General features: G+C 42.6%; 1 protein-coding gene and 1 long non-coding RNA gene across 3 annotated transcripts; one reads left to right on the top strand and one right to left on the bottom strand.

The window, feature by feature from the left end:
- Positions 1 to 16,428: 16,428 nt before the first annotated feature.
- LOC130164396 (protein jagged-1a-like) lies at positions 16,429 to 46,783 on the top strand. Of its 2 annotated transcripts, none has more exons than XM_056369119.1 (26): positions 16,429 to 16,752; positions 18,464 to 18,766; positions 26,777 to 26,834; positions 29,676 to 29,933; positions 30,242 to 30,302; positions 30,764 to 30,894; positions 31,115 to 31,234; positions 31,672 to 31,785; positions 31,859 to 31,972; positions 33,301 to 33,414; positions 34,344 to 34,390; positions 36,143 to 36,316; positions 37,022 to 37,172; positions 37,551 to 37,715; positions 37,805 to 37,918; positions 38,031 to 38,144; positions 39,137 to 39,250; positions 39,332 to 39,448; positions 40,205 to 40,232; positions 40,936 to 41,021; positions 42,137 to 42,250; positions 42,466 to 42,575; positions 43,355 to 43,585; positions 43,690 to 43,821; positions 44,232 to 44,382; positions 44,998 to 46,783. In XM_056369119.1, exons 1-26 carry the CDS (start codon positions 16,687 to 16,689, stop codon positions 45,528 to 45,530), a joined length of 3,720 nt encoding a protein of 1,239 aa, XP_056225094.1. In that variant the 5' UTR covers positions 16,429 to 16,686; the 3' UTR covers positions 45,531 to 46,783. The 2 variants fall into 2 exon arrangements, with proteins under 2 accessions (XP_056225094.1, XP_056225085.1); XM_056369110.1 differs by having other exon boundaries at positions 44,995 to 46,783.
- Positions 46,784 to 62,041: 15,258 nt separating this feature from the next.
- On the bottom strand, positions 62,042 to 64,927 carry LOC130164681 (uncharacterized). Its single transcript, XR_008826644.1, has 5 exons — positions 64,540 to 64,927; positions 63,839 to 64,199; positions 63,396 to 63,477; positions 62,933 to 63,029; positions 62,042 to 62,110 (listed from the first exon to the last, which is right to left on the bottom strand). It is a non-coding gene; the product is annotated as an uncharacterized LOC130164681 (long non-coding RNA).
- Between the last annotated feature and the right edge of the window lie 7,162 nt (positions 64,928 to 72,089).

The following is a 72,089-nucleotide window of genomic DNA, read 5'->3' as shown; positions in this document are numbered from 1 at the left end:
TGAATCGTGAATCAGAACCTCGGACCCACAAGAAAACACAAGGGCTCACTACTCCGAAGCAAGAGGCTGATTTCATCAAGTGATTTCAAGAGTTCTTCACAGAGAGCCCTTGAGGAGAGGTCAGATAAAAAACCTTGCCAACACCCAGGGCCGATCAGAGCAAAGTTTTAGTCTGAATATAATTTGATGGGTATCAAATATCTGTCCAGAAATAATATCATGTCCAGTCAATAATAATCATGAGAGTTCTTAATAAATACAGACAGTCCAGACAGTTTATTGTGTTTCCGTACGATAAGAACCTTCTAATCACTTCTATTGGATCGACTTACTGTTATCCCAGAAGCCCCCGGGGGAAACTTCGGCCTGAGCGAGTCAAAGCGAGTCATCTTCCTGTCTGCTGACGTGATGGTCTCCTGAGGATCTGTGACCTTTTCAGAATGCAGAATGTGGAGACTCTAAATGTGAATGCTTGAATAAAACCGCTTGATGTTCATGAAGCAAAGATCAAGGGGGGTAAATCTTCCGAAACTCCAATAGCCTGAATATGGATATGATCGAGGAATGTGACTGTATATTGAGTCAAATGTTTGTCACCACAACATTAATGGGACAACAGTGTAGTGACATATAATGTAATTTCTAGGAGACAGAACTGTGTAGCCAGAGGACCAGACTCAGCAGCGCCCACACAACTGGTCTGGTCTTCCCTTCGATGAGAGCAGTTCTGTTTTATTTGTCGGGTAAAATGTGGATGGAAAAGGTCCAAATAGTTTCACGATCCAAACCAGACAATCGAACCTGTTCACCTTTTTAATTTTGTCTCATCATGATACAGTTCAACATCTCCGCTGCTGTTCTCCTGGTTCTCCCTGGACTGTCTAAGCTATCAAACAAAGACAGACAGTTACTATAAAACAGTGGTTCTCAAACCTTTTCACGTCAAGGACCCCCATCTGGTAAGGTCTTGTCCTAGTTTCCCCAGACAAGACAAAGAGTGTGAATTGTCTAGCAATAAAAGTACAAGCTGTCTTGCAGCTGCTTTGCATTCTGGTTTATCCCCTAGAATTTACTAGGATTTACTGAGGGTTCACCCTTTGGGGAGCATGAATGTGCTCAGCAAATCTGGATTTAGAGCCTTATCAGTAGTGAAGCTACAAGTTTGTCTAGAGGAAAGATCATGGAGTCGTAAAAATTAAAAGAATTCATCCTACAAATCTTAAGGATTAATCCTCCTCTGGGGACCATGAATATCCACAGCAGAATTCATGGAGATCCCACTACAAGTTGTTAAAATGTAGAGTGTCTTGCAGCTGTGTTGCATTCTGGTCTATTCCTAAGATTTGCTAAAAGAAATCTGATGGATTTACTGAAATATGAGGGGTTCATCCTTTAGGGAACATGAACATGCTCAGCAAATCTGGATTTAGAGCCTTACCAGTAGTAAAGCTACAAGTTTGTGTAGAAGAAAGATCATGCAGTTGAAAAAATTAAAAGAATTCATCCTCAGTTGGTTAGTAAAATCTTAAGGATTGATCCTCCTCTGGGGACCATGAATATCCACGCCAGAATTCATGGAGATGCCATTAGCAGTTGTTAAAATGTAGCGTGTCCATCCTGTGTTTCCGTCACCAGCGCGGAGAACATGTTGCCAAAATATGACGGAAAAACCAAAAATTAAGGAGAAAACAAATTGACTTGTGAGATGTTGAGGAATGGGGCGGGGGTCTCTGCCGCCTCATAGATCAGTCTTATGAATAATTTAAAGCCTCTTCAGACAATAACGTCTCTATTCTCCTCCCTGGGGACCGGTGTTATGATGCCAGGCTCCAGCCCGGCCCTCCGTCATTACACTGTTTGCTGTTGTCGTGGAAAAACCACCTAACTGCAATATTGCGGTTTCACTTTTTCCTTCCTCAAAATAAAAGCTGACATGATCGTCGACGTGTTGACTGAGTTGCATGACACTTAATGGGCCCTCGGAACGTTTTAAAAATCCCATCGCATGACGATTTCAAGTAATACATTCAGAGTCAGTGAGAAAATAAGTATTATATCTTTCGTTCTTTGCAAACGGTGCTGTTACCATGCTGTGTGTCTGACAGCAGAGCTCTGTCACCGGCCTGTGATGCAGCTGTATGAAGTTATGTGAGGGAATCGCTCTGGGCTCTGTTTGAGGAGCTTGAACATTTTCAAATGAATGAGAGTGGTTTTGTTAGGATCGCCGCCAGATACCTCCCCTAACCCCCCTCTCCTCTCCTCACCACCACTGCCACCCCACCCAAAATCTTTGGCTCCCTTCCCAGGCCTCGTCTCAGCCCTGTAATATAGTTCTATCATGCAAGAACGCTGCAGCTACAAAGCCCCCCCCCGACATCCTCCTCCGGTCGGAGTTGGAGATTGGCAGCGGTACAAGCCGGGGATGCCCCCGTATCCATATCCCCTCCTCTGTTTAGTCGGGCAGCAAAAAGAAAAATGCGATCAAGATGTGCAGCTGTAAAACAAAAAAATTCACGAGCGGGGGGACATCAGCGGAGGGTGAAAATAACTTGTGTCATGTGAGATGGAGTCGTCCTTAAACAGTTTTGTTTGGCTGTATAACGCGAACATGCAGAGGATGATTTATGCCGTGCGTTTGAAACCAATGAAACACAGTCCGCTACAAGAGTACGGTTTATGAGCTCGGGGATGTTTGAAGATTGTGGTCATGCTATCGATTCACAGATTGTTGTTTTTCTTTCCTCGCATGTTGCAGAAAGCAGTTTGTGTGCGTGCCTCGCTGTTCCACAGACGACTCTGTGCTGATTGAGAGACATGAAGGAGCTTGTAAAACAGCTGCCAAAAAAGATCATTTTCATATAGAGAGTGAATCATTGCACATAAATTCTTTGTCTAGAGTATTTGTCCAAAACGGAAAAATGATACCCGCAAAATATTTTGGTTCCTAACGTGGCCTCCTGACTGAGGATTTTTCAGGACAAGAGGCAAGCGGCCTTTTTCTTCTCCTCTCCTCACTCGAAGCCGAAGTGTCTGAACTCTCTGAGCGAGAGTGAGTGCCTTTAATGTAAATGTATACACGGTGTCATGTCCAATGTTTCAGCAGCCTGACTCAGCGCCTCGGTCCACCGGGCCAGCCAGGAAACAGCTGTGTGTGTTCCTCCGTGTGTTTGCAGGGTGTTGGCTAAACAGCTGAAATGTCATTTTAACTCCGAAACCTGAACAGAATCCAGCCTCGGTACTTAAACACATCGTGGATCCAGTTTAGTCTCCGTGTTCTTCGTGTTCTAACATGAGTCATGTTTGACAGTGAAGAACCCTCCAGTTCTGTCTATTCATCATTACAGCAAATGGGCTCATAAAGCTGAACTCCAGCTGTCCCAGGAAGACGTTCATGATTCTACCTGTTCTTCTCTTGGACCCGTCCTCTCGGGACGTGAAGAAAGAGACGGTGCTCTGTCGAGATCACAGAGTTACTGCTGAAGCAAACACTGTTGTCTCCAGGGGACATAAAAAAAAAGGGATGAACCTTTTTCCAAGGTAGCGACGTCTTCCTTCAGTGATTGCTGTTCTTTCTTAAGTTCTTCTATCCGAGCGTTGGACTTACAGACGAGAAGTCAGAGTTCCAGTTGTTTGGAGTTGGTTGGAAATACCATGCGACATCTCCCGGACTTCCCGCTGTCCACTTTTGGGAATTGCCTCGACACGTCTACGGGGCAAAGCTCACCTTTTTGTCCGGCGTTCAAACCAGTTCGTCTTTTCCTTCTTATTACATTACTCGTCACTTTTAATCGTGTTGAGTGACGACGCCTTCATGTAAGTCTTACGGAGCGTCATTTTCCCACGCAGCATGTTAAGTTGGGAGGAGCTGGTTGATCCGTCACGGCGGCCATCTTTCAACTCGTTTAACCTCAAGTCACAAGGAATTGACAAGAAGTTCATCCCAGCTCGTGAGTATTAGCAGCTCGTGTGTGTTGAGCTCTTAGGGCCACCGTAGTATTTAGATTGTGTGTGTGTGTGTGTGTGTGTGTGTGTGTGTGTAAGATAACTTCACACTTACAGACTGAGACTGAGTTTCACGACTCTCCATAATAAATTATGTTGCTACAATAATCACCACAGACAAAATGATGGTTTGGATTTTTCCAAAGTACCGAACTGTGGAAATACAAACCGGATATACAGATCCTCCATCTTGAATCTGATTGGCTCGTTATATTTAAGAAGCTGAAATTGTATTTATAAATGAATGTAGCGCTCATGCAGCTGGAAAAAGGGTCATGGCTAAGTTTCAGCAGATTTTCTCATGAGCACCAGACGACCAGAAGTAAACTGGGTCAGACTCGTTGAGATGTTTGGCCGGCGTCGCTCGGCTCAGCTTTGGCCCGGTGTCGGCACCTGGAGTCCGATCAGTGTTCATGAGAAGATTCCGACTATTCTGACTCTGTCCGGTGTCAGATCACGTTTACTGGCATTCAGACTTTGGCATCTCAGTGTTTGTATCCATCACTGTTAGAGATGAGTAGGTAGAAATTCACTTCTACAGATCCTCAATGAAAGACTGAGGAGGGAAAATCATCCTCATGTCTGAGGCCATAACCTGTGATGGGTGGGGGGGGTCACAGATAGACATTAGCTAATTTTGAGAGATCAGGAGCCAAAAAGGTTTGGACAGCACTGGTCGAGACTAGAACTGGTCCGGCTGGTATGAGAAATATTCTGTCCTAACCCGGCGGGTTCCTGAAGCTCCAGGATCCAGATCCTCCACCCAAATAAAAAAGTCAGAAACGCTCTCTGACATTTACAGAACGGATGTCTTCCTCTCACACGTTTTTCTTTTTTTCTTTTTTTTTTTCCTGGACGTGAATCACAGTTGCCTGTTAAGTGATTGTCTGTGACACACATTAGTAAGTGTGTGTGTGTGTGTGTGTGTGTGTGTGTGAGAGAGAGAGTCATGCAGATTTCAGAAGCCAAACATCTGGTGGTAATTAGCAGAACTGGCTGCAGATGATCCAACAGCTCGTTCGTTCTCTGTGGAAACAGGAAAACTCGGGGTTTTCTGGAGAAAAGAGGGAGAAATGTTTGTGAGAGGATCAGGGCTGAAGGTGTGTGTCCTGATCTGACGGTCTGAAACAGGTAAAGAGGACGTTGGTGGTACGTTAACGGTTTTTCAAAGTCACTGCAGACAGTTAAAGCTCCATGTTTCTTCTTCTGTGTTTTATTTGAAGTGTTGATCCATCAGAAGATATAAAAACCATCTCAGTGTAGTTTCACATCTCCTCTCTCAGGCTTCTCTCTGGAGCTCTAGTAACAACAGGTCAGTGAGCCAATCAGAAGAGAGGAGGCTCTGAGCCTCTCTTCTCTCCCTGGTTCTCTCCCTGGTTCCCTCCTGGTTCTCTCACTGGTTCCCTCCCTGGTTCCTCCCTGGTTCCCTCCCTGGTTCCCTCCCTGGTTCCCTCCCTGGTTCTCTCACTGGTTCTCTCACTGGTTCTCTCCCTGGTTCTCTCCCTGGTTCTCTCCTGGTTCCCTCCCTGGTTCCTCACTGGTTCCCTCCCTGGTTCTCTCCCTGGTTCTCTCCCTGGTTCTCTCCCTGGTTCCCTCACTGGTTCCCTCACTGGTTCTCTCCCTGGTTCTCTCCCTGGTTCTCTCACTGGTTCTCTCACTGGTTCTCTCCCTGGTTCTCTCCCTTGTTCTCTCCCTGGTTCCCTCACTGGTTCTCTCACTGGTTCTCTCCCTGGATTTTCTCCCTGGTTCCCTTACTGGTTCCCTCACTGGTTCTCTCCCTGGTTCTCTCCCTGGTTCTCTCCCTGGTTCTCTCACTGGTTCTCTCACTGGTTCTCTCCCTGGTTCCCTCACTGGTTCTCTCCCTGGTTCTCTCCCTGGTTCCCTCCCTGGTTCTCTCACTGGTTCCCTACCTGGTTCTCTCCCTGGCTCCCTTACTGGTTCCCTCCCTGGTTCTCTCACTGGTTCTCTCCCTGGTTCTCTCCCTGGTTCTCTCCCTGGTTCCCTCCCTGGTTCTCTCCCTGGTTCCCTCACTGGTTCTCTCTCTGGTTCTCTCCCTGGTTCTCTCCCTGGTTCCCTCACCTGTTCCCTCCCTGGTTCCCTCCCTCACGTTCTCCACCTCTGTAAACGTTGTTACTGTATCAGCTGGTGAGGGCGGAGCCTCTTTGCCTGAAGGCTACAGAACTACATGTGACACTGAACCGACGGCAACAAGCTCAAGCTTTTATGAGGATTCTTGAAAGGCATTCTGGGAAATGTAGGAATTCACTGCCTGCAGTAGAAGTAGATGAGACAGGATGGAGGGACGTGTATTAACCAGAAACGTTCTCAAACCAAAACGAGGAGTTACTTCGCCCTCTGACAGTTTGTCTCTGTCAGGTTGGAGCACCGAGGGGAGGTGCCTTGCTGAACGGCGCCGCGGCAGCAGCTGCAGACGCTGCTTTAAGACACTGAGCTGTGTGTTGTGTTCAGGTTATTCCTCTCGGTTCCCACGCAGTCCTCCGTCATGTGATTCCTGATGGTGGGAACGCCGGCACAGAGAGAGGGCTTGTGTCTGCAGCCGCAGTGCATTGTGGGAAAGATACGCATCCTCAGGGAGGACAGATGGTTGATTCTCCCCTTTTATTAAGTTAACATTTTTACCCCTCCACTCGTCTTCAGCAAACTGGAGGGATCAGGAAGGTGTGTGTGTGTGTGTGTGTGTGTGTGTGTGTGTGTGTGTGTGTGTGTGTGTGTCTGTGTGTGTGTGTGTTTGAGTGTGTGTGTGTGTGTGTGTGTGTGTGTGTGTGTGTGTCTGTGACTGTAAATGAATCTCTCTCTCTCTCTCTCTCTCTCTCTCTCTCTGTCTCTCTCTCTCTCTCTCTCTCTCTCTCTCTCTCTCTCTCTCTCTCTCTCTCTCTCTCTCTCTCTCTCTCTCTCTCTCTGTCTCTCTCTCTGTGTCTCTCTCTCTCTCTCTCTCTGTGGGATCAACCTTAACATTTCTCTCAGCTCCTCTGTAGTGACAGGGTTACCTGAGGTCAAAGATCTTCTCCTGTCACTCACAGTCACACCCGAAACTCCTCCGGGACATTTTTGTTCCTTCCATCATCACCTGTCACAGGTGTTTAGGGATGTGACTCCAGAATCACTATCACTTTGGAAACGTGTCAAAATTTCCAAATTCCTCAGATTTCTTCAGCTTCAGCGCCGAGTGTGTCTCATAAACGTCTCTGCAACACGAGGAGGAATTTTTACTTTTCATTTGATGGAGGAGAGAGATCATTTGTTGATTCACAGTCCGTCTCTGACTCTTTTTCCTGTTGCTAAGCAGCGATCCCTTCTGATATCCCAGTCGTTGCCATGGATGTAATATTTTACCGCACAATCAGACTGAGATAGCGGACAAGTGTGTGAAGTAGATAGTTAATAAAAGCTCTTGTCATTGGCTCATCACAGTGATAGGTGAAAAAATTATTCAAATTATTTTTTTTTATATTTTCTTATGTTTTTGAAAAGATTTTTTTGTTTAAAAACATTTAAAATCATTATTTATATTTATATTTTTTGATTTAATTTCATCTTTTCACCAAATTGTTCTGTTTTATAAATGATGATTTATAAATGTCTGCCCACAGGTTGGGAGCCACTGAGCCCGATGATGAGATGAGTTTCTGTGTGTTTAGCCTTGGTTAGCATTGGTTAGCCTTCACATTGCATTTACTCAAGTAACAAATCACTAAAGCTTCAGTTCACTATAATAATATATATATATATATATATATTTTAATAACAAAAAGAGAACCTTATAAAAAAAAAAACCAATAAACCAAAACAAAAAGCTCAGGATCTGGACAGAGAACGTCACTGGGGGTAAACATGAAGAAAACTCAAGAACAACAGGATGGAAACAGGTTGACGAAGACAAGAGGGAGCACAGAGACTAAATACACACCAGGGAGCACAGGAAGTAAAATAGCACAAGACACACAAGGGAAGTGATTTCAAAATAAAACAGGAAAAGGAAACCAGACCAAGAGTCCAACGAAATCCAAAAGTGTCCATCAGGGCAAACCATGTCCTCCTCAGTCCATGTGTTTGTCAGATGGATGAAGTTGACAGCAGAGTTCGGGCTGAGCTCAGACCTGATGACCTCACCATGAGTTCAGGACTGTGGAGATGCTGTTGCAGCTGTTGGTCACCAAATAGCTCCGATGCTAACTGCTGCTAAAACCACCATGTCTGCACACACATTTAATAAAGCTGATCAGTAAACAACATACAACATGTAAAACTTGGAATTGTGGGAAGATTTTTTTTTTCCTTTCTCAAAAGGTGGAGTTGAGCTAGCAGTTTCCCACTGCCTCTAGCCCTTATGCTAAGCTAGGCTAATCACAGAAAACCAAAACTAGGCTAAAAGACACTAACAGGCTCCGTAGAGGTGTGATCCCTCGTTGATATGAAAACACGATGAGTGCAGCTTTAACGTGGGAGACCTGGAGGATTTTTAAAGGGGATCAGGATGGGACGGGTTGACAATGCCCCTCCTGTGCCACCCTGAGGTAACCGCCACATCTGCACCGACATCTGCAGAGAAAAACAACAACAACAAACACAGCTGAGCGGGAAGTGAATCCAAAAGTCTCAAATATTTGGAGGTTTTCTCAGAGTCTACGTGGATCCTGTTGATCCAACTCGTCTCGTTTTGAGCCTTGTTGTTTCTGATTGGACTGACAGATCCTGAAACGGCTTCGGTTCTTGGCAGCTGTGAGTCCGGCCGACCCAACTGGTCTCCTTCCCGCCGCTACATTCAGTTCAGCACATCAGTTTAACCGCAGCACCTCTGGGGGACGGTGGGCTCGTCTTCCCAGTGAGATTGCATAATGATGATCGTAGCTGCTGCCAGAGCCGAGCGCAGAGGGACCGCAGAACAAAGCAGCCAAAGAACTCGTGGTATTCTGAGAGCATCGTGTACAGATTGGGCAATTATTTTCTCTCAGTGTGTGTTCGCTCTAGATGTGAGGTATCTCTTTAACACCAGGGGATGCAAGCAGCTGTATTTAAACTCATAAAACCAAGCAGTGAGAGTCTGACAGGATTCGGTTTGATTCAAAGATGTGCGGTGTTATACATACATGCACACACACATGGATGGTGGTGTACAACCTGCAGGACCAGAGACTGGGTTCACGTCCTGAGGGCAGTCTGTGGCTCGGTTTAGGGAGTGAAGGCCAAAAGCTTGGTTCAGAAAAATGTTACATGCACAGCGAGTGATCGCTGTCACTTTTCAGTATTTAACAAAGACCACAGTCCGTCCCTGATTTTAACCAAGTTCTCTGAGTTCAAACATCAGAAACACTCGAGACACTTGAGAAAAAAAATCCTCGTTATTTCTGAACAAGTTGATTATCTCGTTAATTATCTCGTTAAGACAATTATCTCGTTCATTCAGAAAAACAGAGCAGGATTTTTTATTTATTTTTTAAATTTTTTAAAGAGAACTTTGTTTTTTCTTTTTTTTAAATCCTCGGTTGTTGTTTTTTTAAACCCTTTGTTTTTTTTTATTTAGTGCAGAAAGAATGAAAGTGAGGCTCATAGGGAACCAATCAAAACACTGACTGAGTCATAATTTTATAGCTGTTACATTGTGCAATCAACATTTATTTCATAATGAGTTAAAGGTAAAAACTTTAACGTGAGTGTGTTTACAGAACTGTGATTAATAAGAAAATAAGACGCTTCAGATTTGAGAAGGTGTGAAAAGATAAACATCACGTCACTGTTGCACAAACAAACATAAAGAGAAAACAGCAGCTGATCTTCAGGTCAGTAACGACTCGTGGCCTCCTGCTGTGAGCTGACAGTCGGGCCGCAGCTCTGAGCCCGTGTTTCCTTCGGCCCGGAGACGCTGCTGCACCAGGCGTGAAAATGGACATGAACTGACGATGGCGCCTCGCCAAGTTTTACTCGCTGCTCGCTGAGAAAATTCCTGATGTGACTGCATCAAACCGCGAAAGTCAACATCAGCTGATCTGAAGCTGGTGGTGAGGAGGGAACAGCTTCATACACACACACACACACACACACACACACACACACACACACACACACTCTGTATACAGTTAATGTCAGTTTACACAAGGCGTCTTTGTAAGTTCATATGAAGGTTTATATTTGTTTTGGCAAAATGCTTCATTTGATGCAGCACTTTTTACCTCATGCTGAAATAAAGAAAATGAATCTCCATTAACACGAGAACCCTTTTAATTAAAGAGAGTTCAGAGGTTAAAAAGGTTAAAGCATCTAAAGAAGAGCATGTGACTGGGACCACTGTCCCCTGCAGGCCACCGTAGGATGAATGGGAGCTGGAAAACAAAACACCAACCTACATAAAAACCACGGGCGCATTTTAAAAAGCCCCAGAACAACCAACGTGGGTAAAAACCCGACCACGTCAGGAGGAAGATCGTCTGTCTTCAGGCCCGCAGCGACTTTCCACCGAGGAAAGAGACAAATAACCGTCGTCTTCCGACCTTGTAACTCCAGTTACTGTGATTTTCATGCTGTAATTTAAATGTTTTTTGTGATGAAGTCAAAACATCATGAAACCTTAAAAACCAGCTGAAAGAATTCAGACATTAGAACAAGCCCGTCTACTGAATTATTCCCTGCACAGCTAATCTCTGGTGGCATTTTTTGGCACAAAGGAAAGTTTGAGGTAAGTCTAAGTGTCTAAACTTCTTCTGGAAGATAAAATCTTTTTCTCAGAGTTGCAATAAAATATTTATTGTGGTTGTGTTTGTCTGAGGGGAAAGTGAAGCTGGTTTATACGGGACAGGAACAGACTGTCTCTGTGAACTCTGCGGTCTGTGCATGTACAGATTTCACCACATTTCCATAAAAATCAATAACTACATATGAATAATGAGAATCACTCCACCAACTAGTCAAGTTGCAGGAAACATGGTCACAACCTTTCCTTCATTCCTTTACTGGTGGTGGAAAGCAACCAACTTGTTTTTCTTTTACTTCAATCAGTTCTGCTCTTCTGAAGTTAGCATGCTAAACAGCTAACTTTCTGATCTAGATAAAGGATCCATGTGTAAGTTTTGCTATTGCTACATAGCTAACGTTAGCATTAACAGCTGTTTATTTACCAGTCTGGAAGCAACATTGAATTCAGCATTAAACCTCCTTCATTTACTCACCAACAGCTGTCTCCAGAGGTGGAAGTCAACCCTGTTGCTTCTATTTCTATCACTTCTTTTCTTCTTCTGAAGTTAGCATGCTAACCAGCTAGCCCAGGCTCAGTCGGCCTGAGTCACTGCAGCGTTCAGACTGTCCTGAAGACGTAACTGCTCAGAGGACGTATTATAACAACAACAATGACTGAAGCTGTTAATGCTAATGTTAGCTATATAGCAATAGCAAAACTTACATATAGCTCCTTTAAACAAAAAAATCACAGCAATATGAATAAAATTTTTATTTCTTATATCTTGAAAGGGTGAAATTATTTATTTAGAAATAATTTTTGGAACTACAAAAACAAAATTAGATTGAACTGCTCATTGTTTCTTCACTGTTCACAGTCACTGTTTCTCTCCAGCAAAGACAAACAGTTTTTATCAGACTGACTTTTATTCAAGACTCTTCAGTCTGCTGTCAACCTGCTCCGCTGTCCTGAAGCTCCAAACTCTTACATTTTAAAGTGGGTTTTGAACTCAACATCACAGTAACATCAGTAAGTCAAGTGAGGGCTGCTGCTGTTTGCAGAAGCTGCTCCATTTCACAAAGCAAAGAGCGGCTTCATCTAATGACATTTCCCTCAAACAAACGCGGGACAGGAAGGCATCGGTCAGTAAACAGAGGGAGGGAGGCCGCAGAGGTTTTTGCTGCCGCTGCCGTCACCTGACGTCAGGACGGAGCTGCGATCGGCCTGCGTCGTCTTCACTACGGCCAATACCTGAATAATTCAGTTTGAGTGATACAGACACGTTGAAAGACAAAGCAGCCAAACAGAAACTTTGCTCCAACAAAATACCTTCTAAACTCTGACTTCCTGATCTGATCTAAACCTGGATCAAAGAGCAGATTTCTTTATTTGCATTTATCTTTCGATATTTAACAGCTACTGGAAACTTTAATACGGAGCCATAATCAGGATCCAGGTGTTTCTTCTGTAACATTTGTCCTTTGTTTCATACTGAGTCTCATGCTGTGACCTTTGACCCTGCAGCTCTTTCTACTGGATTGTAAAGTTAATGAATAAATATGGTCCAGCTGCCTCCCTCCCTCTGCGGATGAGTCAGCAGTCGTACTATAGAAGTTAACCCAATGAATGAACCAGCAGCTCTGCTCCAGGAGGTCAGCTCCTCGTTCTGAGTGAAAACTTCCCACGCTTTCCGTCCCCCCTCCGTCTCTGACCTCCAGGTCGACGGCGTAGGGAGGGACGAGTGTGTCGAAACGCTGAAAACCTCGAAACGACCACAAAGGTTGAGCGGCAGCCAGCGACTCTGCCCTGCTGCTTCCCCAGAATAACTCGCTGCTGCCGGACAGCACTGCACGAGACTTATATACAACGTTCAGAATAACAAGGCGTACATAACAGCAACACACACACTGAGTAAACTTTAACCCACAACAGTATTTAGAGATATGGTGCTTGATTTAAATGAGACTACGTGTTTCACTTCCAGGGCAAAATATTCCATTTAAGTCTTAAATAATTTACAATATATAGTATATTTATTCTAAATATTCAGTATGTCCCGATCTTAAAGCTCCTCCAGTGTAAAGGTGTGTGTCCATGTGTAGTGTGATTATAGATTATAGATCAGCTCTAGCTTCTATATTAATACTGTGAAAGTATCAAAGCCTCAGTCCACAGAGAAATGCACACAGCCTGTATTCAGAAACTGAGCCTTAAAACCAGCCGTCAGGACTTCTGGAACTTTGTGATGTCACAACAAAGCAGTCACCAAGCCCCGCCCACCTGGACCCACCATCCAAACCTTGCAGGATTTGGTTTCTCTGAGTGTTTTTACCTGAAATCTGCTGTGTTTTTATTGGATCACTCAGAAAACAGTCAGCCAATCAGAAGAGAGGTCATCATCCAAAGAGGTCAAAGGTCATCAGACAGGAACAGTTTGACGTCTTAATAAAATGGTTAAATCTGGAGAAACTGTACTGACAGAAATGACGGAGAGAACTTTGAACATAAGAAACAAGCTGATGAAAGTGGATTCAAAGCTGCAGCCAGAAAGAAAAACAGCTGATCAACACGTCAGGTAGAAAGTTCCCGTGTGAAACGAGTGTTCGATGTCACAGCTTTGATGCTGAGTGTCTTTGTGATTCACAGTTTTGAACATTTTTGGGTGTGAGCGTGTTCGCATCAAGTCATTAGACCTGAATGGCATGAAACCTGAGAGGAGGAACCGGGAGAACGGCCAGTGGCTTACGACACATCACAGTCATTACAGGAAGATCCACCTTAAAGCAAAAGTCCACCTTAAATCTGCTGAGCATCAAACACACTGGTGATCCAGATTCTGGGAGATAACACTGATTCAGCCCATAAATATAATGTATGTACATATATTGAATTCTTATTTATGAAATATAAACATATATGTTAAACTGTATATATATATATATATATATATATATATATATATATATATATATATTATATCATATAATATATAAATGAATCGTAGATATAGGAGCCATGTTGTTTTTGGGTTGTACCTCTGTCCATATGTCTCATTCTCTTGGACGAACTGATTATATTTTGGGGGCTAAAGGTCAAAAGTCAAGGTTTAATTAATATGTACATATACAAATTTAACTTTGGGTATTTCATATATGTTATAAACTTATATCTTCATATATCCAGAGGATGTATATATGTGATAGTGATATATCCCCGAGAGCCCTCACAACACGGAGCTGGAATCATGCAACATCACCAACACCGCAGGCACGTCAAGCTAGCCAGCAGCTAGCTCGTTAGCATAAAAAATACATATCTAAATAAATTGCAATTTTGTTTTAATGACATCCTCTCTGTTGGTTTTGTTCTCATAACAGGAAAGTGTTGAAATAACATGAGAAATATCTAAAATAAAAACAAGAAAGTTTCTTGTTGTAACAGACGAAGGATCTGAGAGTCGACAGCACTGAACCTCTCCACACATTAATCCTAAAGACGGAACTTCCTCTTCAGCTGCATCTCTTCTTTGTTGGTTTTTGGCGATGTATTTAAACTTTCTTACCTGTCTGTGATATTTGACAGGATATTGATGTTTGTCATTGCGATTTTATCTGTTTCAGGCTCATTTACTGGTTCAAACTTTCACATGTGTAGTTTGTGTCCTTCAGCGTTTTACAGAAGGGAAAGTTTTTATGCAACATTTTCTCCTTTAAACACTAAAAACAGAGAGAAAACAGCCGTATTGAGATTGTGATATTTCTGTTCTTTAGATTTACTTCCTCCGGACCTGAGACCAGGTGATGATCAGGTGCTTCTGATCGTCCGTCTGATCGTCACCACAGCAGAGGGGAGGTGGGGGCAGGGCTGGTGGTTGGTTGGGGTGAGGATGGTGAGGAGGGAGGGGGACAGGGGGACAGGGGGCGGGGTTTTGGGGAGGGGGAGTGTTTTGTCTCTCTTTCAGTGACAGCAGTCCAATAATCTATTCATGGGGCTCCTCCAGGGAAAAGAGCCCAGCTGCTCTAATTTGAGAATAAAGAGGAGGCCACCTTTGTTCTGTCGCTCAGGCTCTATTTCATGAAGAAACATCAACCACCTCCCCCCGCCCTCCCTCTCTCCTCCCCCCTCCAACACCTCCTTTCATTCCTCCACTCCCCACGTTTCGTACATTCACATATTTCTCTCTAGATTTACACAATCTACTGTTACGATCTCCTGTTTTCTATCACACAGTTTCTTTTTAAATACATATCACATGATGTAATATCATCATATGTCGTGGCATCATCCTCCACATGTTCAGCCATCACTCCTTTCTGTTCCCTTTACTAGAAATGAAACAGAAGAAGAATGAAATATTTAAAAATTCTGCATCTGTGCATCAAACATGATCCTTCTGAACAGGACTATGATGTTCGCAGCTCATCATGTTTGTGTGATTTTTATTTATTGTTTTTATCTGCTGAATCTTATTCTGCTGCTGCTTCGCCTGATAACAGATTAATTACAATTAATATGGAAACTGACGAACTGGTTGGAATAAAAACCAGAATGTTGAAATCCAGAATGAGAAACGTAGAAATTAAATGTTAAATGTGATAAATAAAAAATAAAGAGTGTGTATTGAAGTGATGTTGAAGATTAACTGAGATGATGATGATGACGATGATGATTGCGATTGGGGTGGTGATGAAGGTGTTGGAAGTGATGTGACATCATCAGGTGGTTATTTTGACAGCTAGTGCAGAAACACTTGTTACGCCACAGAGGGCTTTTATTTTGAAAGTTGCACATTGCTCACAGAGCACCGGAATAATTTAATTATTCAAGGGGTGTCCGAATACTTTTGGCCATAAAGTGTAGACGCATAGGTTACAATGGGACATAAATGTAAAACACAAGACAGAAATAAACCATTTAATAAATAAAATGATAAAACTAATGAACGGACAAGATATTTACTAAATTAACAGAAACAAAAAGCTTTTTAAAAAACAATCAATGAACCAAAAAATAAATAAAGAAATACATTTAAAATAGAATAACATAAAATAAAATAATATCTTTTAAATATATATTATGTTATTTTATTTCATTTTTTAATTAGTTTTCATATATAGTTTTTATAATATAGCCTACAATATTTTTTCATATACATATATTATATACTTTTTTTGTAATTCTATTTTATTTTTATTATTTTGGTTTGTGAAATGGTTTTTAAAGAGCTCACAAAGCCCTCCCAACAGTAACCACAAAGATATATCTATATATCTATTTATCTATATATCTTTATTTATATGTGTGTTTGATTATTTTTTAAACACATATTATCTTTCAGGACTTCAGGCGCTCTGTACATTTTGGAATTTGTGCCTTAATTTATAAAAAATCATCTTTTAGGTCAGTGAAATTTTGACATTTCCGAGCCACCGTACCTGAAGCAGCATGACAGCGACATTAGGACAAAAATATTTGAATATTGATTTAAGGTCTTTAACTTCTTCTTCGTCTGATTGTATAATTATCACCCAGGCGTTAAACTCCTGTCAGGTTGGGGGTTGTTGTTGGCCGCCATGTGTGAAGGCACTTCTCCACTTCCATGTGAACTGACTGTAAACAAACCGCTGCTCATTAATATTAACCAGTGGGCGCGGTTTGGGGGTCTAGGCCCCTCCCCCCGCTGGTGGATATTACCCAGCCTCCTCCGAGGGCCGCTCAAAGTGCTGTCCGGGCTCCCGCTGCCGTCAGTCGGGCTGCAGAGTGCGTGTCGTGGGGGCGGCTGTGAGAGAAAAGCAGGACAATAGCAGACAAAGGTTTTGGGTGCGGGACGGTGTTCGCTGTCGGGACTGTGTGGAGGTTTGTTTTGTGGAGAAAAGCCGCAGCTGTGTCTCCGCCCGTGCATGTCCCAGCCGGAGGAGGGGTATTAACCTGGAGCGGAGGGTCGCACCGACTATCACTGAGCACCGAGAGCCGCCTGGCTGCAGCCCACTGCCGGCATGACCCGCACACGGAGCTCCGTCCTCCTCAGCATCCAGCTTCTCGTGCTCTGTGCGCGGATCCAGGTACACCAGACTCCCGCTGGTTTTTGGCTTGTTTTAGGTTTGTGTTAAACAGCAGCCAGATGTTCCTGTGAAGAAACATGTGACAGATGTTCTTCTCCTGTTCTGGATAAAAATTATATTGATTTAACAGAATTCTTCTTAAATCAGAGATTACTCCACGTTTCCACAAAGTTTGCCAAAAGTTGTTCTGTCATGTCGTAAAAGTGACATTAAACCTTTAATTCAGAATCAGACTTTATTTGTCTAGATATATATTATATATATTAAGTATGCTTATGTCAGAGATGATGAGCACTTGGGTCAATACAAGGAGCAACAAGCCGCAATAAGTAAAATAGATCAGAATAAGACATTATGAACTCTGTTGATGCTGTGATGAAATGTGTAACTCCTTTAGAGACCAAACAAGATAAATATTCCTTCATTCGTCCCGCAGTGAGGAAACTGCAGCAAGATGACAGCACAAAGAAAGAAAACTAATTGTCAAAATCAGAAAAGATAAATAATATAATATGTAGCTACAGTTTAAATACGTAGATGTAACAGGAAAAGTTGAATTAAATACTTTCATTTCTTAAATATTCCTGTTACGTGACTTTGCCTGAGAAAGTGACAATAAAAACTTTAATTAGATTATTAATTGTGACTGTGAGGTGTGAAAACTGACCGATCCTCCATCAACCAGATGTTGCTGATGCTCCTCAGTTTAATCCGGGTCTTTAAAGACGGTTGATTTATATTTAGAGCCGTGTGAAGAAATCAGACTCTGGTTCCTCGGGGATTTGGATTCCAGCTGATTTCTGGTCAGATCTGAACCACATGCACCGGCCGCAAACTGCTGGACTCAGACTCATCACAGTCCTTCTTCTTCTGCCTCGCTCCCATCACTGTGAGCTCCATCCTCAACATGATGGACATTGATTACAGATAGATAGATAGATAGATAGATAGATAGATAGATAGATAGATAGATAGATAGATAGATAGATACTTTATTTTTCCCCTCGGGGAAATTCATGTAATTGATGTTTGATGACGCTTTAGTTTGAAGATACTAAGAAAAAGCATCCAGGTGAAGACGTAACTAATGTACGATTAGTTCATTAATCGATTGGTTGATCAACAGAAACCTTTTCTGTAACTATTTTCATAATTAATAAATCATATTTCCTGCTTCGCAAACATGAAACTGATTTCTTTGTCGTGCAGGAGATAAACTGAACATCTTTGGGTTTTGGACTCTTGTTGGAATAAAACAAGACATCAAATATATGTCAGAGTTTTCCTTTAACTTCCTGTCAATCAACTAATTGATTAATCAGCGAATAGTTTCAGCTCTCTTCACAGATTCGTGTCGTTTTGTCCAAACTTCATTCAAACTTGCAGAGTTTCATTTGAAGTTTTCAGAGAGATTCACAAGAAGAACAGTGAAGTCTGAGCTTTCCATATTTCACACGGTGGAAACATCATCAGGATATTTGTGAGAAACAGTCGTTTAATGTCTCTGAAGGACTTCTGTCAAGACAAACTGTCAGTGGAGTTTGAACAACGAGGACATTTAGCAGGAAGGACTTCAACATATAAAGGACTAAATGTCTGATCTCTCTGTTTCCCTTTAAAGCCTCAGGAGGAATTCTGGGAGAAATCATAGTTAAAAATCAAATTTCCCTCATTCATTTATTCATTCATTTTTATGTTTCTCCCCTTGCAGGTGTCTTCAGCTTCGGGACACTTTGAGCTTCAGCTTCTGTCCATGCAGAACGTGAACGGGCGGCTGCAGACCGGCGCCTGCTGCGACGGACCGCGGGACCCGACGGATCAGCGGTGCGCGGTGGACGAGTGCGACACCTACTTCCGGGTGTGTCTGAAGGAGTACCAGCTGAAGGTGTCCTCGGCCGGGCCCTGCAGCTTCGGCGCCGCCTCCACGCCCGTGCTCGGCGGGAATACCTTCTCTTTACGCAGCGCCAAGAGCGACAAGGCCAAGATTGTTCTGCCGTTCAGCTTCGCGTGGCCGGTGAGTCCGAAAAGTCCCGCAGTTCGTCAACGTCTCATTGCTGTTTTGATTTAATGCCGCAGAGGGACGGAAGCTTTCGATGCTTGTTGTGTCTGAAACCAGATGTTGAAATCTTAGACAGATGTTTGGCTCTGATGTGAGTCGGTGTGAAGATGCTGAAACACTCCAGAGTGATGACGCTCCGTCCTCAGCTGCTACGTCATCAGTGGAAAGGTGACATGAGGCTCTGTGTGGTCTCAGGGATGGTTCCGGGTGTTCCAGGTGTTCCAGGTGTTCCAGGTGTTCCAGGTGTTATGTGTGAGACTTTGACTGTTGAGGAAAGACAGGAGAGAGACCAGGGGTTCTTCCTGTTTCTTTAAAGTTCTTTTTCAGGCTTTTTAGGCGTTTTTTATTTTATTGTGAGAGAGAGACAGAGACAGACAGAGAGAGAGACAGAGACAGAGAGACAGACAGAGAGAGAGACAGACAGAGAGAGACAGAGAGAGAGAGAGACAGAGAGAGAGAGAGAGAGAGAGAGAGAGAGACATTGTGTAGAAATACAAACAATGAAACTTCAGTTTTAATGTTTTTAAAGACGATTTCTTTTCAAAACATTATTTATAACTCTATTTATTGTCTTTATATATTATATATATATATATATTACATGTTTCCTCCAGGTGTTCAGTCTCGTTGGCTGTTGTCGGGTCACGTGTCTGTGTGATGACGCCACTGTGATTCTGTCGTTTCGTTGTTTTCTTCCTAAATGTTCGTTTTAACCACGTGTTATATTTTATTATTTCCCTGTGGCGGGAACATGTTCACACGGTTTCTCCTGAACGACTTTATGATGATGATCATTGAAGAAGCGACAGAAAGAAGAAGAAGATCTTCTTTCCTTTCATTTTTCAACCTTTTCCTCTGATACTTGTGACGATGGGAGTTGTAGTTCTCAGTTATCAGATACTGAGTCGTGGTTGAGACTCATGAGTGACAATGACAGTTAATAAATGTCACGTGACTGTTATTATGATCATGAATCAGCTGTTGGAGCGGTCGCTATGAGCTCCTCTGTCTCTGGGTTGTTTGGGAGCGGCGGCGGTTCGGTCTGGACTCGGTCCTCGGGGTGGATCTGGTCTGGGTCCAGGTCTCTGTGCGGCTCTGGTTCAGGTTGAGGCTCATCAGTTCCCGCCGTGGCTCCGGATGAAGACGCTGAGTTTCTTCCTCTGTCTCTCCTTGTTGTTGTTGTAGTTTCCCCCCTGACCTTTCAGCATGGGGGGGGGGGGGGCATTCCAGCTGCTGACCCCTGGAAACTGGCGTGTTAAATGAAGGCGTCGTCTGGTCAGTGTGAAGTATCAGGACCTGTGTGTGTGTGTGTGTGTGTGTGTGTGTGTGTGCGTGTGTGTGTGTGTGTGTGTGTGCGTGTGTGTGTGTGTGTGTACGTGCGGGTGTGTGTGTGTGTGCGTGCGGTGTGTGTGTGTGCGTGTGTGTGTGTGCGTGCGGGTGTGTGTGTGTGTGTAAGTGTGTGTGTGTGTGAGTTTATTACTGCGATGGCGGCTTGTTCCAGACCTGCAGCCCTTCACGTCTCTCCTCCTCCTCCTCCTCTTTCTGTTTTCCAGTTGTTTTGATCGTGACTCATTTCATCCTCTCCCTCCTCCTGTTTCACATTTTCTCTTTTTGTTTATTTTGATGCTTCTTTCTTTTTCTCTTTTTTTTTTAAATCACTTTTTCTTTTCCCTCCACCTCCTCCAACAGTCAGGACTGGGCTGCAGCCGGGGCTGATGGGAAACTACTTGAACGATTATTAAAGTATCAGTAACTGCATCAGCTTCACGACTTTTACACTTTCTTTTGGAACTTTATGATCAATAAAGTCATTTATATAAAAAGGAAAAAACAAACACGTAGAATTATTTTGACCGTCGTTACAATCAGACGTGTGTTGCGTCATCACTGGCAGGTTTACGTCAGACTTTAGTTTTGAAAACATTTCCATCATGTGACTCGTTGTAGTGAATTTGAATAAAACAAAATACTATGAAAATAGATCAAATAATAGATGATGAATTAGTTAAGTGCAGTAAGGAACCGTCGGTGTGACGTTCAGGTTACTGAAAGAAAAGCAGGACGACAGGAGGGGGAGGAGCTTAAACTCCTCTTTGAAAGGTCACAGTGAGGTGTTGAAGAAGTTCAGTTTCCTTTAAAGAAAAAACCTCAAAGGGTTTGATTCATTGATGATTGACTGATTGGTCACATTGATTGATCACTGACATCAGCTGTTATTGTTACAGTCAGCTGGGAGTCTTATTGTCTTCACTGGTTTGTTTTTGTGGTTGAAGGAGGTTTTATCGTCCGTGTGTTATAAATAAAGTTATACAACACTTCGAGTCATCTGATTGGACGAGAGTCATTCCATGACTGATGATGAACAGTAAACCTGTTCATTGTCAGAGTTTGATGCTGTTTACTCGTTTTAAACCAGTGATGATGATGATGATGATGATGGTGATGATGATGATGATGAAGGCAGCGGAGTGCAGCAGTCACAGGATGTTGTTTTCAGAGAAAGATTTCGTGTGCATCAGTTACTGCTGAGGTTTGTGTGGGAGCAGATGATATCGTCTTATCCAGACCACACACACACACACACACACACACACACACACACAGGCTTCCTGTTGTCCAACAGTCTGAGCCTCTCTTCTGATTGGCTGACTGTTTTCTGAGTGATCCAATAAAAACACAGCAGATTTCAGGTAAAAACACTCAGAGAAACCAAATCCTGCAAGGTTTGGATGGTGGGTCCAGGTGGGCGGGGCTTGGTGACTGCTTTGTTGTGACATCACAAAGTTCCAGAAGTCCTGACGGCTGGTTTTAAGGCTCAGTTTCTGAATACAGGCTGTGTGCATTTCTCTGTGGACTGAGGCTTTGATACTTTCACAGTATTAATATAGAAGCTAGAGCTGATCTATAATCACACTACACATGGACACAGACCTTTACACTGGAGGAGCTTTAACATCAACACAGAGACTTGATCGATTGTCTCATTTGCTCCTGACCCTGTGACATCATGGCTCTGTGGTAATGTAGATGAAAGTGCGAGTGTTTGGAGAAGTCTGGACCATGTTAGCGCGCTACGATAACACGGCTGTGACAGAGGTCAAACTAATACGAGCTTTGACGGATCGCTGGGCAAAAAAAAACCTTGTGAGAACCCGTCTGATGATGTCAGGAGGCGAGGGAAGAAAGGCAGGATGGGAAAATAACCAGAGAGCGACTGGATGTTTCCAGCGTCAGTCAGCACGCTCTCACTCTGCTCATCAGAGATGTCCATGTTTGGTCGACCGGCGGAGCCTGGCGGAGCGGGCCTTTCTGCTCCCTCTCACCCCATGATGCACTGGGGCAGTTTTCACTCCCTCCTTCCTTCACTTCTTTTCCTTTATGTTTCAAATCTAAACTTCACCGTGTCTCTGGTTCTGCCACAAATCTACGACCCTCCTGTGGTTTGATGTCCAGATCTCACCTGCTGAACTCTGATGAACTCAGTGTTTCTTTATGAGTTCTGTCCGGACACGTTTCACATATTAATAATATACGAATAAACTTCCCTTTAAGAGGCAGAAACCTGGAGCAGACTTCAAGGAAAATCTTAACTTCAGTGGCTCAGTGCCCCTGATCTGAGAGCAGAATCAGGATCAGTGAGATCTGAGTGAGTCTGAACCTGCGGCCCACAGATCTGTGAACCCTCCCGCTTCCCGTCATGTCTGCAGTGTACCACGGCGCTGTTTACCCCAACGCCACATAACTGCCACTAATGCAGAACCGAGCTGCCGTGCCGGAGCTGTGACTGAGATCCCTCTGAACAACTCTTGCAACATGCTTGCGTCACCTCCCTGGCTGAAACTGGATCTAGGCGTCGGGCTGCTTCCTCCTGACCCCGCAGGAAAAATAAACATGTTGCCCACCAAACACGGTGGGTGGCACCTCCAAACATTTTAGCAGCTAATTAGATCTTCAGGCGAGAGCGGGGAGGGAGAACCTGACAGCTGGTCACCTGCCAACAGGTTCCACTCGCTCCGTGCCAAAACATCCACCAGCATTCATCCGCAGACCGTTGGTGATTTCCCATCACTCCCCGTCCCTTTGATTGTTTGATGGAGGAGGTGGAACTGCTTTCTCTGGCCGCAGGCTCGGTGTGGGAAAATAGTTTGTTAGCAGTGAGAGCCAGGCGACATGTGGAGGCAGGTCCAGGCAGGGGAGGGAGGGAGGGAGGGAGGGAGGCTCCGAACCAGCTCTCACTGTGGCCGCAAAAAAGTAAAACTTCCTGTGTTTCTGTCTGACGCCGCGTCCAAGAAGAAGATGCGGTTCAGGCTTCACTGCGTCTCAAAGCGCCAGGAACATTCAGGAGGTCGACAGCAAAACAACAAGACTTCAGATAATCACACTGGAACATCTGTATTTACATGTTGTTGTAATGTTAAAGCTCCTCCAGTGTAAAGGTCTGTGTCCATGTGTAGTGTGATTATAGATCAGCTCTAGCTTCTATATTAATACTGTGAAAGTATCAAAGCCTCAGTCCACAGAGAAATGCACACAGCCTGGATTCAGAAACTGAGCCTTAAAACCAGCCGTCAGGACTTCTGGAACTTTGTGATGTCACAACAAAGCAGTCACCAAGCCCCGCCCACCTGGACCCACCATCCAAACCTTGCAGGATTTGGTTTCTCTGAGTGTTTTTACCTGAAATCTGATATATTTTTATTGGCTCACTCAGAAAACAGTGAGCCAATCAGAAGAGAGGCTCAGAGCCTCCTGTCTTCTGATTGGCTCACCGACCTGTTGTTACTAGAGCTGCAGAGAGAAGCCTGAGAGAGGAGATGTAAACAGATGTAACACTTCAAAATAAAACACACTTATTCGTAACTTTCGATGTAGACGGTCATTTTTTTTTAAAGAGACAGATCCACTTCCTGCTTCGTCTGTTCTTACTGTAGCTGTGTTCATATGGTTTTCCTTTACTGTGAAGGCTTGTTACAGGTTTGTTTCCTGTCTGATGCTCTCAGATATTAACCTGGGGAGTTCAGTGTAGCATAAATCCAGAACCAGGTTTCAGTGTGTTTGTTTGACGTGGCTCAGTCCAGATCAAAGATCCTACGAGCTACAGCAGAGCTAAATATAACACTTCTCCTCTCAGTGTACCATCCCTGTTCTGTGTTAATGTAGAACCACCATGTGTTTCCATCCTCGGTAGAACATCAGAACACAGGAACCGTCCCGTGTGATGCCTGTCACGGCTCATTACGCTCCAATAATCCTGTCAGCGGCTCCGAGCGCTCGATAACCAGACATCACAGCCCGAGCTAACCGCTAATCTGTAAACGACACGGAGCGGCTGCGGTTTCCTGCAGCGCTGAGTGCTGGTAGGAGCGAGTTTATCTAGCTGCTGTGGATCTACGCCAACATCAGCAGGGTTTGATAAATGTGGACAGGATGATGTAAGACCACCTAGGCTGACGTTCTGCCACATTTAAACCGACGTTAAGTTCGATGCTGATCCTGAGAGTCGACCAGGAAACCGTCCGGTCATGTGACCCGGTTTTCAGACGCTCGGACTGGGTCGTTTTTGTCAGTTTTCCCACAGCGGCGTGGATGGAGCTCAGATCTCTTCACACGGGACTCAGACCTTCACTGGTTCCTAGATTCGGTGCAGATCTGCAGCTACAAACATTTCACCCTGAACCGAACAACAGGGAAGTTTCAGTTTCTCAGACAGTCGACGTTTACGCTCTGAACAATTCTCAGTGAGGAGGAAGCTCCGAGTTCAGCAGCGCAGACTCTCAGACAAACAGTCTCCGCTTTACGAGTTGAAGCAACAAGTTTTGAACCTGACTTGTTGATGCCGGCGGCGCGGTGGAGCAGTGGGTAGCACTGTCGCCTCGCAGCAGAAAGGTTGTGGGTTTGAACCTGTGTGTGGACTCTGCATGTTCTCCTCTCCAGCTTCCTCCCACAGTCCAAAGTCAAGTGGATGATGAATCAGTGGATTTGAACTTGTGACTTGTTGGTTTTTCTTCTTTATTTCCAAAACCTGAAACTTGTGACTTAAAAAAGACTTTGTCGAACGCCTGGACATTACGCTGGTGTAGGGCCGCTGCTGTCCCACACTCAGGCAACGCTTCCTGTTTAAAGATCTGGTGTTTTTACTTTCTTTTAAAGTTCAATAAATGCGTCGTGTTCAATAATCTCAGTATTGATCAAAATATATAATATTTTTGCCATAGTCGAGCAGCTCTATGTTCTTATTGTCTGACACCACGTCAGTACAGATCTCTGCGTGATGAGCTTTTATCAGATGAATCAGACTTTATTTTAAACTAGAGCTGCACAAAAAATAAAAAAATCATATTTTGATTCATATTGTCTCGTCTTTGTTTTTTATTTTCACTGTAGAAAACGATAGAAAACGACTTCAACATGATTGTTTATGTTCCTTTATGTCTGGAGATTATGACGTGTAGTCTGGGGCGTCGCTGTAGCAACACAACACTGATGGTGCTAACGATGCTAATGCTAACAACAATGTGACACGCACGACTCGGTTTCCTAAAGAACAGACGTCTGAAAACTACAAACCAACAACTACAGATGGAGTCGGGTTGTGTTAATGAATGTCATGTCTACACCTACACACACACACACACACACACACACACACACACACACACACTTGTACGAGTGAGGAGCCTCTAGCTGTGACATTGGTCCTAACCTCAGACAACCCTCACTTTGTTTTCACTTCCCAAAAATGGCCTCACTTTCGAGGGTTGAGTAAGAACCTCACAAAGATAGGACACACACACACACACACACACACACAAACACACACACACACACACACACACTTCAGTCTCTGATTTCCCGCTCTTTATTTTTGGGGTTGACGTCGCGCTCTGAGTTCAGATGGTGTGAATGTTGGAGAGAGAGTGTCACTATAGAAAGAGAGAAAGAGCTCCAAGCCTCAAACCACAATATCACACACACACACACACGAACACACACACACACACACACACATACACCCTCTCTGTTATATGATAGTGGTGAGAGCGACAGTGGCCTTTAGAGAGACAAATAGTTTCAAAGTGGAGCTGAAATAATAAGACTTAAACACACACACACACAGACACACACACACACACACACAGACACACACACACACACAGACACACACAGACACACACACACACACACACACACACACAGACACACACACACACACACACACACACACACAGACACACACACACACAGACACACACACACACAGACACACACACACAGACACACACACACACACAGACACACACACACACACACACACACACACACACACACACACACAGACACACACACACACACACAGACACACACACACACACACACACACACACACAGACACACACACACACACAGACACACACACACACACACACACACAGACACACACATTGTTGTAATGTTTCACAGTTTAAACTGTAAATCATCTTTACAGTCGAACATGAAGCAGTTTTATATTCAACATATTTATATTTGTCCTTGAATAATGAAGAAATACATTTTTGCTGATTTATTGATTATTGGTATTTATCTGATGGAATTTAATCTGGAAAAATCAAATCAAATCGTGATCCCATTTTCTTGTATTGAATATTGATAATTGATTGATTGAGACTGGTTCCGTTTTCCTTCAGTGTTTTTTTCATATATAAGTGACGCCACGTCTCCTCCTCAAAAAGCCAATCAATCAATTTATTTATTTATTTAAACTTCATTCTATGACATGATGTAGTTTCATAATAGTCAAAAAAAATGTCAATTAAATAGTAAAATTTATGAAAACTACAAAAAAAGCAGCAAATGTTTGTTTTGTTTTTTTTCTTGATGAATTTCACATGATCAGTTCAAAATGTCTGTTAATTTAATATTGATTAATTCTGTGTGTGTGTGTTGTGTGTGTGTGTGTGTGTGCAGAGGTCGTACACGTTGATTGTGGAGGCCTTGGACTTCAACAATGATTCGTCCTCGAGCGGTGAGTACCTTCATCATCATCATCATCATCACCACCTCTCTGCTCTGTTTAGTTTCCTACTGAAACAACATGACCTTTGACCTTAGAGCTGCTCAGCCACTAAAACTAAAATCCATAACGACGTCACAGAGTTTATAAACAACCATGTGCATTACAACCGTGAACACCTGGGCTGTTGATGGGAAAGCTAACTTTATTTTATTTTATTAATTCATTAAATGTTTTTACTTAATTGACAAAATATTGAGTAAAGAATAGAAATGAAAATAAATAAAGAGCCTGAAATGACACAAAAACAGGCTTTAGTACATCCAGTCGAGACTTATAGAATCAGACAATAAAGAATAAAGAAAATACCAAAACCAGCAGGATTTAAATTCTGAAAGACAAGGCAACAGACTGAATTTATCTTTGTGAATATTAAAATCATTAAATACAGAATTTCTGTTCATTACATAAAACAGTCAGTTCATGTGATTAAATGAGTCTGGAATTAAAACACACAGACGACATTAAATGACCGTCAGTGAACTTCCTGTTTCATTCCTCGCTGTTCTTCTTGTTTATAGCAGCGATAAAATAAAACGTCCAACCTCCTGAGGACGAGTTCACATGTCCACGACGAGACCCATTCAGAAAACTGGTCGTGTGTGTGTGTGTGTGTGTTTTCACCCGGCGCTCAGCGAGGCGGTCGGACCGAGAGTGTTGGCTCGGTGCTGTATTTGGCGTCCCACAGGGAACCATTATAGGCCCGGTGTGAAGTCGGCTGACCCCACCCCCACCCCACCCCCCCACCCCTGCCAAGGTGGGTTACAGCGCAGGGAGCGAGGATGAAGCGGGGGAGGGGAAGGGGTGAGGGAGAAGCTGCTGTGCTGGGTCTCTGTGTGAGATTCTGAGGGTTCGTTCAGACAAACTGACGAAGTGCTGATGAGCCAAACGAGGACAGAACAAATATTGACACACACACACACACACACACACACACACACACACACACACACACACACACACACACCCCCTCCTCTTTTAGCATCAAAAAGCTAAGTGACCCCGACACGTGGCCTGTGATGGGCACCTGCAGCGTTCTGTTGCTGTGGTTCAGCTCAGGTGACTGAAGAGGGGCAACAAATGTCACAAATGTCCCTGAGTGACAGACTGACAGACCAACAGACCGACCTTGTTACCCGGCTGCTCTGGAACTGCAGAGAAGAGGAGGAGCGCTTCCAATACACTGAGCCTCGCCTCCATTACAGCAAATAAACTACTTTGAATCCATGTATCATTATTACAAAAGGAGGCAGAAGAATAACTGAACATAAGACACTGAGCAGAGAGAGAGAGAGAGAATGAGACAACACTGTTACAGCAGCAATAAAAGCCCCGTTAACACACAAAGGATTCTGTCCACTGAAACACTAGAGGGTTTTTAATTTAATTTAATGTGATAATAGATTTAATGTTGAGACAAAGCTGCCTTTGCTTTTATAATGAGTTCAATAAATCTACATCTAAAACTTCCTTCAGTGGGACAAGAAGCTGACCTGTGATCCACTTCTGCTGCCGTCTGTAATAAAGCCTGAAATCAATAAGTCCGATCAGCTCGATGTTCCACGTTAGAAATCTCATCAAGTTTGATGTATTAGCTTTGTTTACTGATCGATCAATAAAGCAACACAACGGGCCGAGCTGAAGTTCAGTGTGAACTACTCCGACACTGTAATGTGCTAAGAGATGAATTCAAAGGATTTTATATTCATAAAATAAAAGTAAAAGTAAGAGGTAAAGACTCCAGATGTTGTGGACATTATAAAGAGTACAGATGTTTCTGTCAGGCAGGTGTTTCCTCCACAGCTCCAGTTTCATCGATGAAGTGCCATCTTTGGATATTTGCTCAAACATCCTGGACGGAGCAGATCCAGCCTTTTTTTTCTGAGGTTAACTATTTTTCAGATCTGCTGCCTCAGTGTCACTTTCAGCAGCTTTTATTTTATTCTCCATCGTGATGTGAAGTGTCACAGTTTGCTTCCAGGCCGGCGGCGTCACCTGCTGCGAGGTCCAGCGTTTTCAGCTCTTTCAGCCGGTTAAACAAGACGCCGTCACCTCAGCCCGACCACGCTTTCCACCCCGCCGGTGAAATACCACAGAGCAGTTCAGCATTTTCAAACTGTGGAATATTCCAGCTGCCCCCCCCCCCCCCCCCCAAACCCCCCCAACCCCCAGAGCAGCAGAGTCCTGTTTGTGTTTGTGTTTGACTGTCGAGTTAAAGTCCCGTTTACAGCTTTAATTATTCGTCAGTTAATCATGACTTATTCAGTGGTTGCAGCCAGTTCTTTCAAAGTAAAAGCCCTCCAGTCATTCCTCTTTGCTGCGGGCCGCTGTGGTCCCTCTAACTCCAGACGACGACCTCGTCACTGTGCGTCATCCTTTAATAAACACGTCGCCTCTGTTGATAGAAATAGTTTCTACCAGAAACGTTTCCAAACTTTAACTTTAACAAACCTCTGTTCACTGGCTGCAGGACGTCTCAGATGTGAAAGCTCGTCTCTTCCGTCCGTCCCACGATCACGACTGGAACTAAAAGGCGTCAGAGCTTCTGCAGTTTTTTAAATCTCGGCTGAAGACACATTTTTACTCACTGACCTTTTAGTCCGTCCTCATGTTCAGAGTTCTCTTCTTTCAATCCTTGTTGTTTCTCGTTTTTGTGTTTTTGTCTGTTTAGCATCAGACTGCCCTTATACAGGATTTATATTGAGGTTATTCATTCAGTTGTTCACACTCATAAACAAGTTGACTGAACGTCCCTCCACCTCAGTGCTGATCTCCACCGTGTTGTGTTCACAGGCGGCGGCGGCGCCCTGATTGAGAAGGCCGTCCACTCGGGGATGATCAACCCGAGCCGCCAGTGGCAGAGCCTGAAGCACAACGGCCCCGTGGCTCAGTTCCACTTCCAGGTCCGCCTCAGCTGCGACGAGCACTACTACGGCTTCGGCTGCAACAAGTTCTGCCGCCCGCGGGACGACTTCTTCGGCCACTACGAGTGCGACCACAACGGCAACAAGACGTGCCTGGAGGGCTGGTCGGGTCCGGACTGCAACACCGGTGAGTCTCGCTCTCTTCTCTCTGTTAAAGAAACGTTCTGCAGTTTTTTATATCGTTTCTCTGCCTTTTATTCTGACGATCCACGTCCACAGACTTCCTGCTGAGATGAACCGTCACAGTTTAGTCTTTCACTGTTGTTGTCAGAGTGAATTTATTGTAGTGTGGTAATACACAATCCTCCTTCCTCTGGTGCTTTCAAATGCCTGTGGGAAACTTCAAACAGCCGCGACCGCAGAGTCGGCCGCTGACAGAGACAAAGAAATCCATATGAATGTGTCGATGTTTTCTGCTTGTTCCTCTGTGAGCAGCGATCTGCAGACAGGGCTGCAGCACGGACCACGGATCCTGTAAAGTCCCTGGAGAATGCAAGTGAGAACCCACGTCCATTTGTTTTGCTTGTACTGGTTTGGGGTAGTTAGTCAGAGAAGCCTGGAGGGAAGCAGAGACACTGACAAGATGAAGCAAATATTCATGTGATTCTTATCAGTATTTAGTGTTTTCTTTAAAACGCTTTAGTTCTCTGTGTATTTTCCTTTTTTGTTTTCTTTTAGATTAGATCAGATGTTCCAGCGTCACAGCAGCGAAGTGGCAGCAACTAATACCAGAAAGATAAATAATAGATATGATATAATATGCAGGATTTGATATTTACACAAATGTACAAAGTAAGATGGCGTGTGTTGCTCCTGACAGTACGAGTAACTTCTGTGTTGGTTGTTTCACTTTAAATAATATATAAACATATAAACTGAAATGATACTGACTCTAAAGTTCAGACTGATGGCAGTACTGACTGTGTGTGTGTGTGTGTGTGTGTGTGTGTGTGTCAGGTGTCTGTACGGCTGGCAGGGGGAGTACTGTGATCAGTGTATCCCTCATCCTGGCTGCGTTAACGGCAGCTGTGTGGAGCCCTGGCAGTGTCTGTGTGACACCAACTATGGAGGACAGCTGTGTGACAAAGGTAAACACACACACACACACACACACACACACACACACACACACACACACACACACTCTACATTTTCAGCAGCAACATTTCACCCTCATCACGTTACAAGAACCAGGGCAGTGATTGGTCAAATGTAAAAGCTGCAAGTAGAATTCAGAGTAAATCTGTTCATTACAGATGATAAATATTAATGAGCTGCCTTAATGATTAATATTAATTATTACCTCAGATCTGAACACGTGCGGGACGCGGCAGCCATGTTTGAACAGAGGAACCTGCAGCAACACGGGACCAGACAAATACCACTGCTCCTGCCCCGACGGCTTCTCTGGAGTCAACTGTCAGAGAGGTGAGGGGGGCGGGGTCGACGCTTCGTTTCCCATGGCAATATCCGTGTTATAGTCAGTATCCCCAGAGGATGAACCATTCATAATCTGGACATTTCCTCTGGTGCCATTATGAGGAAAAATATTCCACCTCTGCATAAGAAATAAAATAAGAATAAAGACTTAGACTTTCATGAAATAGTCTGATCCCATTCCTGCTCCCCAGAGTTGAACCACTACAGCCACCGTGTTTAATGTCCATTAGAAACCGTAGAAGAAGAAGCTCCTTCCAGCATCTGTTCCCGCCTCGTAATCATCCTGTTTAGACATTTTCTTAGCATCAAATATAATCCAGGTGATTGGTGCTTGTTTCCATGGTTACATTGCTAACAAAAATAGCTCGTAGCTAATTCAGCGAGATTGACCCACTGATTGTAACCACTGAGCCTCGTCTCCACAGCGGACCACGCCTGTCTGTCCAACCCCTGTTTGAACGCAGGCAGCTGTGTGGAGACCAGTCAGGGTTTCGAGTGTCGCTGCGCCCCCGGCTGGACCGGACCCTCCTGCTCCATCAGTAAGCTCCATCTCCTCTCCTTCAGCCTTTATTTGATCCTCGACTGCTGGACTGAATTGTCTGTGTGTCTCAGATGTGGACGAGTGTCTGGTGAACCCCTGCAGTCATGGAGGAACCTGCCAGGACCTGGTTAATGGTTTCAAGTGCACCTGTCCTCCTCAGTGGACCGGAAAGACCTGCCTCATCGGTGAGTCCTCCTTCAGTCCACAGAACCAGAACTTTTTCATTTCAGAAAAGGTTTGACAGGCTGTTCAGGAAACTTTTTATTTAAGTTATAATTCTTCCGTTGTGGAGATTTGCCATCGTTTGATGTGGATCTCGTTGTTCATAAACCTCCACGTCGGGCTCCGTCCTCCGCCTCCTTCCTTCTGGGACTCCGGAGGTTTTTGTTCCTAATCTCCAGGATGATCTCCGGAGGGATGGTTATGGTTTGGGGGCTCAGCTTCCGAGATCGCCCCACCACAGCGCTAATCCACCGCCGTCCACAAACTACCAACCACTCAACCTTTAACTGTGGCTGGTTAGTTTGGACTGCCAGCTCTCGTTGTGGAGCCTGTTTTCCACTGCTGAGTGAGTCTGGACACATCCACCGCTCTCAGATGTTACTAATGCTCCTGACTCAAAGCCAGACTCAGAATAGCAACTGAGGACTCCAAATCAACCCATTAACACTGTTTACATTTCACTATTCCAGACACTCAGGAATGACATTTGTTCCATCTGTTGTCAGCGTGCTGTGACTCCTGACCTTTGACAGCTGTGTCCCTGGTTGTTCATTGACTTTGGTTAAATGGTGAAAACTAACGAAGCATCATTAAGGCAACACTATATAACTGGAAAGGAGCCACTGTGAACACAAGGCATCTGCAGGATGATGCTAAATGCTAAAATGTAGTGGAACAAAATCATAAAGTCAACAAACGGATTCAGTATCTATCTACAGTTAGCTAACAAGCTAACTTAGACCAGACCAAGTAAGACTTTTTTATTTAGAAGTTATTTAATTTGAAATCTAACATCAGTTGTGTTTACAGCCACGCTACATGCTAGCAGCTTTTCAAGGTTGTGGTTAGGTGTGACACTGCTTTGAGCTAAACGGTAGCATGGCAATATGCTAACAATGACCAGGTTTAGCAGGTATATTAATTAAGATGTTCACCATCCTAGTCCAGCATATTAGTATGATAACATTTATTAATTAGCACAAAAAATGTACAGCTAAGGTTGAAATATCTGTATATTAATATCATCTTTGGCTACAAAATCTTTCAAACGGAGTCCATGCTAACCGCTGTCAGTGAATCGTAGCGATGTAGCATGTGTTAGCCTTAAATCTTCTGACATTATTATTACACCCAGATCTTTTCCCTCTGTCGGTTTAAAAAAAACAGCTGTGTGTCGTTTTCTTCCTTTAATCAAGCATCAAGATGGAGGAGTGTAAGGCAGCGCTCCGTCTCTCCTGCTGTCTGCAGGGCGCTCTGCTTTCTCTCTAATTTGTTTATCATCGTGTTTCAGATGCCAACGAGTGTGACGACAACCCCTGCATCAACGCCAACTCCTGCCGAAATCTGATTGGAGGATACTTCTGCGAGTGCCTCCCCGGCTGGACGGGCCAGAACTGCGACACCAGTGAGTAAGACGCTCCAACGCCACAATAATCTGTATGAGTGAGGAGGAGAAGGGAGGAGGCAGCTGCCAGAACATTCAGCCCACAGCAATAACAATTATCTTTATTTGTATATGAAACGTTTACAAAAGGCTTTTGTTTTAAACTTAGTTTGAGGAATTTTTTGTTCCAAAACAAAAAAATACAATAGAAAGAGAGTTTTGAAATCCGTGAAGGTTCAGCAGCAGCATGTTAGTGAGGACTGGAAGACGTGACGATGATTCTCACATACATCACTAGGTTCTTCCCACAGCTGTTGTTTAATGTGTTAAATCTGGTCCATCAATCGGTTTTGGTGTTTCAACTTTTTCATCAAATACTCTCGATGTTGTTGGTTTAAAATGACTCGTTGAACTCGTATCACATACAGATACTGTGTCCGGGTCCAGACTTACAAGTTCAACACAGCCTCAGCTTTTACTTTAACATTTCTTTTCTGTGTTTGTGCAGTTAAATAATTTAATAAAGCTTTTTTCAACAAGCTTTAAAAAACCTTTAACCGTTTGTTAAAGGGAAATCCTCCCTCCATCTCTGTCGTTTCACTTATAGTTGAACTTTAAAGCTCCATATTCTGGGCTTGGTGACTGCTTTGTTGTGACATCACAAAGTTCCAGAAGTCCTGACGGCTGGTTTTAAGGCTCAGTTTCTGAATACAGGCTGTGTGCATTTCTCTGTGGACTGAGGCTTTGATACTTTCACAGTATTAATATAGAAGCTAGAGCTGATCTATAATCACACTACACATGGACACAGACCTTTACACTGGAGGAGCTTTAAGTGTTTTACATCCCTGTTGTTTCCAAGATAAAGAAGAGAAACTTCCAGAACAATCGTGTTTGAAATCTTTTCAAAAACAAGCTGACATGAAACTTGTTGTGGATTGTTTCTTCAGATATCAACGACTGTCGCGGCCAGTGTCAGAACGGAGCTACATGCAAGGTGAGGAGCCTTTTGTTTTCCCTGTGCAACACACACACACACACACAACACACACACACACACACACACACACACACACACACACACACACACACTTTCTTCTTCAACACAGCAACAAACGGCAAACACTGAGCCATGTAGAACAGGGGCGTAACTGTGTGTGTGTGTGCGTGTGTGTGCGTGTGTGTGTGTGTGTGTGTGTGTGTGTGTGTTCGTGTGTGCGTGTGTGTTCGTGTGTGTGTGTGTGTGTGTGTGTGTGTGTGTGTGTGTGTGTGTGTGTGTGTGTGTGGCCTCCCATGACAACAGCAGATCAGATTTCTCCAAACTGTCTCATTTCCCAACAGCAGATAAACAGTCTGTCCTCGTTCTTTTCCACTGGAGATTATTTTTTCTGCCTTTCTTCTTCTCACAATGGTTTCTTGTTTACGGATTCGAGTCAGATCACGTTACATCGGCAGCAGTTGATGTGATCATGCACAGTGTACACAGTGTGATTTATAGTATTTATGGGTCAGTGTCATCACAAACCATTAACAAAATCAGAGTGAAGGTAATTTGAACAACGTCTCCCCAGAGGCCAAAACAATATCTCAGTTTCAAACCATAATAACGTGGCTATAAATGTCTACAAATGGTGCGTTCAAGACGACGGTAAATTGGAAACTTCTGTTCACACATCAACTGTGAAAACAATATGGACGCCTGCAGTAACATCTTCACACTTTGTTGTTGTCTTTACAATGAACACGGAAAGTGTCTGAGGTGAATGTACTTCTGTTTAAAGTCAAATACAAAATAGTTGAACATAAATAGCAAAGAGAACGATAATAAAAACAATCTGTGTAAAAACAAACACAACATGAATCCTGTAAATGTAAATATATCACATACAGTAGTAAATAACATGTTAAATGTAATTAAATAGTGTTTGTGATATTACCATCCCTACTAGTGATGATGGCGGATGCCATGATTGTAGTTGTTATGACGTCAAATCCTGCCTTGAAATAATTTTTTTCTGAATCTGACCTTGTAATTTCCAACTTTCCAACGTGTCGTGAACGCAGCATTAGTTTGGCTTAAAAGCTAACGTCAGTTTCTGCCTGGTTGTTTAAAATCACTGACGCTGAAAAGAGACAAATAAATCAGTTGGACTCGAACATACAAGCAAACAGACATTACAGAGTAATGCTTTAATAAACTGTGACACTGTTAGCACATCCGCTACAACTCAAATTTGGCTAATTAGCTTTGCGCTAACTAGACTTCTCAATATAGCGCTTCATTAAGCTGCTTGACGTTGACACATTTTTCTATATTTAATATTAAATGCTTCCTCGTGAGGAGAGAAGACTGTTTGATTTCTGTCAATCAAATGTTTGTAGTGTTGCACAGTTAGCCTGTTAGCTACATTAGCGCTATCAGGTTTGTTGACCATCAGTCCAGTCCGTCCAGCAAATCTAAAAACTGATACGCGATTTAGAAGTTTAACAAATGAGGACAGCTTTTTTATTTTTTAAATCTGTTTATTGATAATAAAGTTAAATAAAATATAAATACTAAATACAATACTTATATTGTACTTGTAAACAAGTACAATATATTTTACGATTTGAAAAAGGAAAAAAGAAAAAGAAAAAAATAGGGCATTAAGATGAAGAGAGACTCGTGGTTCTCAGGGTTCATCAGAGCGGGACATTTAGACAGTAACAGGTGATCACAGTAGTAACTCTGTCCGTGTCCGTCCTTCAGGACCTGGTCAACAGTTATAAGTGCGTGTGCTCGCCGGGTTTCGGCGGCGAACACTGTGACAAAGACGTGGACGAGTGCGCCAGCGGGCCGTGTCTCAACGGCGGCCGTTGCCATGATGAAGTGAACGGCTTCCACTGTCTGTGTCCACCCGGTTTCTCTGGAAGTCGCTGTCAGGTGAGCTGTTGCAAAGCCACGCCCACTTCTGTAACCTGGGAGGTTTCATTTTTGGATGTAAACCATATTAACAAACAAACATTTACCAGGATTCAGCAGCAGGTGGTTTTCCTAACGTCTGTTGTGATTTAACCTGCTGCTCATAAGAGTTTATTGAATTAAATAATAATAATTAGATTATTAGAAAATATTAATTTTCAAATTTTAAAAAGTTTGAGAATCACACAAAAAGGGAATGAATGAAGGAACCGTACACCTCCACTTAATGTTGAAATGTTTGAAATTCAATATATAAACCAGATTAATTATAATGTGTGTTGATGCAGCGATGGTGGGAGGTAACATCATCACACAGAATCAAACGGCTGTTTATCTTCTCTTTCTTCTCTTTCCCGCCTCATGTTCAGAGATAATCGCTGTAACTTTACACCACGTCTTTGTCTGACCGGCTCACAACTCAAACCTCAACCTGAAAGAAACTGAGTTAAAGATGTTTGCAGTCATACTGATGGATTTAGTAACTGTTTAAAAGATAATCAATATTGTTATCATCATTTAAAATCTTGTGTGTTGATGTGCACCCCACAGCCTGACATCATCCTCTCAAAGGTGTGTTGGCGACCTGTATATGGTTACCATGGAGACGTGTATTGTGCAGGTGTCATAGAAACAGTGCTGAAGCTCAGCTGTTCTGTCTCTCTACAGTTGGATATCGATTACTGCCTCCAAAGTCCGTGTCAAAATGGCGGCCATTGTTTCAACCTGGCGTCCGACTACGTCTGTAAATGTCCCGAGGACTACGACGGCAGGAACTGCTCGCGCCTGAAGGACCACTGCCGCACCACGCCCTGCAAAGGTTCACATTCAGTCTACGTTCAGTTACTCATCGCTGTCCCGTTTTCCATACACACTTAGCATCAACCTTAGCATAGCCATACGTTTCAGATAATAAATAATGATGAGCAACAAAAGCTAACGTCTTCACACAAGTAAAAGTGGCTTTTTCTAGGCTGTGGTTTTCGTACACTGGTTCCTGCCTTGATGCTAAGCTAAGCTAACAGGCAGGTGTCAAACTGGAACAAAGGACCCCAGTTGTTTTTTTCCTTCTAAATGTTGCACAAAAAAAATAATTTAAAGGAAATTGGCAAAAGAAAATGTAAATGAATGAACATTCCCATGTAGATGAAAAACGTTCCTTCCTCTGTCCGCTCTTCCTCCTCCTCCTCTTCCCCAGTGATTGACAGCTGCACAGTGGCCGTGGCGTCCAATAGCACGCCGGGCGGAGTGCGTTTGATTTCGTCCAACGTGTGCGGCCCCCACGGGCGGTGTCGGAGTCACGCCGGCGGTCAGTTCAGCTGCGAGTGTGAGGAGGGATTCACCGGGACCTACTGCCATGAGAGTGAGTGCATGAGGCTTTGAGTAATTATTATTTACAATTATATTTTTATTTTAATATTATTTCCTTCCTTTTCTCTCTGTGTCTCTCAGACATAAACGACTGTGAGAGCGCCCCCTGTCTGAACGGAGGGACCTGTATCGATAAAATCAGTCAGTATCAGTGTATCTGTGCTGAAGGCTGGGACGGCCCCACCTGCCAGAACAGTGAGTCCTCTTCCTCCTCCTCGCTTCTCTTCCTCAGCAGCAGCAGCAGTAACGTGTTACAGCGGCCATGTTGGAGGTGTTGTTGACGTAGTTTTGTCTCGTTGTGGCTCAGACATCGACGACTGCAGCTCTGCTCCCTGTCAGAACCGAGGCGTCTGTCGAGACCTGGTCAGTGATTTCTACTGCGAGTGTAACAACGGCTGGAAGGGAAAGACCTGCCACTCCAGTAAGTCCTGTGTGTGTGTGTGTGTGTGTGTGTGTGTGTGTGTGTGTGTGTGTGTGTGTGTGTGTGTAAAACTTTGTTTTTTTAATGTGTCACATTTCTGCATAATTTTCTTTCTGGCCTTTGACCCTGTTTTCATTCCCCCAAAAATTCAATTATCATCATGATTTATAAAATACAAAATTTATTACATTTGGAAAAGTTGTGTATGACCTGACTGTTATTTATATAATATACATTTTTAACCAGTTTTATGTATTTGTAAATCAAAGTTATATTTAATAAATGTTACCATTAACAGATCAAGGCAATTCAAAGTGTTTTAAACATGACATAAAACCATTAAGACAAAATAGAAAAGAAAAAGTGCAGGATATGAATAAACTGTCCATTAAAGGCAGCGAGAAACAGAAAGTTTTAAGTCCCAAAAAAGAACCGAGATTACGGCTAACACTGCTCGCTAACATTAGCATGTTAAGCATGTTGCATTGCAGCTTCTTATTCTATGTTGTGTTATGTGCTTGTTATGACTTGCCCTTTGTCTTATTGAACTGATTTAGCGGTTGAGCTTTAGTGTTTTGAAATAAGGCTCCTGCCAAACTGGGAGCTGTAAATGCTAAATTGCTAAAAATGTATGTGTCATTAGCATTTTCTTTAAATGTGAGAGTTGAGACGAGTTTTATTTCGATAGAATTATTGGCATTGGCATATTGTCGTATAGTAAGCATTCATTACAAGTTAGCTTATTACAGTGAGCATGCATACTTTTTTCATTTTAACATGCCAATTGTTGGCGTCGTTTATGCTGTATTGATCGTGCTAATCAGCTCATCAATTAAAAACAAAGCACATTTGAAAACATTCTGTATTAGAAGTGACAGTAAAACACTATACGACTTATGTTCTATAGTGTTTGTTTTGCAGGAGAGGATCTCTGTGAAACTAAAGCTGAAGCTGCTGTGAACTTATTCTGACTCAGCTGTTTTTACTTCCAGGGGAGAGTCAGTGTGACGAGGCGACCTGTAACAACGGAGGAACCTGCTACGATGAAGGAGACGCCTTCAAGTGTGTGTGCGCTGCAGGCTGGGAGGGGGCCACCTGTAACATCGGTCAGTCTCACAACACCTGTGTGTTTGTTTAAAGTGTTTCCATGGTAACCGCGGCGCTGACAGTCCCGTTTGTCTCTCCAGCGAAGAACAGCAGCTGTCTGCCGAGTCCCTGCGAGAACGGAGGAACCTGCGTGGTCGACGGAGACTCGTTCAGCTGCGTCTGTAAGGAGGGCTGGGAGGGCGCCACCTGCAGCCACAGTGAGTCACTGCACACCACGACACTGACCGACCACCAACATGCACCACAGTTCAAGTTGTAGAGATGTAGTCGATTAATCGATGAGTCAATTGACAAATAATTTGCAACTATTTTGCTTTTTTTTTTTTTTTTTTTTTAAACAAAATTTTCTGATGTCAGTTTCTTAAACATGAACATTTTCACATTTCATTTGTCCTCTGTGATAGTAAACATAATATCTTTGGGAGCTTTAAGTGAAGATGTCAGCTGGGCTTTGAGAGATCGTGAAGGATATTTTTCACAATTTTCTGACATTGGATTGACCAAATTACTATATAGAAAATAATTGTCGATTTAATCAGAGATAAAAAAAAAATAGCCATTAGCTGTCGCTTTAAAGTGTCTGTCTGAAGATATTACATTGAAGAGACTCACAACTCAGTTCACTTGTCACAGTTAGCGCTATACAGCCATAACTATACAGCTATACAGTTTTGAGGCATAATAAAATTTGAAAAAAGCTTTTTCCACATTGTTCCCACTTCTGTCACACTTGCTAATGTGTTCTCAGAGTTAAAAACAACAACATGCTAATATTAGCAAGAAGTGTTAGCATTAACCTCATAACACACGTGTAGTTTTAGTGACTTGAGGCTCCATTAACAAACATCTGGATTCATCTTCTGGGGACTGTGAACGGCTGTTCTGAAATGTAATAACAGACTAAAAGAGACACAGTGAGCGCAAGCTAACACAACGTTGTCTTTATTTTCCAGATGCCAACGACTGCAGTCCTCATCCCTGGTGAGTTTGACTGAATTAGACATTTGTGCTTTGGACGGGGACGGACACACACACACACACACACACACACACACACACACACACACACACGCCCACACACACACACACACACAACTGCCTGAGTAGCATTTTTGACATCAGACATTTGGTTTGAAGCTCTAGGTGTCAGAAATCCCTGCAGCAGCACATCATCCATCACTTCAAGTCAAAACACGAGGCAGTTACATTTGGAGTTGTGATTATTTTTTGTGATAAACCTTCGCATGTCGCATTAAATTCTCCTTTTTTGGCCTCCTCCTCCTCCTCGTTTGTCCTTTCAACAAATCAAATCTGGAACAAAACAGGAACAAAACAACAAAGTCTCTGCCAGTTTCGCTTTTATCTGCTCAGCTCCCACTCTTCTCTCCAAACCGCAGAGTCAGAAACTGCTCATATCTTTAAAAAACACCGATCAGGAGAGAAAAAAAAAAATGTTTTTCCGTCTATAATTAAGATTAGGGTTAGAATGAGGGTTCCAGCTCAGTTAGGTCAGGCTTCTTGATTTATAGCTACGGTGGGAAATTATGGTGAATTCAAACCATTTTTCCTCCAGTGGATAAAATTCTGTTGTTTTGCCTCTTTTTTTGTTCCAGTAGTTGAAAGTGTTGTTATTACTCGGGAGTGTAGACTGTACATGTCAGTGACCGTCTCTGTCCTCCTGCAGCTATAACAGCGGGACCTGTGTCGATGGAAACAACTGGTATCGCTGTGAATGTGCTCCGGGATTCGCCGGTCCAGACTGCAGGATCAGTGAGTGTTGACCTCTGACCGCTTAACATGTATCCCTCCGCTTACTTTACTCTCTCTTCTCTCACTGGCTTTCAGTTCCTGCCTCAGTGCCTTTGAGCCAGACTCTCTTCCAAACCTCAGCAGCTTTCAGAGTCGATCACATCTCTGACACTCAGTAAAATCCTGTTGTTCTCCAGAGTCGGTTCCGTCTGTGTCCAGTACATGACGTGTTTAGCCTAGCTTAGCACAAAGACTGGAAGCAGGGGGAAACTGCTAGCCTTGCTCCATAAAAAGAAAACAAAATCCACCTTAACAACTCAATCAGAAAAATAATCTGCAGTTATTTTAATTAATTGTTGAACACGTTTCAAGCAAAAATAATAAATTAGTTAAATTCGCTGGCTTCTTCAAATTAGATTTTTTTTCAATACTTTGTTTATTGGCTTTTGTTCATTTTAAATTTAGAGTAAAGCAGAACATTCAACCCCTCCCCCACCCCCCCAAAAAAACAAGTCTAAATAAAACTAAATAAACATAACTTTGAATATTGAGTTATGCGTATAGGTTGAGGTGATTATGGCCGAGAATCAAAATAATTAGATTAATATGCACACGTAAAAATATATAAACAAAAATAAAGTAAATAAAATAATAAATTACATACAAGGTAATATACCTATACTGTATATACACAAGTCAGAAATCATCAATAAGTAATTAAAGATCAATTAAAAGAAACAAGCGTATCATTCGGTTATCATCCTCAGATGTGATTTTTAAATGCGTTTTTCTTCGTCTCACGATTGTAAACTGAATATCTTTGGGTTTTGGACTCTTGGTCTCAGAGGAAATGCTACTCGAAGACAGACCTCGGGTTCTAGAAACTTGCGAAGGATATTTTAAAAATGTCCTGGCATTTTAAAGTCTAAACAGTTGATCGTTTAATTTAAAAAATACTCAAGTTAATTCATGATGGAAAGACTTATTTGCAGCCCTCCTGTCGTACAGATTCCTCTCTGCCTGACTGGTTTCTCAGCCTCCACCTTCTTTTTGTTAATAACGAGGGACAGATTTATTTACAGTGGATGTTCTGAGAACACAGTTGAAAACAATTACTTAAATAATTTCTCTTTCAGACATCAATGAGTGCCAGTCGTCACCCTGCGCCTTCGGCTCCACCTGCGTGGATGAAATTAACGGTTACCGCTGCATCTGTCCCCCGGGAAGAACTGGCCCCCGCTGCCAAGAAGGTAAAAGCTCCTCTCTGCTGTCAGACACTTTGTCCGACTTATATATATTGTTGTGACTGTGACAACAACTATGAGACATATTTTACACTTTCTCCTGTGTATGGTCTAAGATATTTTAGAAAATAAAAGAAAACGCTTTCCGCTGACTTGATGGAACTGAGTCTTTCATAGAACTGTAGTGGAGTCATTGGGATGATGCTGGTTTTGTGCTGCAGTGTCGGGGAGGCCGTGTGTGGTCGGAGGGCTGGTGGCTCTGGACGGAAGCAGGTGGGACAAAGACTGCAACAGCTGCCGCTGTCACAACGGGAGAGTCACCTGCACAAAGGTAGGACTGAGGTTTCGACTGTGTGCAATCACATTAACGTTTATGCTGTTGCACATTCAGTCTTCAAGACATTTTCCAGTTCCACTTGTTCCATGTGCAGAAAGCTTCATAAGCACATTGAAAAATAACATTTCTAGAAACCTTTTTCTGTCTTGTAGAAAGTCACAGATATATGGTATTGTTGTGTATGTTGACCAGTAAGAAACAAAAATAGCAGCAGGCAAGGGCGTAGGTTTGTATATGGACAGTAGGGACATGTCCGCACCAATATTTTGGGAGGACGAAGTCATATTAGATCATTCCAGTGTGTCCGCCAAGAGGCTACATCTCCAAGACTATGGATTTAGGCATGCTAACATTTGATTGGCTGAAAAGGCAGGGGCTATCTGAAGGTTCACATCATGAGAGAATATCATAGTGGTAACTAACGTCACCAGAAAAATGTCAACTGATGTTATTTAACCATGTTAGCTAGTGTTAACTAGCAAGCTAACCCTGGCTTCTGTGTTCTGTAGGCTAGCAGTCAGGTTGCTAGCAGGAGTAAAGATAAAATGGTGAATATATCAAAGTATGAGTTTCATTATTGTCGAGAAATCCCATGAAAATGTCGCCATGACGTTTTTTATGCCATACTATACTATAATTTATGGTGGTACAGTGGTTAGAACTACTGCCTCCACAGCGAAGGGGTTCCGGGTTGGTACCCCGGGCTTTTTATACCTTCCTAAGCAAAGACAACACAAGATGATCTAACTTCCTCTGACTTTCGTCTCCGACAGCTTTGGTGTGGACCAAAACCCTGCAGCCTCCACAGTAAGACTCATGGCTCCGAGTGTCTGGCCGGTCAGACCTGCGTCGCCGTCCAGGACGAGCGCTGCTTCGTCAAGCCCTGCCCCAGCCAGGGGGAATGCTGGAGCCCCGGCCACCGGGCCCCGCCCACAGCCAGGTGTCACCCAGAGAGCAGGTGCGCCAACGTCACCTTCACCTTCAACAAGGACATCATGGCGAAGGTCAGTCTCGGTTTCCTTCGTCTGCTCGCACCTTCTGAATTTCTCAGTTTCCAGACTATTTGACTTGGTGCTGTAGCTGATGTTTTCCCTCTGGGCTGCGACAGGGCGTGACGGTGGAGCAGGTTTGTCGAGAGCTCAGGACCCTCTATGTTGTCAAGAACCTGTCCTCCGATTCCTCCGTCTCCTTGACCTGCGAGCTGTCGCTCAGCACCAACAACGAGATCCACGTCGCTATCGTAAGTCCCGCCTCTGGAAACATATGGTCCAGACACAACACTCTGCGGCCTCTGGAGCTGCTGATATGATCTAGTTGACGATTTCCAGTCGACTTCCAGTACGTCACATTAAACATTTACTGAAAGTCCTGAAGTGCAAAATGGAGAAGAATCATGAAATTTGAGGTTTTTAAAAAAAGAAGTGAGAAGAGATAAGAGCAGTGACGGGTTACAAAGCCCCCGCTGACATAACCAGTCAGCTTGAAGTGAAGTTTTGTAAGGTTAACAAATAGTCTGAAACCACTGTTGCTGCAGCCAGAAGAAGAAAACACGTCCTGTTCTCCAGACGAAACACAGAGCGTTTATTTAGACTGAACTGTCAGAGATAGACAGACCGACTCATAACGCTGTTTCCCTGCCGAATGTTTCAGTCCACGGAGAACCAGAGAGGGGGTTTGACGTTCGTCAAGGAGATCACAGATCAGATCATGGATCTGGTCAGCAAGAGGAGCGCCAACAGCTCCATCATCAGCGCCATCGCCGAGGTTCGAATCCAGAGACGGCAGAGCCACAACGCCACCGGTGAGTCGACACTGCATTTCTCTCTCATGTATTTGAGTGTGAAAGTTCATTCTTGACTTTGGACTCAAGGACCACTTACGAGGTTTTTCTGATGCCAAAGATCAGAAAGAGAGTTTTCGATCTCCTCACATACGACCACCTGTTATTAGGGCTGGGCGATGACTTTCTTTCTTTTTCACAGTTTTAAAAGTTTAAACAATTTTTTTAAAGTTCACGTGGTGACATGAAAGCTTAGGACGAAGAAGACCATGGGATGGGGTTGAAAGCTCCTAAACATCTTGAGTTAAGACTGTTTTGTAAAACTGGACGTGCATGTTTTGGGTTGGTGAATGGATGGATGATTTAATGCCCCACTTCTATCAATCAAACTTTATTGGTACAGCACTTTTCATACAGGTTAGTGCAGATCAAAGAGCTTCACAGACTGAAAGAAAAAAGGACAAATCACGTGAGAAAGCTGAAATGAGATTCAATCAAAAAGATTTAAAAAGCCGTAATAATTAGCAAAAAAAAACAACAGAAAATAGAAATTTACAGTTGTGTCATCGTTAGGAGAGTGAAGGTCGTAGATGTTCAGGCGACACTCTGACCTCTGCTCCTCTCTCCATCCAGCAGACTACCTGGTGCCCCTGCTGGTTTCCGTGGTGATTGTCGTGTGGGTGTTGGCGGTTGCCTCGATGTTGCTATGGTGCGTGAAGAAGCGGAGGAAGCAGAGCGCCCACACGGGTGTCAGCACCCAGGCCGCCTCGTCATCTCTGGCGCCCGCGGCCGAGGACAACAACGCCCTCCACAACAGCGTCAGCACCACCCGTGAGCAGCTCAACCACATCAAGAACCCCATCGAGAAAAACCCGCCCAACCTCCATCAACAGCACCACCTCCTCCTCCATCACCACCTCTACGAGGACAAGAACTCCGTCAACGCCAAGATCAGGAAGTCAGACGGCGGGAGCCAATCGGATGAGGATGAGGTGGACAAGAGGCTGCAGAAGGCGAGGTTCTCCCGGGCGCCACCCGCGTACTCGCTGGTGGAATGGGAGGAGCGCCCCGCCCACCATACGTCAGGCAAACCCCCACACTGGACTAGCAAACAGGACAACAGGCATCTGCAGTCACAGAGCGTAAACAGGATGGAGTTCATCGTATAGCCACCGGGCGCAGAATGACAAGATCAGAAACTTGTCATTTTTTATTGTTTATTTTTTGTACAGAATTGAATTTCAGTGGATTCGCCGGCTTTGGATTTTTGCTGTTTAATTTATGTTTTGACTGACACTGGTCTGAACGGTCCACTGATTGGCTGGATCTCCGATTTCTGTGGACGATTGAACTCGGACATGCAGCGGCGTTCCTGAAAAAGCCTTTCACACTCGGTTTCAGTTTCATGAAATCAGTTTCATTCAAAAAAATGATTTGAGTTATTTGAACGTGCTGCTGACCTGTCGCACCGCAGCACCTGACCAATTTGGAAGAAAATATTTGTTTATTTTTGTTTGTTTTTTTTTGTTTTTTTTTGGGGGGGGGGGGGGGTTAAGTGTCAGCAGTTGCTGTCAATATGAAGAATCGTCCATGTAGAATGTTTCTGTATAGATGTAAATAATTTTTAATTAATCATTGTGTATATTTGATTTATTAACTTAATCGTCAAGAGCCTTAAGATATTCTTTTTTATTTATGAGTTTAGAGTCGAAGGGTCGACAGCTTTGTAAGCTTCACACTTCCTGATGGAAATAGTTTTTTGATATATTTTTCATCATCGCCAAAAGTGTTCTTGAAAGAATAGTTTATTTTTAGCCTTTTGGATTTGGGCATTTTCGTGCCTCAATTAAATGTTTTGTACATCGTCTGTTGTTTGATACTGTTTTGTTGGTTTGTTTGCCAGAGGTTTTCTGTTGTAAGTACTTTACATGTAAATGGAAGGGGGGGGGGGGGGGGGGGTTGCTGTGTGGTTAGAGACAGATTTTGCTGCTGCAGGGTCTTTTTTTATACAAACCAACATGGTGGCAGACGTATCGCTTTTGCTACTGAAAAGAAAATCTCCAAGACGCAACTTTTTTTTGTAATAATTTGTATTTTTTTGTACAGTGTAAAACAAATAGAGCTGACAACAGGCTTTGTATCCTGTTCCCATGTGTTTGTAATAATCTGAGTGATCAAACCTGCATAATTAAGGAAGTACTTGAAAAGAGAGTTCAATAAGAATACTGTAGAGCCATTATGTGACATTTTGCCTGTCTTTGATTGGAGGATGAAATAAGGCTGTGAAACCATGTTTAGTTTCAGTCGTCAGCCCCTTTAGTTTATGATGGAGGAATAAAAAAAAAAACGTCTTTCTCATGCGTTTCACTTTAGTGCTTTTTGGACCTTGAGAAATAAAAGTCTGTGTTCGTTACTGGCGACAGTGGATTGTTATTTTTTCGAGAGTCACAATCATGTCCCTCAGAGACGTTCGTAAGTAGTGTGAGACTTTTTACGGATACATGAAAAGGCAAAAAACCTACAGTCACAAAATGTATCACAGTGATTAATTTCAGTGTTTGTGTGCACACATAACAATACATACTGTACAGTAGCTGCAGGCTAGTTTTGCTAATCTGATTATCATTATTCTATAATAGTGTAGTAGTTATAAACACTGTCTGCCACGCAGCTTCAACAGGCTGAGCTACAACAGCTTTCTGAGCTACAGCAGCTCTCAGAATAATTAGATCTGGAGTTTAGATACGACTTTAACTTGATCATTGGAATTATGATAATAAACATCAAGTATGAATTTACATCATCGGCATCCAATCTAGTCTGTGAGAGTTGTGCTTTAAAAAAATGGTTTCATGGAAAAGGATTAACCTGTGAGTTTGCCAAGTTGTCTTGGTTCAGTTTTCCCACGTCCAATAAAAAGTGGTGCACAGCTGCTTCCCTAAACTTTGCAACAGGAAGCATCTGGAAGGCCAACAGCTGCCGTCAGCTGACAGCAAAGCAGTCAGAAAAACTTATTAGAAAAAAATTATCTAGCAGTATTAACTGTGACAGAAGACTTGAATCAAACCTGACTGAAGAGAGATAAATTGTTACTGTTTCGAAACCAACACAAGTTCAAAAACACTGAGTATTAGCAGATACTGCTTCTTGTACGACAGTGCAGTAGAACTAGTTTTTGCTTCCACTCACTTTGAAAAGGAGGTCTGTTTGGGATCCAGTTCCAGGTTAATAAAATACCTGAATAACTGAGTTTATGGGCTAATGACTCCTCACTCGTCTGTATTAGCAAAGACCAAAGTAGAAAACAGTCTAGTATCAGGCGTCTGTCACTCTGGCTGCTTCATGCGACGTCTGCAGAACATTATATCAACTGGCAATCGTTAACGTTAATCCCACGAGTAACTTTCCCAAAGACCAAAATAAAACATGACTGTTGTCTGCAAGTCACAGGTTACAGTCTGCCAAAGATTGTTTCTCAGAGAAAGAAGCATCACTCTGTATGATCAGGAGTGGGACTATAAATTGTTCATGGTCTGCACTTATACAGTGCTTTTCTAGTCTTAGACACCACTCAGAGCAATTTACAACACAAGCCACATCACATCCATATCCCACCGACCTTCTGATTAGTGGACGACCACCTGAGCCACAGCCGACTGTGTTCTTGTAGTTCAGCAGAGTGACGAGTCTTCTACAATGAGACAATCATGACAGCAGCATTTTAATTACAGGAGCCAGAGTCATAACATTCATAACAACTTCATAGTTCTCTCTCAAGAATTTTAATCTTGTAGCTTGTGGAAAAAAAAAAACAAACAACAAAAATACACATCTAAAAAGAAAAAAGAAAAGGGAGAAAATTAACGTGAATAGGTTTGATTTCTGTTTTAAAAGGAATCAGATTCAATAAGCATATTTAACAGTGCATTCAGATATGTTCAGTGTGAAACGACCACCCTAAACCTTTTAATTGAATTCTGTCTCGTGTAAAATACAAAAACACTATTTGACTGTAGAACTGTAACAGCAGACGCTCATGTCTGGACACTGTCAGCTGGTGAAGGAGGCACTGATGTCCTTCCAGACATTTGGACCCCCTACAGAAAAGAAAAGAGCCTTATGCAGGATATGGTTCTTGCATGCGTTTGGGTCGATGCGGGGCAAGGGCTTCGGTTTGTTGCTCTTTTGACCCAGACATCTCGCCTAACTCGGAGGCAGCAAACAGAGATGACTTTGTCTCCGTTTTTTCCCAGCCATCCTCTGCCCTTCATCTCTATCACACACTGTCCTCTGCGGACATGTGAGAGCGTTTAGAGAGACCCAGCCGTCCTCCGCGGACAAACAACACGGGACACTTTGAATAAATGCTTTTCCAGCAGGAATCCCTGCCCCGATGCCCAAACTTTCATCATAACAAACAAAAAGAGGGGAACCACAGCCCCCGCTCCTCCAAACAGGCCGCTCCACTGTGGTCGATTCAGAGGGGAAAGCTGCGTTTATGTGCATTCTTCTGCACTTATGCAAACTTGGAGATTTTTGAACATGAGGCTGAGGAGAATCCAAATCAGAGGCCGATAAGCAAACAGCTCTGTGCAGGGTTTCATGGGACAGATCAGTTGAATCTGAGTTACTTCATGATGCCAACCCCCCTCCCCCCTCCCTCTTTGTAAATCCCCTCATCCTCTTCCTCTCTGCCATTATGGTCTCGTCTTGGTCCAGGCCACAACTTCCCCTCTCAGACTCTGACTGTCTCCGTCTCTCTGCATCTCTCTGACAAAACATTTCATTCAGAACAAAATGCTTTGGTGACATATTTAAACGTCTGAATATACTATTATTTTTTAATGTTTTAGCTAATTTAGTCCAAATTATGTCTGTTCCACAATACTGTCAACATTTTTCTACAACATGCCGCAGTTCTTAGATGCTGAACGTGTTTTTCGTCCATGAAAGCAGCTGCTGGTTTCTCTTCATTTAACTGGCAAATTCAAAACATGTTTCAGACAGATCATCAGTCACAGTTAGCATACAGTTAGCATACAGTCAGCTGAATGAGGGTTGAATTGAAATGGATCACCACATAGCGATAATGTCTTTTTAACTAAAACAGGACCAAGTCCATCTCCCTGTTGGCCTCTCTGAGAGGCTGCACTCAGCTGGAGTTCAATACTGTTTCATTAAATCCACCATTTATGAGTGAATGAAGTTAAAAATAACTAAAACACAGTGAGTCTGAGGAGGCAGAAACAGTTTTGAGTGGCGTCTAAAGACTGTTGTCTCTGAAACATTGAAATAACAGCTGTAGCTTACTAACCTTTACACCGTATTTACCACAAGCTGCTGTTTGTATAAAAAGACTCCGGACCTTGACAAAAGTAATTAATGTATATTGTAATGTCTTATTTTTAAAGTATTTCCATGCCTCTGTAAAGTACTTTGTTAAAAATAACTTGGGTCTGAAAGGTGATACGTAAATAAACTTGCCATGCCTTATTATTAATATAATATCTTATTATTAATATCTTCCACTGTTTTCTCAGCCTTGAGTTTAAAGATAGTGAATCTAACAATTATTGGTATCCTTCTGTAGCAAACACACCATTTTTAGGAGCCATTTACAAGTTTTGCTATTGCTACATAGCTAACATTAGCATTAGCAGCTTTTTACTTCCCAGTATAGAAGAAACATTAGTTCAGCATCAAACTTCTTTTACTCATCACTACTACTTCTACTGAAGTTAGCATGCTAACTAGCTAGCTTACTAACTATTCACTTTCCGATACCAATCACTGTAGCGTTCTGTCTGAAGACGTAGCTGCTCAGAGGACATATTACAACCTCTTGTCTTGTAAACACAGCAATGGCTGAAGCTCTTGTCAAGACTGCTAAGTAAACACCTGCTAATGCTAACGCTGGCTATGTAGCAACAGCCAAAAACTGTTGTTAGCTACCAGAAAGTGAACAGAGATAAAAGATTCATTAGCCTTTAGCTTAATAGTGATTAAATGTATCTGAAACATTGAGGTAACAGCTGCAGCTCAATGACTTTTGGGTATTTTAGCGACTTCAAATGTTATGATAGGAAATTTTGTGTTATGTTTTTCTCTGTGGTTTTACTTTATGGTTGTTTGTTTGTTATTTTATGGTTAGCGATGGTTGATTAGTGCTGTAACTTCTGGTTTTTATGGATGAATAAACTGAACCAATTGAACTGGGTCCAGAATGGAGCTGGCTATCAGAACCAAACCCTGTTCATTACACCGCAAATTATGGATGTGTTTGACAGACAAACAACATACACACAGTTTAACTGTTGTTAGAGCCTTACCAGAGGTCAGGGGTCAGCGGACAGCAGATCTCATGGTATTGGTCAAGACATCATGTCTGGACCGAGCGACACCAGCATCCTCAGTCTATCAGAGTGAGAAACCAAAGGATGAGCTGAAAGGCTCTGCAAGTGGATTCTTAATGTAGACTTAAGTGGAAGTGGAAAAAGACAAAATAAAATCATCAATAATGTAAAATACATGTGATTTGTGGTTAATGAGCTGAAACGTTCAACAACACTGGTCTAATATTCACATCTGGCACAAAACACAAGCCATCAGTAGCTTTTGGCGGTCAGAAACCATAATGGTTAAACCCTCCTGTCTTTACCACACTCTCTGTGTGTGTGTGTGTGTGTGTGTGTGTGTGTGTGTGTGTGTGTGTGTGTGTGTGTGTGTGTGTGTGTGTGTGTGTGTGTGCAGCTCCAGTCACCAGACATAAGCCAGTGTCCCTTATTTTATTTTATTTTTTGTGTTTTTAATGGTTCAAGTCATGAAATCTGAACCTTTAGCGTTCTCGCTGCTTCAAAGGCCGCTGGCGAAGCAGAGCTAACGTGATCGTTGGGAGCACCAACGCCTGCCCGCCTCCGCAGAGCTCTGCTAATCCATCTGGGAAACCCGAGTCCGCCTCCACGTCCGACGCACAGAGGACAAGAAACTGACGGAGGCTTTGGTTCAACTGAGATGTTAAAAGTTTGAAAAGTCTGAGCTGATGCTACAAGCCTCTGTGGAGCAAGGCACTAACGCTGCCAGGGGGGTTGGAGGTTCAACGCCCGCTGTGACCAACTGCGCTAATAATGTGAACAGATGTGGAGCCGCGAGGGTTCGACCCCGAGAGAATCGATTCAAAGTTCAACTCCAGTCCGGTTGTTATGGCTTTTGTAATTTAAGAACTCAGAGTTTGCACAAATTGCTCTGAAAGGGGTGTGGTTGAAGTGTGTGTGTGTGTGTGTGTGTGTGTGTGTGTGTGTGTGTGTGTGTGTGTGTGTCTCAGTATGACTCAGCTCAGAGACAGTTGTGGGAACTGCAGGAGTCTGGAGACAGCGAGGAGAAAGAGGCCTGACGTCAACTCCCCGAGGCCGAGCAGAGAGAGGAGTAAATGAAACAACAGTGATTCATCCCATCAGACTCCCATCATGCTCCCTGACATGTTTTATTGTCACTCTCTCGTTCTTTCAGCTCCGTCTCTGTCCACTGTGTTTTCTAAAAAAGCCCAACATCTTGACTCAATTTCTCACAATCAAATCTCCAAACAGAGAAAAAAAAAAAAAAAAAAAACCATCTGCACAAAGAAGCTTGTTCTGAGTAAAACCTTCCACAGTACGAACAGACGTTACAGACTCCTGCTCCACGCAGTCGGACGGGTCGTGTTTCTTTATATCGTCACCGTGTCTCTAAGCTGCAAGTAATGAGCTCTGACATTCATTCTGTTCATGGGTAAGGTTTTAAATAAAGTTGTTGAGCAGCTCTTTGTGTTCAATGGAAAATAAATAAAAAAATTCACGATACCAACTGGTTTCAGGTTCACGATATCTCACCTCGTCCTGCTCCGTGTGTCCCAACTCATCACATCCTGTCTTGTCCCCATCATGTCTCCATCATGTCTCCTCATGAAGTTTTCAGGTAAATTCTAAAACTAGCTACTGGTCAGAGTTAAATCAAGTTATCAAGAGTTAAACCGACGAACACTGGAGCCTGTAGAGGATAATTATCTGCCATTTAATCTTAACTGTTGTCACTGTTTCAGTATTTCACAGTTTCTTATTAAAATATAATAATAATAATAATAATTTTAATAATAATAATAATCATCATCATAATAATTTCAGCGCCAGTTGAGACCAACAGTTTTGTGCCAGCTGACCTGAAACCACATCATCTAAACTCTAAACCCACAGCAGAGACCGTCACACATACCATAAATTCTCTTCTCAGCACGTGTGTGTGTGTGTGTGTGTGTGTGTGTGTGTGTGTGTGTGTGTGTGTGTGTGTGTGTGTGTGTGTGTGTGTGTGTGTGTGTGTGTGTGTGTGTGTGTGTGTGTGTGTGTGTGTGTGTGTGTGTGTGTGTGTGTGTGTGTGTGTGTGTGTGTGTGTGTGTGTGTGTGTGTGTGTGTCTCAGTATGACTCAGCTCAGAGACAGTTGTGGGAACTGCAGGAGTCTGGAGACAGCGAGGAGAAAGAGGCCTGACGTCAACTCCCCGAGGCCGAGCAGAGAGAGGAGTAAATGAAACAACAGTGATTCATCCCATCAGACTCCCATCATGCTCCCTGACATGTTTTATTGTCACTCTCTCGTTCTTTCAGCTCCGTCTCTGTCCACTGTGTTTTCTAAAAAAGCCCAACATCTTGACTCAATTTCTCACAATCAAATCTCCAAACAGAGAAAAAAAAAAAAAAAAAAAACCATCTGCACAAAGAAGCTTGTTCTGAGTAAAACCTTCCACAGTACGAACAGACGTTACAGACTCCTGCTCCACGCAGTCGGACGGGTCGTGTTTCTTTATATCGTCACCGTGTCTCTAAGCTGCAAGTAATGAGCTCTGACATTCATTCTGTTCATGGGTAAGGTTTTAAATAAAGTTGTTGAGCAGCTCTTTGTGTTCAATGGAAAATAAATAAAAAAATTCACGATACCAACTGGTTTCAGGTTCACGATATCTCACCTCGTCCTGCTCCGTGTGTCCCAACTCATCACATCCTGTCTTGTCCCCATCATGTCTCCTCATGAAGTTTTCAGGTAAATTCTAAAACTAGCTACTGGTCAGAGTTAAATCAAGTTATCAAGAGTTAAACCGACGAACACTGGAGCCTGTAGAGGATAATTATCTGCCATTTAATCTTAACTGTTGTCACTGTTTCAGTATTTCACAGTTTCTTATTAAAATATAATAATAATAATAATTTTAATAATAATAATAATCATCATCATAATAATTTCAGCGCCAGTTGAGACCAACAGTTTTGTGCCAGCTGACCTGAAACCACATCATCTAAACTCTAAACCCACAGCAGAGACCGTCACACATACCATAAATTCTCTTCTCAGCACGTGTGTGTGTGTGTGTGTGTGTGTGTGTGTGTGTGTGTGTGTGTGTGTGTGTGTGTGTGTGTGTGTGTGTGTGTGTGTGTGTGTGTGGTGTGTGTGTGTGTGTGTGTGTGTGTGTGTGTGTGTGTGTGTGTGTGTGTGTGTGTGTGTGTGTGTGTGTGTGTGTGTGTGTGTAATGACTACCACATGCTGCTGTATGTCGACCTGAGTGTTTGTGTCGCAGTTTGTCTCCAGTCTGACTCACGGCTGAATTTCGAAGCATCTCCAAAGCCACATGATGAAGAACGACACAGTCCGACCTTCAGCAGCTGAAGTGACTCATTGTTGAACTGCCAGTGGATTTGGTGGCATCGCTAAACCAGCTAAGTCCTAGTCTCTCATGTCCTGAATCATCTCGGTCCGGTTTGGGTGGTCTGTTGTTTTTAAGAAAAGATGCAAATCCACCGCTCCGAGTTCAGCCCAGCTCACTGTTCCCAGACGGCGCAGTAGGTAGCGCTGACAGGAAAACTTCTGCTTAGGAGGCATTTTCTCTGCTCTGGTTTTGGGGTAAACATCTGCGGTTTTGCTCATCAGCCTCAGGGATCCTAAATCTGGAGGGAAGCCACGCTGGCGAGCGTGCGGCGGGCCGCCAAGCCACAGTATGCACAGTATACCGACCTCGTCCGAGCACAAACGTAAGTGGGTTTGACACCGACTGCATTAGCGGCGTTTTGGCGGAACGAACTGCGGTTCAGTGAATTACTTGTGGCTGAAAAAAGGGAAGTGAAACGGTTGCGGCAAAGTCAGGATCAAAGTCAGAATGTGGAAATTAGCATTAAGCTAAACACGAGGTCAGGCAGCCAGCAGGGTGGTCCGCTGGTTCGAGAGATGCCTCGAAACCAAAGAGGTCAGCGGGTCGGTCTGAATGGTCTGTCCATCATCCACATGTACTGATCAACAAAACGCTTTAAAAGGAGAACAGAAACTTTTAAGACAACCACTATTTTTAAAAATCTATTACTCGTCAGATTCTGGTCGGTTTTTCCACAAATCCAGTTTTATCAGCTACAAAAATGTAGACAGCAGCACAATAACTGTTCATTACTCTACAGAGGAGGATTAGGGTCACATGGGAAACATAAATTCTGAGTTTAAAGTGACAGTTGTGGTTATTAGACGTGGGGTGGTGTGAGGTAGTCAGGTGCAGTCAGTGTGTTACCTGCAGTAGATCCAGTTTAGAGGAGCAGCAGGAGGACGAGTTGATTGGGTCGATGAGTGAAGTTGACACATGGTATAAAATAAAAAGGAGAGTGATAAGCAAAATATGTCAAACTAAGAGGGAGAAATATGTTAATATATATATATAAACTGTGTGTGTGTGTTATTTGACTCCTGTGTTGCGCAACATTCCATTCCTGGTGATGCATCAAAGGACAGGAAATGACTTTAAAGATCAAAGCCATTCTCAGGAAGTGACATCACACCAACATTCCTTCCAGGTTCTAAGCTCTCATCAGAATCACAGACTCACAGATTTCAGTTTCAGGCAAAGAGGAGGCAAAAAACTCAGTGACGCAACTGGAAACACAAAAAGTCAACTCTCTGAAAGACAAGTACAGGAACTTGACCTCTCAGATAAGATGGCGAGTGAGTGCGAAATGCAAGAAAAAATTGACGAACTCTCAAATCTACTTCGACGGGAAAAAGACCTGCGGGTCAGGGAGCAGCGACAGGCCACGGAGAGGGAGAAGGGCCTTCGAGCGGAGATGGAGAGTCTGAGAGAAACTGTGACCAACAAGAATCTCATTAAAATCAAGGCTCTCCAGAGGGAGAGGGACAGTTTATCGAAAGAGGTACTCGGCCTTAAAATGCATGTTTCCACTATTGGTGACGTAACTGAGGAGTGCAAGGCTGAGACGGCAGGAAAGGAGTCCGTCACAAAGCAAAACGAAGATCTGCAGAAAGAAGTTGAACAACTTAAACTGGAGCTTCATGACGTAAAAGATCTGGGTGCTGAGAGGCGTCTGAGGGACTCTGAGCGGGAAAAACTCCTCCGCAAAGAAATCTGTTACCTCAAAGAGCAGCTGCAGAGGGAGCGGGAAGAGTGCGAGGCTTCATTTGAGCCTAAAGTCAAAGCTTTGGAGAGAGAGAACAAGGCCTTGATTACTCAGATAGAAAAACTTAAACTGAGCCTCACCCACAAAGATTTGTCCGAACAGGACGGGGCCGAGAGCGCAGAGACACTCGCAGTGAAACAGCAAGAAACATCGACCCTAACAGAGAATGAGGTCAGTGAAGAAACTGAACAACTGAAACTGCAGCTCAAAGAAGAAAAAGATCGGCGTGCCGCGAGGCAGCTGAGGGATTTTGAGCGAGTACATTCTCTCTACAGAAAAATCCGTGAGCTCAAAGGGCAGTTCCAGAGGGAGTGGACCGAGTGTGGATCTTCAACCGTGTCCGAACTCAAAGCCGTGGAGCTGCTCTGTGACCTTGGAGAGCAGCTCCAGAAGGAGCAGAACGAATGTGCTGCGTCATTTGTGTCTACAATCAATCTCTTAGAGAGGGAGAACAAGGTGTTCATTAGTCAGATGGAACAAGTAGAAGTGAGCTGCAGAGAGAATAACTCCACCCTTCGAGACTTGTCCAAAAAGGACAAAGCCGAGAGTGCAGAGAAAGTCGCCGTTGAGCATCAAGAGGGCGAAAGTCAGGAGCCCGACACATCGGCACAAAAAGAAGATGAGGTCTGTGGACAGGAGGCGCTCGCAAACACCGAGGAGGAAAAGGTCCCAGAACAAGACACGTGCAACTTGTTAAAGAAGCTCAAAACAGATGTTTCGCAGAATCTAGATAAACTTCAAACTCTGGACAGAAAGTCCAAGGTCTTGAGTAATTTCTTAAATCAGCTTAAAATTAGCTTTGAGTGCTTGGCTGAGAAACACAAAGCAGAGAAGGCAGAAAACAAGGCCCTGCTAAATGTAATTGAGGATCTTAACAGCAAGCTCCAAAAAGAAATGGACATGTGTACGCAGCTGCACCTGAAGGACGTGGAGAGGGAGAGGACCATTGTTAAAGAAATGAAAGACTTCCAAGAGACGCTCCATAAAGAGCGTGAGCAGGGCGGTAAACTCCAGGCCTGGGAGAAGCAGAAGGCGGCCTACCTCGAAGAGATAGAAGAGCTGAATGTGATCTGTGAGGGAAAAGGCTTGAGAATAAAAGAATTGTTGGATAGGTTACAGGACGCAAAAGCTCACAAGGAGGCCATCAAGGAAGAACAGTTCAAAAGAATCCAGGCCCTCAATGTTAAGACTAGAAAGCTACAGGATTCAAACGCCCAGCAGAAGCTGCGGGCCTCCGACAGGGAGAATTTCCTTTCCCTCAAAGTTCGGGAGCTGGAAGAGAAAATCTCAGACTATGAGAAAAGGGCTCACACAAATGTCAGCGCCTCCGAAGACCTGTCTGATGACGAGCCCGGATGTTCCAACGGAAAGAAAAAGACCAAAAAACGCAAAGGGTGGAAGAAATTTGTTCATAACGTCAAACCATGGAATTGGAGATAAACACAAGTAGATCTTTAGTAATAGTTTGACAATTTGGTAAATGTCTGTGAAGACTCTCGGCCATCCAGGTCATGGTGTTTCTAAGTCTTGACCACGAGGCTTCTTCAAACCTCTTGGTCGAGAGGTGAAACGTCCTCAGGTACCTGTGGCCTCGATCCAACCCTTCTTCACAGACAGATACAGGACAGCACGGAGGCTCGGTGGTTAGCACTGAAGCCTCACAGGAAGAAGGTCGTGCTCTTCCACCTCCTCACCATCGGCCTTCTTCCTGTGTGGAGACCACACCTCCTCCCCGTGCTGGTGGGTTTTCTCTGGGAGCTCCAGTTTCCTCCCACTAATTGTTTCAGTGCAATAAAAAAATATATAAATAAAACTGAAATTAAATAGAACAAAAAAATATTCGCATTTTAATTTTTCTGCTGCTTTACTGTGTAGAGAATAAGTAAAACAGGTCCTTCACCAGTCTGTCTCCAGTGATTCATTCACCAGGTGGAGACACAGTGTAGAAGGCTCCAACAGGTGGATCCTTTGCGGCCCATCATATCCCATGATTCATTGCAAACAACGCTGACCTAGAGCATGAGGATTACACTGTTTAATGTAAGTATCTGGTTTCAGCTCAGTTCAACAGCTAATGGTGCAACTGCTAAAACCAAGCGTCGTAAAAGGTACGCGTTGTCAAAGTTGTTAGGCGACAGGAGCTGCGCTTTGCGACCCAACGGTAAGGGCGGGAACAGCTGGTGTCGCAAAGCAAAATTCCTCCCCAGGTCAGACCGTCTCATTTCGGTTCGGCCTTCATAGTTTGCGGCGGAGACGAAGGTCCACACCTGAGTTGACACACACATATATTGATTCATATTTGCCATCTCCGTGGTAACGCTGGCTTTGCCCTGCACAATCATACACCTGTGAGTTGGGCACCTGTACTGGGTCGGTGCAGGTTGATCCCCAGAGGAGTGTGATTTAGTTTGTCATCCCTCCTCTTCACTAAAGTGTCTACGTATCCATTAAAGTCTATTCCTGCTCCGTCTTCCTGTCTCTCGTCTGAATCTCCTCCGGCTTTGCCAGAGGAATTTAATTAGTTTGGGTTTCAATGACTCTTTGTTTCCCTTAATGTGGTGAGAGAAGGTAATTTGTGGGATGATAAAAGTAAACCATAAAGAAAAGCCACTGGCAGCTTCAGACTTTAAACCAAAAGTAAAAAGTAAAAACCCTCAATGATCAACTCCAGTTTTACTGTTGACTGTTTAGAAACCAAATCAAAAATAGAAGCTCTTACCCTGAACGCTCAGAGGAGAGTTCACCCAGTGATCCTGTGGCGGCTCACTTCCCATCGTCCTCCACCTCAAAACCTAAAGAACAAGAGACTGATCAAACCGAGGCTCAGTTTCTCTGCAGGGAAGCGAAAGGCTCAGGCGAAAGCTCAAGAAAAGCAAAATAAAAACGGCAGAGAAACCGTTCAACCGAGGCCGATAAAAGACATAAAAGTCAAAACAGCTCGAACAAACCTAATAAAAACGAGAAGAATTCAAACAGAGCCGAGAAAAACAGAACCAAAAATAACAATGAAGAAATCAGAGCAATGAAAACCACAAAAGAGAGAGACGCAGGGAGATTATAACAATGTTTTTATGTGACAGACGGTTTTAAACGCGACTTGATTTGACAGAGATGGCCTTTGAGTTCAAGCTTCAGTGGTGCGTGGTGTTCGTGTCCACGTCAGGAATAAAGTTTGATTTCACGGCAGCAGCTCAGTGGATACAGAGACAGGAAAACAACAAGATCTTTACTCACAATCTGCTGAAGGTAGAAGGTGGAAAACGTCTCTGGTGAGCAGATGTGGAGCAGCTGAGCGGGCAGGTGAAGGGGTCAGGCCGTCGGATGATGAGACTCGATGAGGGGCTCCTGGTGGACAGGTGTGGAACCGCAGCAAGTCTGTGGATGAATCACCTCGTCATGTTTCAGCCCCTTTTCTCAACATATAGAATATTACAAAACATTTTTTGTCAGTTTTTTTTTTTTTTTAGGTCTCTGAGCAAAAGACGAAGGTGGAAGGTGTGGTTACTCTGGCCCCGACACAGAGACGGTTATTACTCTTTTACTGTGTTTCATCATTAAAATCTCACTGGAAACGTGTTTCGTTTTTCAGCTATGATTCATATTTAGCTTAACATGATTTCTCACATAAAAACTGGGTCTGAGGCTCATCTCCCCTTACTTCCTGGTTGAGAAATCTGGATCAGGTCTTGTGCACCGCCCACCACCTGCTTGCTCAAACAACATGTCCAGGTAATCCAACATCTCACTGTGTCCCTGTCTGTACCTGAACGCGCCAGTTGCACCAAACACCTGAAGTATGACACTTACAGTTTAATTTCTCCATAGCTGAGGGAGTTACTTAAGGAACTAAAGGAATCCTTGAGGAGATTTTGTGCAACACCCTTAGGAAAAAAGTTAAAAAAATTTACAGCAGTGAAAGGGATTTTACAACGGTAAACTTCTGTTCCCATGGAAACTGTTGATTAGCTGCCATTAGCACTTGTGATAGCTGTGATCTCATCCTTAACCACCCTGCTGGGTCCTGAATGCAGCTGAGGTGGCTCCTCTGTGTCTCCATATGTCCTGGATTCAGAGAGAATCCAGCAAAGAGACGCCACTATGCCTCAGACAGGCTCCTCCGGGGGTCCACCTCGACGTCATCAATCCAGCCACCATCCTGGAAAGCCAACACACCAACACTGGTAACCCAAGCAGCCATTTCAGAAGCAACACCAGCAGCTTCTTTGTCACCTGAAGAAAGGTTTCACATGTTAATGTTAATATTTGTGTGTGAATTTAGTTCACACACAGCAGTGGTGTGAAAGCAGCTGTAAGAACATAAACTGCCTGAATTACACCTCATCCTAGAGAAACTCCCTGGTGGGAAGCACCTGTTGGAAAGAATACTAGAGATGGCTGTTGGACAGATCAATCAGTTATACATACAGTGGATTTAGAAAGTTCTCTATTTTACATTGTACTATTCTGCAATCTTAGAAATCGCTAAGTTCATTCATCAATGAATAATGCCAGCAAGCTAGCTGCTAATGCTAGCATTATAATTGTTATCAATAACCATTATTATATTTGCCATTGTTGTCATTATTATATTCAATAACAAACAAAATGTCACTTTATATACACTTTGTCACTTGTATAAAATGTCTTCTATGTCCCCATTTGTCATCAATAAAGAAAAAGAAATGCTAATTCTAGCTATCCCCCCACTTTTTATTTTGAATACTTATGAAATTGTTAAATTCATTAATCAATTAACATTGCCAGCAAGCTAGCCCCCCTCTGACCTTCTGTTTGTCCCTGTTTTTTCCACCAATAGAAGGAGAAAGCTAATGCTATCACAAATAAAGATGTTAGCTATCATCAATGAACAATGACAGCAAGCCAGCTGCTAATGCTAGAGCTAATGAAAATGGGGGGTTAGGTCTATATACTGTACCCGCACACATATATTGCCGCCATGTATATCCTTGTTAGCATTATAATTGTAATCAATGTCATTAATGTAGACAAGAAGCTAATCCTAATGATGAGTGCTAATGCTAGCAAGCTACCCCCCTCTGTGTCACCTTCTGTTTGTCCCTGTTGTTTTCACCAATAAAAGGTGAAAAAAAAAAGCTAATGCTAACGCTAGCTGCTAATGCTAGCAAGCTAGTAGTTGATTTACAACTACAAACATTGGAATTATCACTTTACAAGCTCAAAATCATTTTGACCCTAATTTGAGCCTAGGTGCACATAGCTACAGCCAACAACATCTAACTAACACATCTCTCAGCATAAAACAGGCTGTTAAACCTTACCTGCTAGTTTACTATTTGTAGAGCTTTGGTCAGTGAATTGATAAACAGTTGTTACCGAGTAGTTCCTCATTACTGCATCATTATATCACAATAAGTTCCTTAACAACAAATCAGACACAGAAAGTTTCCAAACAAGTATTTTAATTGTAATATTCAAGCAAAATAATAATAATCACATCGATGTTGTTTCTGATGCATTCGATATGACGACAACTTAAATGTAATAAACAGAATATCGTTTAAAATGTTAAGACTATGATCTGTATGGAAATGTAACTACACAAAATACAAACTACTTTTAACAATCATTTTAACTCACTTTGTAGTTTAATTCAACCTTTTTAAACCTGTGAAATGAATCTGCATGAAAAATTCAAGTTTGTCCATGTGGGAAAAAAAAAATTGTGTTTGGTGACAAGATTTGTATTTGTTCAAGAATATGAATGAAAGCAAATGCTCAGTGGTGAGGTTAAACAAAGACAGGGAAAGAAGAAAAGCTTTTGTGGATGTCTCTGTGCAGGCACAGCAGAAAACTGTAAAACTCAGCACGCAACGCTCCCACCGACAACTGCAAATTTTGACCCTTGTAACTTCAGTGTGTGGAAACTTTTGGGCAGAGCGTTTTACAGTTTTCTCTGTATCAGGACACAGATGTTGACAAAACCATTTCTTCCTTTTACATGTTTTTGTTTAACCTCACCACTGATCAATTGTTCATAGTTTACATTCAGACTTTAACAAACACAAATCTCTTCTACACATGCAGAATTTTTCCACATGCAAAAACTTGAATTTGTCATGCAGATTTATTTTACAGGTTAACAAATATTGATTTACAACTACAAACATTGGAATTATTTGTTAAGGTCACTACATTTTGACCCTAAATACACGTATGGGGTGGAGTAATGCGCATGACTTACCATTTCTTGCTGGTTTCCGGAAGGTGTGGTTCTGGCCCGAGGTGGATTCTGCCATCCCTATGAAAACACAAAAGGAAAAATAAGGACATGTCAAGCAGCTCCTCTTTTGACTATGAAATGTTTTTGAAGCATTCTAAGGACATAGCAGATGTATAAATCATCCATTTAAACCTCATTTAGCATATACTGTAATAAAAACAAGACTTTATGAACAAATGATACATGTGAAGAATTTGTTTTAGAGATTCCTTCATTTTATATACACACACACACACACACACACACACACACACACACACACACACACACACACTAGTGGTGAGCCAACACAAAGACACTGGAAGAGTTAGAGCTTCTGTCAACGTCTGAAAACATGCAAAGCATAAAACTGTAAAGGGTAGTGCTCAAAATTCCTGCAGGTGTATGACCCTGAGGTTACAAGTAGAATTTAAATTCAGGTGTGAAAATAGGATCTAAATTCTACTTGTAACCTCGGTGTCTTACACTTGCAGATTTATGAAGGAAAGGGCATACTTCAGGACACATGGGTGGGCCTGGGCAGGCTATAGCAGCATGAGGAAGGGATGATGACATCATCACAAAGGCAGACTCAAAAATTTAGGTTTATTGCCAGGTAGGTTTTCACTTACAAGATATTTGACTTGGTGTAGTATCCAATTAACATATTCGTAGTAAATAACAAAAAAGTAAAATACTACAACACTCAAATATAAATATATAAAAGGATACTACACAACTATGTACAAAGTGTTTTAGAATGACAAAACTCCTGCTGGGCAAGATGTGCAAAAGGTATTGATTAGGGGATGTGCAAAAGATCACAGTATAGACAATATCTGTCATGTGCAGGAATAATACCTCAAGGTGTTGATGTAATGTGATTGATGAGGCCGGATGCAGAAGAAAAGGCAGGTGCTGCTCCATCGCTGGTGAAGATTAGACTGGACTTCTGGTTCTGAGACAGACAAACATGTGATAGGACAATTCCTTTAGATCATACAAGCTCTTTATGTTAAAACATATTAGGTCTTTTGGTTGAGTATAATAAATTGTGAGGATAGATATGAATATGCACAAATAAATACAGTAGGAATATTATGAAATGTAAATGCAAGGAAATGAAGAGTAAACAACTAGAGGTTTGATAACAATTTACAATTTCAATGTATACACACACACACACACAATCAACCAATATAGGCAGTGATATATTCATTATTAAGAATCAGCAGTATGAACATGTTTACACTGTGGGTCTGATTTATTCACAGTGTTAAAGACAAGTCTTACTGTTAAAAGTGAATGACAGCATGTTACTCACCTGGACCCTCCTCACTGTGTCTGGACTCTCTGCCGTAGGTGAGACAGGTGGAGGCGGTATTGCACCTGTACTGGCTCAGGTCCTGATGAAGACAGAGGGATGCTGAAATCTCCTGAGAAATGTAAAGACCCAGTTCACTTTCTGTCATAGCTGATCTCCTAACAGTAATGTAAAGTGGTTACAACATGGTGAACCGATCGACATGTATTCACTCGGTCTACTGGCTCCATACAATCTCACGTTACAGTCAGTTACAAGATGAGCCTGAAGTTACTGACGTCACTAGCTGCACAACAGACGAGAGCAACAGACACAATCCTACTAACCGCTAAAACGTCTGTCCACAACGTCAATATCACCACCTGAAATGTTTGTCGCTACGGTTTGTCAGTCGTTGCACTGATTATACTTTTAGCTTCAGAGCTAACATTAATGCTACTCACCAGGCTAACAGGAAAGTTGCGAGCTCGGCATCAAACCGCATCTCTTTCCTCTCAGGAGCTTCTCCAGCGGTGGAAAGTCACATCCAGATTTACTCGTGTTGCTTCTTTTCTTTGCCGTTGAACGTGGTTTCTTGTCGGGAGCGGTGCTTGGGGATACAGATGAATATCGTCTTTTAGGAGGTTCAGCCATTCCTGTGTTTCTGTGATGCTAACGTCAATAGCTGCCGGAAGTTGTTCTTCTTCGTGGGACTGAGGGCAGACTTGACGCTCCACTGACTCACACAGCGTCTAGTGTCACAAAGTGGTATTACAACACAGGACAGGTCGGGTTTGGTGCGCATGCGCATTTCAGTAGATAACTCTGAAATACAACAGATGGAGGTCTTGATCATTAAACATCGTCACTGTGGCTGATTCACACGCTGTTGATAGTGTTAATTCATTATTTGAACATTTTAAACTAAAGTTCTGGCCACATCTTTTTTTGCACCTTTAAAGCACAACCACCAAAGCTGACATTTAAGAGTAAAGCTACATGTTCTTTGTCCACACTGCAAACCAACTTTTGTCAGTTTTGACACTTAGTTAAAACAAAGACATTGAACTTAACTTGACTGATATTGACACATTTGATGCATAAAAAACATTTTGATTTGCTTTTACAGCATATAAATCACAATCATGCTTTCCCTTATACTTACATTCAATTTGTGACGTACAAACATTTGTATTTGCCCATTTTGCATTCAGGCCAGTAGATGTTGCACTGTTCACATGAAGCATCAAGATATAAACCCTTTGTGGAACCACTTTGCTGAGAAAGTAAAACCTCTGACGCTGTGGGACTCACATCCAGTACCAGGCAGTTGATTTCTGCAAGTAAAGAAGATACAACAGCTCAGGAAATTTTACTCACCAAGTATTTCGCTTAGTGACGGGACTGCTCACAGAGCCAGGTGTCAGTTCACAGCTGCCATGTTGGTTTCTGGGTATATGAAGCAGTAATGGCTCTGTCTAACCAGTCACAATATTTTATAGTCTTTATGTTACGACCCAGCCAGGGGAAAAGGGAAGCAACATAAAACCAGGTGTTATTGGTAAATCAAATTTACTGATTTAATTTATTGCGTGACCAGGAGGGTAAATAATTAAAAAAATATACAAACAAGGCAAGAGGATAACTGAAGTAGGGGAACAGGAGCCAACAAAGAGCCTAACTATGCGATTCTAACCAACCCAAAAACACAAGAAGCAGCACCCCTGTTCCTAATGTGTCCAACAGTCTTTTTCTAAGGGTGTGAGGCACAATCAGAATTTTAAACCTAGCCCAGTCCCCAACAATCACTACCAGCATCTCAAACCAAATCACAAATTACACACAAACGTTCACAAAGGAGGTACAGAGGCGAGCCGCCTATCATGTCAGCCGCCGCTAACGATGTGCGGCCGGGCTCTTAGACTGTCTTCCTCTGATGCTGAAACGGCAGCAGCTGTGGTGAGGACTGACAGGGTCATTGCTGCACCAATAGGAGAAGCCGTGGAGTTGGAGGCTCCTCCTCTCTGCTCCGACAGGGACAAGTAATCCATCAGTTAGTGTTAAAATGTCCGAGCTTTGTGCAGCAACTGGCTGTAATAAAAAGAACAACTGTAGAGAGTCTTTGCTATGCATGGCCGCCTACACCAGCTACCTGACCGCAGCAGGCTCCTGGATACGCGCTACGAACCTGCACAATGACACCAAACTGAGTATTAGTTTCTATTCTATTGTTATTTCATGTAAAACGGTTCAGCAGACTGTTTATTACAACTAAGCTGAGGGAATAATGTATTTTCAGATATCTGTGATCATCTAATCAGAGAGCTGTTTCTTTGGTCTTTTTCTCTAAACTCTACAATATGATATTGATATGATTTCTCTCTATTATAATGTTTTTTCCATCCAGCCAAGGTCTGGATCTTTGGGGACACCTACAACCTCTTGCAGCAATGATGGAGGCCCTGCACCACCTCCACCTGCAGTGTCCACACATGAAGATCTTCTCTTCCCAAACATACACACAGTGTCTTATATGATAATATAGTATTTTTTAATGTAACACTTGTGGTCATAACATTGTTCAGTCTGATCAGCTGTGCTCTTCCTTGTTCCCTACACCCTCACTGTCGTATTACACTCTCTGCCCCGTGTCAGACATACAGTCACATGACTTTTGGACTCCACTGCAGCTGTAACAAACTGTCAATAGTTTAAAACATTAGATTCATATTTCATAGTCCTCAGCCATTATAGTTAATATCAGTGCTGTTCCAACAGCATCACTTATTTAGAGGGAGATTGTTACTGGAGCAAATAAATATTTGTCTCACACATTAGGACTAATGATGAATAATGATTATACTTGTTACTAAAGATTCTGTTGCTGTTGGTTCAACTACTTCTTTTTATTAAGCAAACTTACATATGACAGTGAAATTCAGCTTTAACTTCATCCACAACTATTTTTTGATTTTAAATAGTTGATTGTAAATTGTACACTACAGCATTTAATGAATCCATTTATTATTCTTTTATACATGTTTCCAGTGTTGTAAGTTGTTTAAATCAATGTAGTTTATAATGTCCAATAAAGTTATTTATGAAGCTCTTGCTTTAACTTTGTTGATGGTTTTTATAAAACACATCTGGTATGAATTTTCACAATAGTAACACGTACAGCATTGTGTGGCTATTTCTCTGTTAGCTTTAATCAACGACATAAATAGTAGAAATATTTAAATGTCTGACGACACTGACAAGGAAGGATCAAAAAACATGCTGATGTTAACTGGTAAATACTTTCACCTGTGGAGGTGGTGACAGTGCTAGAGATGATCAATCACTTAATCACAGTTTAATATCTATAAATTCTGATCTTAAAAGTGTTGCTACCATCACCTGTCAACAACTGCAGAAGTGAAGCTGCAGGTAAGAAACTGAACCTGTGAATACTGAAGACAGAGAATAATAAACTAACTCATCAGCAGTTAGTCTGTCATTTCATCAGAGGAAGATGAACTGGGAGGTTTTCTACCATCATCATCATCATCATCATCATCACAGCACATTAGAGAACTAAGGATGTCCATGCAGTCTCCCTTCTCCACAGCCAGATGAATGGAAACTAATGAGCTGCTCTGTACATGAGCTCCTCCTTCTGTTGGCACAGATCACTCAGTTTTCACAGTGTGGAAACTTTCAAATGACAATAAAAGACAAACACTTGAGTTAAGATGCGGTCGATCACAGTTAATCACAAATATCGATCAGCTGTCAGGACAGGTGCATGAATGTCTGCTTCAGTTGAGGACTGGTTTGGGTATTAAATCAACAATCTTCTATAAGACAAATATTTGTCTACACATTTTGTATCCGTCACGTTATCTTAACTTTAACTATCACGACGTCTTGAAGGACAATGTATTAACTAACATTAAATTACACTACTGCAGATCACGTAAACCTTTTTATTGGGCTTTGACTGAACACCTCCACGGGCTAACCCAGGTTGACACAGGTTATAAGCTAACGCTAGCACTAGCTGGCTAACTTGGTTAGCAAGGTACACCTTCACCTGAACTGTGATATTAACAGGGATGCTAATTTCGGCTAGCAAAGAAACAGGCTTAAAACAAAATGTACTCACCAGAAATAATTGAACCTCCGACTCCTCTGAGTGTCTTTGAGAACAACTGAACGCAGAACAAGACATTTACCGGTAAACAACATGTTGGAGCTAACTGTGATGAACTGAAAACACAATGACAAGTCAAATGTCCGACACATCGCTCTGACCTCATATCCGCATTAACAGGCAGGTCCCTCTGTGTTTCAATCACGAAGTAACCACGCCCTAAAGTCACTCTGCTTTAATGTCTATTTTCTTTTAAATAGGACCATAATTTAAAAAAAAATTAACATGTTGTTTTGAGGAAAACTTCAAACAAGAGATTCAGACCATAAACTGAAAGTAGGTGTTGAGTGGGAGAGCTGCTGCTGGGTGTCTCACTCCTCACTGCTGCTAGTCTTCTGTTTCCTGGATCATTTTATATCTGATTAATTCTTATTTTGAGCGGATTTGAGTTGTAGGGTTTTAATGGAGAACTGGAATATTAGGAAAGGTCGGACAGAATCTGTTTGGTCACCTGAGAGAAGTTAAGGGAATTTATATCCTGCAAAAATATCAGGTAAGAAAACATTTACTCTTGTTTTGGTGACGTTGTTTGAGTTCATGTAGTTTATTTCGGATAAATAAAGCTATAGACGGATAAACAAATGTCATTAAGTATGTATGTTTATACTGCGTCATTAACGTGTTAAAGGGAAAAGCTAACCGCAATTAGCGCGCTAGTCATAAAAGCATTTTATTCAACGTAGAAAAAGCTAATTTTACTGTGTGTTGCTAGTATGTGTTAATGTTGTCAGCTGGTTTAAAGCTGAAACCAGCTGATGAGAGGTGAATGAGTGAAGTGACTGAGTGAAGTGAAAACTGTCTTGTACTCACTTGTTCACTCAGACAGAGAGGACCAGGAAACACAGTGAGGAGCAGAAGTCTCCCGCGCAGCTGCCGCTTGGTCTGGACTGTTGTCTCCAGCCTCCCGCTCATGGTTCCCATCGCCGGGCATCAGCCAGTTCCTCATTGTTCCCCATGTTCCAGAGACTCAGGGATCTGTGAGGAATAACTAACATGCTGTTTGTTTGTAGCTCCGGTTAGCAGCATGACAGCAGACATCACTGAAGCTGTAATAAACATCACAATCACATATTCTGAAGATACAGAAACACAACACTCTTATGAACAAGTTAATTTGTTGGTCCGAGACACTGAGCAAGAGAGAGAGAGAAGCCAGAGCTAACTGCTAAGCTAAAGTAACAATCAGTTCTAAACAGCATGTAAACAAAAGCTGAATCAGTGAAAGTCGCTATAAGCAGCAGAGAGCTGTGGGTGCTGGAGCAGAACTGCTCAGTTTAAATGTACAGCAGGTAGTTAGTCACTGTAATGAAGAAAACAACAACATTAACTGTGTTCAGATAGAGCAGCAATAAACTCTACCGGTAACAGAAACTCCAGAGACTGGCGAGGAGACGCTGCAGTGACGTCAGCACGTAAACGGTCCGTCACTGCTGGTGATGAAAGGTGATGTACTCTGAGTAAACGTGTTACTGCGGCACATTTTTAAAAGGGGAAGAGGAGGGTAAAACATCTTATATGGGGATGATAATAATAATATATGATAAAAGTATTAAACAACATCTTTAGGCTGTTATTTCTTTCCCCAGATGTTCCAAGGATCCAGCTGTTTACTGGCAGTTTGAAGGTGGATTTTTCTTCATCTGCTCCGTTGCTCCGTCACTTCTGGTAAAGATTCATTGATCTTTGTGGGATGTTGTGATTTAACTTATTAATACACTGTATAGTTGGATTCTGACATAAAAGATAGTTTAATGTTTGTCCACATATGTTGTCAGAACTATATGGAGAATACTGTGGAAAACAAGATCAAACTGAAGCTAAAAAACAACAGACCCCCCCCCTCAGCTCCACAGCCCCCCTCTTTCAGAGGTGACATCATCACCTCCTCATTATAGGAACCTTAACAGGCAGATAGACCAATGGAGAAATGCCAGTTTTAGTTCTTCAGATCATCCCGGGGCTCTGAAGAACTATTTGTGAATAATTGGTTGATATTGTAAATTTACATCTGAATATATTAAATAAAAGTGTTATAAAGTCAATAGTGGTGTGTATGTTATTTGTAATTAAGTTTCCAACCCCACTTTAGTTGAAAGACTACATACAGAGACTTAACAGTTTAATTTGCATTTATTCAGTTTATTATATTTTATTAGAAATGTAAGAAAATTGATCTGAATCTGAATCAATGTTTTACACAGTATTTTTTACTTTGTCTTCCAAAACAAAAGGTTTACTTTACAATATTAAGCTTGTGTTAATATTTCATTGATTGACACTTAATTTTATTATTAGGAAAAAGTTTCTCTGCAGAAACTTTAGTGGCGTCACTTTATTGAAGGAGTTTGATCAGAATCATTTAGGAGAAATTTGTAAAATAACAGTTTTTCTCTGTAGAATATTAATGAAACTTTCCGTAAATTTATTGTTTTACACTTTATTTGAATTAGGACATTTTACTTTAATTTTACGATTTGTTTGGCAGCCATTTGACTGTTTTTTTTATGACTTTTTTTTACAGTGTATGTCTGCAGGCCTGGGGATGATCGATGACCCTAATCGTCTGTGTAATGAGAAAAAGTAATTGAATTCTGATTCAGCAAAAAAAGAAAAAACACACCTAACACAATCTGCAGAGTAATTATGGAACCTGAAAAAGTTATTCATTTGGAGAATAAATCAAATAGGGAAAGGTTTTTAGCATTTTTAGCCAAGCTAGCAGCAGCTAGCGCTGCAGACTGTATCTCCCTCTGTCCACTTTATTTTACAAAGCGAACACTTCGAGATGTAAGAAAAGCTTTAGAAAACTATTCTGACAGTCAAATCAAATCAAAAACAATAATAGTTTGTTGCTGTAAAAAAAAAAGTCACATGGTCAAAATGATGTTAGTCTGGAGGTTTTACATGAAATGAACGATGTGACTGATCTCAGGACAGCACATTGACATGTTTTCTGTGTGGGTGATTTAATACAGAGAGAATTCATCTGCAGCTCACACACAGTACACAGCTCCCTCTACAGGACGATCAGGGCACTGCAACACCTCAGGAAAAACACCCAGAACACTGTTTAGTGTAACCGGCCCAGTTTCTTCTCTAATCACGTCAAACCAGAGCTCTGAAGTGACATGGGAACATAACTCCAGTTTAAAAAACAGGGGGCGAGCGAGGAGGCGGTGAGAGGACGAACAGATCCAAAACACTGCACAGAGGATTTTAATACCATGAGACAGGAAAAATTAGGCGTTTAAAATCACCAAAGAAAAGTTCTCCAGCAGGAATGTTGAGCTTGTGTGTCTTTGATTAGCCAACGCAGCGTTTTGATGGATGACATCTGCTTTTTCGCATCGACACAGCGGCCCCATTAAAATGAATGAGAGGCTGGATTTGTGCTAGCAGCGTTAGCATTGTCTTTCAAGTTAAAGATGTTTTAGAATCACACTTTACAGGATGTGATCTGAAGCCATCGTTTCTGACCTCACAGCTGCTGGTGGCTCTTTAAGAACCAGAACATTTACATTATTTATTTTTATACTGTATATAGAATCTATTTTATCTAATTTGTTTTAGATTCTGTTTCTATTCTTATTTTTCCCCTTTGTGCTGCTGTGTCAAATTAATTTCCTCCACAGGGGATCATTAAAGGTTCCTCTTATCTTAACGCTCTGGAGTCTGTCTATTGTTGGGGAATACAATGAACACATTTTATTTACATGAACATAAATTTATTTATTTGGTCGTGTCGAGACAAGCTGAGAAAAGCAGCTGAAAATGATGATGTGAGGATTTCAAACATGATCTAATACACGTTTATTAAAAGAAAGTTTTAGAATAGTGAGTTTATAACATTAAATAATGAAATCTCTTTACATGTAGATCTAAACAGACTGTAACTTTAGAGATTTATTTCCTCCATTTTCAGCTGTTTTTGTTTGTATAAACATGAAACTATATATTTTTTTCAACCTCAAACTCTTTGATCATATTCTGACGATCAGAACTACAGATTTCTGGTATTTTACAGCCTCCACAACACGAGGATCCAGAGTTCATGTGGAGGAAGAACAGTTGAAAAGATCGACCCTGACTTCAGAGGACATGTTTGCTGTTGTTCTCCTTTGTCCTGTTTGTCCTCATCAGGATCTGGTTCATACTTACGACATCGACGTGACTGAGAAATTAAATACAGACAAAGCAAAACAAGAAAAATCTGAACCACCCTGATGCAGGTTTAAATCAGATGAGAGCAGGAAGTCGTCAGTAAGTTAACGAGGTTCCTGTGAATACACTAGTAGTTTGAGGGAATCTTCCTGTTCACTAACGAGGACATTTTTGTCTTAACTAAATGTAAGAAGAGAATGAGACACGACGAGGCCGTAACAGTCAGTGTGGGTTACCTGCCGTAAAAAGGGACGGCTGAGCGAGCGCTGGTGGGACAGCAGGTGGGACAGCAGGTGGGACAGCAGGTGGGACAGCAGGACTCTTCTACCTGTGAGAAATAAAACAAACCAAAATACAAT

This window comes from Seriola aureovittata, chromosome 3 (assembly GCF_021018895.1).
Source record: "Seriola aureovittata isolate HTS-2021-v1 ecotype China chromosome 3, ASM2101889v1, whole genome shotgun sequence".
Classification (NCBI taxonomy): domain Eukaryota; kingdom Metazoa; phylum Chordata; class Actinopteri; order Carangiformes; family Carangidae; genus Seriola; species Seriola aureovittata.
This window is presented reverse-complemented; position numbering and strand designations above follow the sequence as displayed.

Bases quoted from the DNA above. Each gene is read 5' to 3' on its own strand.
- LOC130164396 (XM_056369110.1), top strand. From the start codon at position 16,687: ATGACCCGCACACGGAGCTCCGTCCTCCTCAGCATCCAGCTTCTCGTG. The intron at 30,303-30,763 runs GTGAGAACCCAC...TGTGTGTGTCAG, and splicing joins AAAGTCCCTGGAGAATGCAA to GTGTCTGTACGGCTGGCAGG. The intron at 37,919-38,030 runs GTGAGTCCTCTT...GTTGTGGCTCAG, and splicing joins CGGCCCCACCTGCCAGAACA to ACATCGACGACTGCAGCTCT.